The sequence below is a fragment of the Ranitomeya imitator genome, chromosome 1 (genome assembly GCF_032444005.1).
Source record: "Ranitomeya imitator isolate aRanImi1 chromosome 1, aRanImi1.pri, whole genome shotgun sequence".
NCBI lineage: Eukaryota > Metazoa > Chordata > Amphibia > Anura > Dendrobatidae > Ranitomeya > Ranitomeya imitator.
Genome location: NC_091282.1, coordinates 45,391,149 through 45,463,237, shown reverse-complemented (window position 1 = coordinate 45,463,237; position 72,089 = coordinate 45,391,149). Strand labels below are relative to the sequence as shown.

Below are 72,089 nucleotides of genomic sequence, written 5' to 3'. Positions count from 1 at the left end.
AATCTGGAATTGCTTGCCTGAGGAGGTGGTGATGGCGAACTCAGTCGAGGGGTTCAAGAGAGGCCTGGATGTCTTCCTGGAGCAGAACAATATTGTATCATACAATTAGGTTCTGTAGAAGGACGTAGATCTGGGGATTTATTATGATGGAATATAGGCTGAACTGGATGGACAAATGTCTTTTTTCGGCCTTACTAACTATGTTACTATGTTACTAATGTTGCCTGCAGCCTTGTTAAACGGCTTAAAGTCCTTACGGGCCACCCTTGAGAATTCCCTCATGGTGGGTGCTGTGGTTAGTCTGTCTGGAGCTTCTAGCTGTTTCCACCATGCGCTGCCTCTCCTTAGCTGTGTGAATGGCCTCCCTCTTATCGTCTGTGGTGGCTTCATCCCCAAGCAATGCCATCTCCTCCTCATACCACACAACCCACTGACTTTTTTGGGGTATTTACCTCCAGGTCCCGTCTTTCCTCCCCTTGCTGTGGAAATCCTTCCTCTGTGCCATCTTGCAGGCAAGCTTCTTCCAGAGCCTCAATCAGTTGCTCCTTGGACAGCCCTTTGTAGCCAACTCCTAATTCACGGGCCATTGTTTGTAAGCTCAACACGGTCCAGTTTCTGTTTCCTGAGGTTCTGGTTCCAGATGTTGATGGGTTGCTGTCCTCCATTCCTTCTGCTCTGATCCCGCAACTGGCAACCAGTTTGTGACGGTGTGTGCAACATAGCATGAAGGGACACCGGGCCGATGATCAATCCAATGGGATTTATTGAGACAGGGAGCATAGAACATAAAATATCAATATCGTCTCTTAGAGTCCACAGTGAGTTCACACCAAGAGGGGAACAGTTCCATGGGCGTCACCCAGTAATCCGACGCCAGGGAAAAGACAGAAATAATCCTGGGATGAGTTCAATTAATCCAACAGATGAGGGACATAACACAATTCCATGTGGCAGCTTTTAACCCTCCACACACGGGCACCAGGTTCTCGCCTCAGCATAAGATCCTAGCCCCTGGCCTGTCAACACCCAACTGCTTGAACCAAACCATGTGTCTATTGCTCTGTGTCCTGAGATCCACCCCTCCATGGGTGAGGGCTCCCACTTACTTCTTACTATGTGGCTAACTTAAGAAGTTTCCAGAAGCTACACGCTTGTATTGGAGAAGTCCTATGTTGAGGAGAACAGACAGACTCCCCCACTTGTTGTTGACTCAGGCCTGATTACATTGCAGTCCAGGGACACAGGCCGGGGGAGGGACACGCTGTTACAAGTACGATTATGACAATACCAAACTTACCTGGTTTGATTATTTTTTATTACACTGCTTTTAAAAAATTATAAACTCTGTAAAAAAAAAAAAGTAGTAATATTTGGGCCGTGTCACTGTTTTTGAAGATCCAAAACTTTTTCATTTTGCAGTATGAGGGCTTGTTATTTTGCATGAGCTTAACATTTTATTGGTGCCATTTTTGGGGCACCAAACAGCTTTTCTGATTGCTTTTTTATTCAAGATTTGTTTTATTTTTTATAGCGTCTACCTGGATACATTATTGGTTAAATAACTCTCTTTTTTTGAAGTATTGAACGTTTACAGATGCACTGACACTATAAATGCTATTTATTTTTCTTTTTTACTTTTGTTGGTAGTTTTAATTTTGGATTGGGAAAAAAAAGCGAATGATTTGAACTTTTAGGATTTTTTTTTTTACATTTTTTCATAATTTTTGTAAACTTTTTTTTATTTATCTTACATGTTATAGCCCCTTTTGGGGAGTACAACGGTGGCAGAGACAAGGGTCCTTAAGCAGGTCACGGTAACATATTGCCACTCTGAGCAATCATGTTTTGCTGGGGGTGGTTGATGGGCAAAAAAAACCAGGATCGAATCACTTACAGTGGGGAAAATAAATATTTGGTACACTAGTGATTTTGCACGTTTTCTCACCTATAAAGAATGGAGGTCTGTAATTTTTATCACAGGTACACTTCAACTGTGAGAGACAGAATCTAAAAATAAAAAAACTGAAACTCACATTGTATGATTTTTAAATAATTAAATTGCATTTTATTACATGAAATAAGTATTTAATCACTGACCAAACAGCAAGAATTCTGGCTCTATGCAAGATCTCGCCCCGTGGGGTAAGGATGATTCTGAGAAAGGTCAGGAATCAGCCCAGAACTACACGTGAGGACCTGGTCAATGACCTGAAGAGAGCTGGGACCACAGTCTCAAACATTACTGTAAGCAACATACTACGCTGTCATGGATTAAAATCTTGCAGGGCACGTAAGGTCCCCCTGCTCATGCCAGCTTGTGTCAAGTCCCATGTGAAGTTCACCAATAACCATCTGGATGATCCAGAGGAGGCATGGAAGAAGGTAATCTGGTCAGATGAAACCAAAATAGAACTTTTTGGTATCAACTCCACTCTCCATGTTTGGAGGAAGAAGGATGAGTACAACTCCAAGAACACCATCCTAACTGTGAAACATGATGGTGGAAACCATACTTTGGGGGTTCTTTTCTGCAAAGAGGACAGAATGACTGCACTGTATTGAAATGAGGATGGATGGGGTAATGTATTACAAGATCTTGTCCACCAACCTCCTTCCCTCAGTAAGATCATTAAAGATGGGTCGTGGCTGGATCTACCAGCATGGCAATGACCCGAAACACACAGCCAGGGTAACTAAGGAGTGTGTCTGTAAGAAGCACTTTAAGCTCCTGTAGTGGCCTAGCTAGTCTCCAGACCTGAACCCAATAGAAAATCTTTGGAGGGAGCTGAAACTCAATGTTGCCCAGTGACAGCTCTGAAACTTGAAAGATCTGTATGGAGGAGTGGGCCAAAATCTCTGCTGGTCAAGAACTACAGGAAACATCTGACCTCTGTAATTGCAAAAAAAGGTTTCTGTACCAAATATTAGGTTCTGTTTTTCTATTGTGTCAAATACTTATTTCATGCAATAAAATGCAAATAAATTATGTAAAAATCATACAATGTGATTTTCTGGATTGTTTTTAGATTCTGTCTCTCACAGTTGAAGTGTATCCATGATAAAAACTACAGACTTTTCCATTCTTTGAGGGTGGGAAATCGACAGTGTATCAATTACTTATTTTCCACTCTGTATATGCTGCCGTTAGAGACAAGTGCTGGCTGTATAAAACAGCTAGCAACTGCAGTGTACGGAGCAGCCTCAACACTTGAGCTGCTCCATATTAGCACACCCAACATCTGCTGTACAGTACATGTATGCCCAATGTCTGGGAGGGGTTAAGCTCTGGTGAAGATACTCAATACTCATTATTATTGAAATGTTTCAATAAAAATCCACATTTTTGGAGTAAAAGGCAACCACCTAACCCAGAAGATGTTGATTCCCATGAACTAACTTACCCCCAAAATATAACAAACCCTTTACTTAAGTACCTGAGTATAGTGAATTTTTGTTTTCTGCTTTTTCACATGAATGGACAAAGCAAAAAAAAAAAAAAAATACATATTTGGGGATAGAACATAAAAAAAACCCTGCACAGTTCACCGCCACCCTAGAAATGTGGAAAATTTCTACACACTAGAAAAAATCCTCAAACAATTTCCGATATGAATCAAGGCTCGAAAGTGTTCTTCTAGGAGACACCGATGGTCAAATGCCTTTGCTACAACTGTGACGTAATCACAAGACAAGAAGAGGAGAAGACCCATGAAAACAGTAAATGGTGCGTAACAAAGACTTCCACTAATGGAGTAACCAAACAACCATTTTAGTGCCGGTCTCAAAAAGAATCAATCAAGTGCTTGATTTTAAACAAAAACTGTAATTTGCGAAGCCGCACTTAATAGATAGCCCAGTTAATTAAAAGCTGTAGTAGGGATATAAAAGCCAGGTTGTTGGCCAGGGTTATGGATGCAGCCCCGGCGTCCTTTCATCGAGACGTGAGCACTTCATGGCTCCCCTGGACCATTGTTATTTATTTTCTGGAGTAGATAATCTTTTGTAATTCATAATTGATCACCTGGAAAACAACTTCATAGATATGTCAATACTCAGCAGAATTCTCCAATGTGTATAATTGTTTAGCACAATGGATAATCCATGCAATTCATAACTTAGCTAATTAAATACAGCTGTGTACTCAATGAACGCTGCTTAGAAATTCAGACGGTAAGTTAGTCTACCGGAGGCCTCTAATTCTTTTAATGCACTGCTCTCGGCTAGACACAGACTAATTCATTGCTGGACTGGTGAAGCCACAGGCGCGTGGTCGGCAGCAATAACCCTCCGGGGATAACAGCGGCAGATCTATGACAAGTCATGATACCTTTTAGTTGAATAATCTGCTTTCTCGGGAACTGGAAGTTTAAGAAAGTTGGGGAGGAGTCAGACCAAATTCTCATGTAGACCATATTCGCACATAGCAATGGTGTATCACCATTTATACTAAACTTTTCATGTTAGTAGTGTTTCTTGGGGAGAGCCTGAGTGCCCAAAACACCCACCGATTGCTAAAACAGAAGTGCTGCTCTTCTCTGAACTTGGCCTTGGAGTCTCTCTTCAGTCCTGGAGGACAGTAGTGACCACCGGCTGAATGTTTCGGCTCAAATCAATTGAGGTCTCAGCACCAAGATCTTCCCACCAGTGGTATAACTTGAAGCTTGTGGGCCCGAATAATAGTCATTTCATATGGACCAAAGGGACATTTTGGGACTCCTTAGGTGCCAGGGCCCAGGTGCGATTGCAACCCTTGCACCTATTGTAGTTATTGGCGTTGATTCCTCAAAGTGATTATGCCAGAATTCTGGCATGAATTGCTTTTGAAAAATCACAAATTTTTTGGTGGACAACACGGCGATGGACAAAAATGTTGTGACTCTTGGCATGGGACTTTAATTAATAGGACCGCAATCTACATTTTTTTTTACTTACTAACTTTAGATTTATAAAATGATTCATCAAACTTGCTAACAATTAAATCACAATTTGCAGGACATTTGAGACCTTCCCCTGCTTAATCTAGGAACACCCATGCACATACACATTTAAATAAACCCTCCCCCATGTGTGGCCCAGTTTGTAGAACTTTACTATGAAAATAGGGAGTGTTGGCAAATATTCCTATTCCTATCCCTACATCAAGCTTCAATGATGGGGTTAAGGTTTCATAAAGGGGAAAAAGTTGATCAGGGGTTGTGCCGTGGTAGTATGGTTGGGATTCACGGTTTTAAGGTGTCCATGATAAGGGATTTCATCACACTCTCCATTTGTTAGGTAATACTGAAGATGTTTTGGTAGTGGTCTCACAAGAGGTGCCATATGCAAAGGTGCAGTGTGCAGAGCAGGAAGTCTGTAGGATGCCGCTTCAGCCAACAGATGCAAAGCTGGAGGTGATGTCAGAGGCGATTGCACCCTTTTCTTCCGCTCCGCCCCGTACTTGCAGCCATTATGTTACATCTGCATAATCATTTCATATTATAGAATATATATTATGTTGAACTTGGCAGATGCCTATTCTCACAACTTCCGACCAGAGACAGCCAGAATAGCCAAAATTATGGACCCAGGGAGACGTTTTAAGATGTGAAGATTCAAAGGGCACAGCAAAATTAGGCAACATTTTTCCTACGACCTTAGAAGAGCATTGGTAAGGAATTTTTAGTTTTTGCGCTTTCCTAATTTTATTTTTCCGTCGGCATAGCCGTGTGAGGGCTTCCATTTTGCACGACAAGTTGTAGTTTAGAATGACCCCATCCATTTTACCAAATAAATTTACTGAAAAATAGAAAAGAAAATTCTGGTGAAGAGGTACCAGGCCCCTTCCCTACCCACCCAAAAAAAGTAAAAAAAAAATGCAAATCTATAGTCGTTCATTGTGTAGTAAAAATGACCTCACCACATAATTATCCCCTCCAATATGATTATGGGGATGCCAAAGTTGTCCACTTTTTTTGTTATTTTAGTGGAGACATTTTTTTTTTTTAAATTGGCAAACAAAAATAAAAATTTTGCTTCTGTCGCCATTTTCCGGGACATGTAACTTTTTTATTTTTGCATCTACAGTGCTGAATGAAGGCTTGCTTTTGGCATGCTGAGCTGATGTATTTATTGTTACCATTTTGGGGTATATACAAAATTCTTTTTTTAAATTGTATTTTGGGGGGAAAAGTGCACTAAGCAAAAAAAAAAAAACAAAAAAAAACAGCAATTCTGGCGTTTTGATTTATTTTTCTTAAATATATGGTTTTAATTTATATAAAAATATATTATGACAGATCAGACTTTTTGGAACATGACAATAACAAGTTGTTCTTTATTTTAATTGGGGGAAAGGGGCTGATTTTAAAAATTTTTTTTCTGCCTAGTTAACCCATCAGCATAGTGTGGGGTAAGTATCGCACTGCATAAGCGCTCAGATTTATCGGTCAGCATAGAAATGCTGGGTAACAACCTTAGCGGGAGCTATACTGGTGGTTATATTGGTTCGGACCCAGTGTTTTCTTTATCATAAAGAACGAGGTATAGAAGGAATCAAACCCCAAATTTACAGATTGAATTTTACAGGAAAATGCTTCTTTTTTTCTTAACCTTCAGAGTGGAAACGTGCCTGTGTTCAGGTCAATAATGTAAAGGCTGCAAGGCTCTCTATATAAAGAACAATCAATGTATTGAAATGGCCAACGCACCGCGGCCCTGCTGACCACTGGAGAAATTAATAGTTCTTTATATGGAAAGGTCTGATCGAGCAGATATGCACCAGTAGGGATTTAGCTACAAAAATACAAATCTTTGTATTTTTCTAAAAAAAAAAAAAATAATATATGAACCAATTATTTATTTTAAAATCAAATTTGGAAGTAGAAACCTGCGTTTGTAAAAAGCTATAACTACAGAAATTGAATATATAGAGGGGAGGGAGGATGGAAAAGCTGGTTATCCTCAGCAAATTGTATGCATGCAACTCTATGTTAATGTATCATGCATGGTAATCTCAGATTTGTTACCCCAGGAATCGTATTACCCTTTAGTCAAGCGCAGATAGCATATCACAGACAATGTGAAAATGTCCTAACACATCACGTGCAGTGCGGAGCGTTGGCTTATAGAGAAAAAGTCAAACATTCAATGCAAAATTTTGGTGCATTATACACAGCCATGTGAAAAACTATGGGCACGCAATGCAGAGCTTGAACAGCTTACTTACCTGTCCATCATATTCTATCTTGCGCAGTTGCTGCCACTGTTGATGGACAGCTACAGTTGCACTGTATTTCTGCTGATATCCCTACTCTGCAGCTGCACAGGGTAGAATAAACCATAAACTTCTGCCAGAAAATGGATAATTTTTGGACAGCGTCTTCACTTTTAAAAAAAACAGCAAACCCAATTTTAAGCAAAAATAATTGTGGGAAAGGAATCAGATTGTAATTTAGAAATATAAATCCTTGTTTACTCTTAGGCTTTGTGCACACCTTGCTGATTTTTCACTTTTTTTTTTCACGTTTTTTCGCGATAAAAACTGCAAAAAAAATGCATGTTTCACGGAAAAAAAACGCATCGCGGTAAAAAACGCAGCATGTTCATTAATTTTGCGTTTTTTTTGCAGATTTCCCACTATAAAATGCATTGGGAAATGTCCGGAAAAAACCACATCAAAAACTCAGCAAAAGCGCGTGCAGATTTCTTGCAGAAAATTTCAGGTTTTTCTCAGGAATTTTCTGCAAGAAATCCTGAACGTGTGCACATAGCCTTAGTCCAGTGGGAGATATTATCAGTAATTTACAACCTTACCTATACTGATGGGTGTGTATAGATATTTTGTCTGTAGGCAAATCCGCCCACTGGACTTCTATGCCCAGTAAAAGAAAAAAATGTACATTACTTATTGCTAACAGTGCTGATATTTTTTTTCCCCGCAAACCTACAGTGGCATGTAAAAGTCTGGGCACCCTGGTCAAAATTACTAATATTGGGAACAGATAAACAAGTTGATGATGAAATGACCTCTAAAGGGCCTAGAGTTAAATGACATATTTCCTTTGCATTTTAGGATATATATATCGCGAGACCACTAAGTCATATGGGTAATTTCGCAAAGCATCCTGGGAACGCAAGATGGCGGCAGCCGCGTGCCCATCTGCACAGGATCCCAGGAAGCGGAGAGACGGGACGCTGAGGAGCAGCGACCAGAATGGTGAGTATGTTCAACTACAAGGGGCCCTCGGATCGTTAGGTGAGTATGTTTGTTTTTTATTTTTTTTAACCTGTGACATACGTGGCTCGGTAATATACTACGTCACTGGGCAATATACTACGTGGCTCTGTGCTGTATACAAGGCTGGGCAATATACTACATCGCTGTGCAATATACTACGTGGCTGGGCAATATACTACATGACTGGGCAATATACTACGTGGCTGGGCAATATACTACGTGACTGGGCAATATACTACGTGGCTGGGCAATATACTACATGACTGGGCAATATACTACGTGGCTGGACAATATACTACGTGGCTGGACAATATACTACGTGGCTGTGCAATATACTATGTGGCTGGGCAATATACTACGTGGCTGGACAATATACTACGTGGCTGTGCAATATACTACATGACTGGGCAATATACTACGTGGCTCTGTGCTGTATACTACAAGGCTGGGCAATATACTACGTGGCTGGGCAATATACTACATGACTGGGCAATATACTACGTGGCTGGACAATATACTACGTGGCTGTGCAATATACTACATGACTGGGCAATATACTACGTGGCTCTGTGCTGTATACTACGTGGCTGGGCAATATACTACGTAAATGGGCAATATACTACGTAACTGGGCAATATATTACGTGGCTGTGCAATATACTACGTCGATGGGCAGTATACTACGTGGCTGGGCAATATACTACGTCGATGGGCAATATACTACGTGGCTGGGCAATATACTACGTGGCTGGGCAATATACTACGTCGATGGGCAATATACTACGTCGATGGGCAATATACTACGTGGCTGGGCAATATACTACGTGGACATGCATATTCTAGAATACCCGATGCGTTAGAATCGGGCCACCATCTAGTCATTAATATCAGGTTGGTAGGGGTCAGACACCCAGTACGCCCACTTATCAGCTGTTTGCAGGTCCAACAGCATCTGGAAGTAAACAGTATACACAGCGCTTTGTAGTGGCTGCTCTTAAGTACTGCAGATAACCCAAAGGAAATTATAGCGGAGCTGCATTGAGTAGAGAATAGCGAATGTTCAGAAATTCAAAATTTGCCAGCTTTGCCGATTTAAAAAAAAAAAAATCAATTCGCCGAGTGTCTCAAGTACTGTAAAGCTACCTATTGCCCTAAAAAAATGTGAGCAACGAGGAAATCTCTGACCCAGAAAAAACAATTTACACACAAAATCATCTGGGAACTGCATCGCCTGTGCCCCAAGGGAAACAAATAGCTGCCGTGATCCCGGAGGCTGCAGAAAGCTCCTGGAGGAGAGTGTCCCGCGACTCCCACGTGTGAGGGCCTGGTGAGCACGGGATCCAGCCCAGGCCTCGCCAGACCAGAGCCACAGACCTCCCCTTACAAACAACACTAGACCGCGGTACTCACCGGTCCTTGTGGCTGCCCCGACTTATGCCCGCGGTTGCCGCAAAAACAAGCAGCTTTTCCAGTCGTGGAAGAGGGGAGCAGTGCCCGGGGAGCGAATCTTGCAGTGGCGAGACGGCGGCGCCTGACACACGAGACTGCTTGCACCGCTGAACACGGACTGATTCGGTGCCTGAGCGGCGTGCGGCAGGAGGACAGCGGCTCCTAAACGAAGCATCCAAGAAATCCCCCATTCCTCGGTTTGAGGAGAAAAGCAAGATATGGAGCGGGGCCCCTCCCCCATTGGCGTCTCCACGAGGCCGGCGCCATTTTCCCTTGCAAACAGACACAGTGGAGCAAGACAGTTTATTCTTTTCCCTCAATGCGGATCACACTGCCTCATACTCCCCCAGTGTGACCTTAAGGCTAGAGAATAAATAGCCTTGCCACATATAACTATTTTCTGGACTTAATTTTCCTTGGTTCTTTTTTATTTATTTTTTTTGTTTTTATATTATATATTTTTTTTTATTCCCACCAAATCCCATGTTCTTCTTCTCTGGATGACACAAGAGCGGCACCTACTGTCCAGATTGCAAAAAAATCGCTCTCTGCATCAATATGGGCAGATAATTTCTCTTAATATGTTCAAGTGGTGATCATTGCACATCATGCGAACAGAAGCTTCAACAAGGTTAGAACAAACAAAGAGCGTGAAAAACATACGACTAAGGCTATGTGCACACTTTGCAGATTCCACTGCGGATTTTTCCGCAGCGGAATTGCAAAATCCGCAGTGAAAACCCATCGCGGTTTTTACTGCGGATTTATCGCGGTTTTTACTGCGTTTTCTTCTGCGGATTTTCAACTGCAGTTTTCTATTGGAGCAGCTGAAAATCCGCAGAAAAGAAGTGACATGCTGCGGAATGTAATCCGCAGCGTTTCCGCGCGGATTTTTCTGCAGCATGTGCACAGCGTTTTTTGTTTCCCATAGGTTTACATTGAAATGTAAACTCATGGGAAACTGCTGCAGATCCGCAGCGGTCAAATCTGCTGCGGATCCGCAGCAAAATCCGCAAAGTGTGAATATAGCCTTAGACCTCAACTGAGGAACAGAAACGCAAATCTCATGGTGACCTCGATAAATACCTAAAGAAAAGAGTTGATACAATGCAGACCCCTTCAAAGAAATCCTCTAAGAGACCTATCTCCCCTGATATTATGGAAGATTCAGATTCTAGCGGAGATGGCTCAGAGTGCGAATCCACCTTGGAAGACTCGGCGCCAATTTCCAGAGCCTTCATGGAAAAGTTATTGGCCCAAAGTATGCAACCACTCCTAGATGAAATATCTGGCCAGCGTACAGACTTACAACAAATGGACCAGAGAGTGGAAGTCTTGGAATCCGCTAATATGGATGCAGCTGACGCAATAACCTGCTTACGTGACCAACTTCTTCAACAACAACATCAGTTAAATACAGCTTCCCTGGCCGCGGGAGACCAGGAAAACTGTAGCAGGAGAAAGAATATTAGACTGAGAGGTATTCCTGAATCTTTTGCTCGCGAATCCCTTGACAAGGTTTCCAGAGAGATATTCATCAATCTTTTTGGCAAAGAGAGAGCTGATTCTATTGTCATTGAAAGAGTGCACCGTGCCCTCAAACTCAAGCGAAAGCAAAACGATCCTCCAAGTGACATCATATGTGGTCTCTTAAGATTTGTTGACACAGCAGCCATTCTAGCTAATGCTAAAGAACAAGACAACATTTTATATGAAAGTTCTCAACTTCAACTTTTTCAGAATCTCGCTCCCTCTACCCTTGCAAAGAGACGGATCCTTAAGCACCTCCTGACGGAACTGAGATCAAGGGGTTTGGTTTATAAGTGGCTATACCCTTTTGGTCTTGCTATCAACATGGGAAACCGTCAGATCACAATACCCCAGCTGATTTAGATAGTGCCTGGAAAGCGTTGGACATTACACCAATGGACATTCCTTCCTGGTTGCCAGTCGACAAGGCTGGAGCCTTCCCCAGCTGACGAGACCGCTGGAGTGGTCCCTCAAGAAAAAACACTCCTCCCCTAAACCTAAAAAGATTGTCTCCAAGAACCTTCCAACCTGAACTTTTTAAATCCCTGGGACGGGTGAAATTTAGTTAGGAGTCAATGTCAGTTGACTCTTGTGCACCGCCTTCTCTGAATCTCCTTTTCTTTCCCCTCTTTCACTATGTAATTTGGTTTAAACAGGTGAAGTTTTGATGCTTAGTTTTCCTAGAATTGTTTTCCAGATACGGCGGAGAAAGACGATTTCGGAAGAGGGAAAGCCCCTCGTGGTATTTGAATCACCTTCATGTTTTTTTTTTCTTTCTGTCAGATCCTTATTTCAAGGTTCTCATTCTTAGTTTCCTAATGGTTCTCCTGGACCTCTTTTCTTTTTCCTTTTTTAGATGTTTTACTGTTCTAAGATCACCACTTGTGTTCTAAGATCACCACTTGGACTATCTCGCCTATGTTTGGGTACTCGAAACTCCCCTGCGATGAGCGAGCATACTACTGTACAAAGTTGGTTATTTACCCTTTTTTGTTGTTTTTTCAGGCTCTCTGATGTGACAAAGGACTTTGAGGATTGAATTGATGGCGACTAGTCAGGTAGGTGCGGGCTCAACCACTGTGGCTTCCTTTAATGTTAAGGGACTCAATTCACCTGCAAAGCGCAACCAGATCCTCTCACTATTAAAAACAAACAAACAGCACAAATAGTTTTCTTTCAAGAAACCCATTTCAAAGTAGGTAGAGTTCCCGATATGTCATTTTCTTCTCTTCTCTTCCCAGCAGAGGGCGCCTCACCGCGAATGAAGGTAACTACAGGTCATTGACCTAGTTTCCATTCATTCGCTGGGGTTTTACAGTCAGGAGCATAGCTGCATTATAGCAGAGCTCCTGGCTGTAAAAAAAATTAACCCCTTCAGATGGATTTACATCGTGGGACGTGACAGATCCTCGGAAGGTATGGATATTGTTGGTTTATTTTTTCTTTGTCACAGAGCGAGGGTCTTCAGGTGGATTACCAGAATAATAAAATATTAAAACAACATGTGTTTTTATTTCATTAAAAGACTTTTTAATAATATGTTTGTGTTTTTTATAACCATTTCAGACTATTGGATTAATAATGGATAGGTGTCATAATTGACGCCTCTCCATTATTAATCTGGCTTAATGTCACCTTACAATAGCAAGGTGACATTAACCCTTCATTACCCCATATCCCACCGCTACACGGGAATGGGAAGAGAGTGGCAAGTGCCAGAATAGGCGCATCTTCCAGATGTGCCTTTTCTGGGGTGGCTGGGGGCAGATGTTTTTAGCCGGTAAGGGGGGGGGGGCAATAACCGTGGACCCTCTCCAGGCTATTAATATCTGCCCTCAGTCACTGGCTTTACTACTCTGGCGGAGAAAATTGCGCGGGAGCCCACGCCAATTTTTTCCGCCATTTAACCTTTAATAGCTAAAATGCCCAAATTTTGCATATACACACTACTAACATTAGTAGTGTGGAATATGCAAAAAAAAATGGGGATATGACATAGTTTACTGTATGTAAACCATGTCTCATATCATGTCGGGTTTAGGAAGGAGATAGCAAAAGCCGGCAATTGAATTACTGGTTTTAAAGCTATCTCGCGCTGGATGAAATATATATATATATATGTCTCTCACTAACATATATATATATATATATACATATGTTTTTATTATTTTTTGAGCACATGGATCCCTTGTATATCCGTATGTCGGTTTTGCAAGCCTGCGAGAAAATCTTGCAGTACGGATGCCATACGGATTACATACGGAGGATGCCATGCGCAATCAAACCTAATAATTGTCAACGTAAATCCCAACTAATATCCCACGGATATTGGGAGTTGGAATGATGCTCAAAATCAAAGTGGAAAATGAAGTTACAGGCTGATCCAACTTCAGTGGAAATGCCTCAAGACAAGGAAATGATGCTCAGTAGTGTGTGTGGCCTCCACGTGCCTGTATGACCTCCCTACAACGCATGGGTATGCTCCTGATGAGGCGGCGGATGGTCTCCTGAGGAATCTCCTCCCAGACCTGGACTAAAGCATCGGCCAACTTCTGGACAGTCTGTGGTCCAACGTGACGTTGGTGGATGGTGCGAAACATGATGTCCCAGATGTGTTCAATCGGATTCAGGTCTGGTGGGCCAGTCCATAGCTTCAATGCCTTCATCTTGCAGGATATGCTGACACTCCAGGCACATGAGGTCTGGCATTGTCCTGCATTAGGAGGAACCCAGGGCCAACCGCACCAGCATATGGTCTCACAAGGGGTCTGAGGATCTCATCTCTATTCTAACCGGTCATGCTGAAGGATGTTGCAGGCAGATCGCTCTCTACGGCATCTCCAGACTGTAACATGTGCTCAGTGCAAACCTGCTTTCATCTGTGGAGCACAGGGCGCCAGTGGCAAATTTGCCAATCCTGGAGTTCTGTGGCAAATGTCAAGTGTCCCGCACGGTGTTGGGCTGTGAGCACAACCCCCATCTGTGGATGTCGGGCACTCAGACCATCCTCATGGAGTCGGTTTCTAACCGTTTGTGCAGATATGCACATTTGTGGACTGCTGGAGGTAATTTTGCAGAGCTCTGGCAGTGCTCCTCCTGTTCCTCCTTGCACAAAGGCTGAGGTAGCGGTCCTGCTGCTGGGTTGTTGCCCTCCTACGGCCCCCTCCACATCTCCTGACAGCGCTTCCAGCCTCTGGACACTACACTGACACACACAGCAAACCTTCTTGCCACAGCTCGCATTGATGTGCCATCCTGGATGAGCTGCACTACCTGAGCTACTTGTGTGGGTTGGAGAGTCCGTCTCATGCTACCACGAGTGTGAAAGCACAACCAACATTCAAAAGTGACCAAAACATGTGCCCGAAAGCATTGGTACTGAGATGTGGTCTGTGGTCCCCACCTGCAGAACCACTCCTTTAATGAGGGTGTCTTGATAATTGCCAATAATTTCCATCTGTTCTCTATTCCATTTGTAGAACAGCATGTGAAATTGATTGTCAAACAGTGTTGCTTCCTAAGTGGACAGTTTGATTTACTTGGAGTCCACGGTCTGGATCGTCGGCGCTTTGGACAAAGTGGAAAACCCGCTCCGTCCCCTTCTGTACACACGGTGATTCCGGATGTGTTCATAGGACTGTGTTATTTACCTTGCGGGGACGGAGTGTCGCCACAAGGTAAACAGACATGCTGCGGTCTAAAAAGACGCGCCGCATGTCCGTAAACGCAGGGCTGCCGGATGCATATTCGCACGCATAGTGAAGACGGGATTTCATAAAATCCCCTCCAGCATGCTGTAACATCTGGACGCTGCAGGTTGAACGCTGCGGTTGTACGCAATCTGCAGCTAATCCGGATGTAATCCGGCTCGTGGACACATACCCTTAGTGCTCCCTTTATTTTTTTGAGCAGTGTATATTCTCCATGTGCAGAGCTCAATTCAAGATCTAGTAGCCCAGGTACTTTGTTAAAGCACAGAGTATATGGTTCTTTTCTTGCTATACAATCAGGTATGTATATCATACCGTGGAATGAAGGAGGAAGGGTATGACAGATGACAAACAACTAGGTACTTCTTGAGGAGGCAGCAGGGCTACCAAAATAATAAGCAGAAGGAGAAGCAGGAGGATGGCTTGAGCCTTGTTCATATTGCTGGCCCATTTGCTTTTCCCACATGAGTAGGCAATACCGATTCATGAGCTAACAGAGAGCCGTAATTCCTCATTCATTAGAGCCTGGACGTCCACAGCTTATTTTTGTGCTGCAGACTGGAAAAAATTCATAGGCTGGTAATATGGAAAACACTTCCCATCCTTGAGATCCCCGCATGTAAGACTCACTGTCACCACAACCACAAAGACCTTTCATGAGCCCTTGAACATCCTCTTCCACAGCAGTTACGGCATTGGATGCACCCAAACTGACCACAAAAGTAGAGCTGTTCTTGCAAGATGCTTCAATTCCATGTTATGACCCACCTCTTCTGATGACATCTCATCACGATCTTGTCCCTGACGCAATCATCATCATTATCCCTGATTGGTATTAGAGAGGGAAATGTCCCGAGATCCTGGCGCTCACCCTCTTCTCGCCAGCTTCCCACCACTAGATTTTCCCTGTATAAGGCCGGGGTCACACTAGCGTATTGCATCCGATGCGAGAGCCGATAAAAAGTCGGCTGGTGGGAGCGGCCCCATATGGTAACATTGGTCCGAGTGCAATGCGATTTTTTATCGCATTGCACCCGGCCGTATTACGGTCTAGTGTGACCCCGGCCTTAGAGTGCCACTAGCACCTTGGCTCTCACTGCCAGTTCTCTTACCATCATAGTTGACAGAACTGCCACCATAGCTAGGCATTTGCAGTATATCCTCAATCGCCTCTGGCCCCATGTTATCCAAGTACAAAAGCTGGCTGATCATCTCGTCAAATACATTAACTGGGAGAAGTTGTGAAATATCATCCTTAGTCCCTGGAGTTCTGTGGCTTACGGACTAAGTAGAACAGATAAAGCTGTCATTGATGGAACTGAAAGTCCACAATGTAAAAGATCAACTGGCAAGGGAGGCGGATGTGCAGAATACCGACTGAAACTGATGGTGTTACTCTCAGAGGTAACATTACCGTTGTGACTGAGCTGAATGATGTACCATATATTCCATAGTGTCCTTTGCTTCTTCCAACTTATAGACTTACTGGAGGTAAAAGAGGCTAATGGAGACCTGTGCTTGGTAACACTACTGCCCGGATATTTGGTTCCAGTGCTGCTGGTGCTACTGTTTGTGGCTCCCACATTCTTAGTGCCAGATGACTTGTTTTTTTTTTTTACATTACCCTATTCAGTGTCATTCTCTTAGATACATTTTTACTACACTATAATTAAAATGGAACTCCGCTTTCAACAAAATTTTCATATTTTAATAATAATAATAAAAATAGTGCAAGCAAATATAAGAATCTTTGTCCTATATCTTATCAAAGAAATTAGAAGGATGGGGTGGAGGGAAAGAAGTGTCATATACAGTGGGGCAAAAAAGTATTTAGTCAGTCAGCAATAGTGCAAATTTCCACCACTTAAAAAGATGAGCGGCGTCTGTAAGTCCGTGTTGCCAAGCGAAAAGCCAAAAACATCACTGCTCTAGAGGAGATCTGCATGGAGGAATGGGCCAACATACCAACAACAGTGTGTGGCAACCTTGTGAAGACTTACAGAAAACGTTTGACCTCTGTCATTGCCAACAAAGGATATATTACAAAGTATTGAGATGAAATTTTGTTTCTGACCAAATACTTATTTTCCACCATAATTTGCAAAAACAAAAAAAAAAAAAAAAAAACAGACAATGTGATTTTCTGGATTTTTTTTTCTCAGTTTGTCTCCCATAGTTGAGGTCTACCTATGATGTAAATTACAGACGCCTCTCATCTTTTTAAGTGGTGGAACTTGCACTATTGCTGACTGACTAAATACTTTTTTGCCCCACTGTATGTGGGAAAGAAATCTAAGTTTGTCATCCACTTTGAGTAAAACTGATGTAAGGTGATTTTTCAGACAGGAAGGACTTCAGGTGTAATGTGACACAGACCATTCATTATATGCCATGATGAGGGGAGAAGCGATGGGTGGGGAGCAGGAAAAGGAAACCAGCAGATGGAGATAAAAACAGCATGCAGAGCTCTATAGCAAGTGTTTTACATCCAATCAGTAGTTGATTAAAGGGAACGTCACCCCATTTTTCGCCATTTTTCACCCGGACCGCACTGGACCTCCCCTGGGTGAGTGTAATCTAACTTGTTTTTCTCCTCTTTCAGGATACATCGGGGGCTTATCTACAGCATTACAGAATGCTGTAGATAAGCCCGATGGCGGTGGCCACAGCTTATAGGCAAAAAAATAGGGTGACAGATTCCCTTTAATATTCAGACAGCTAGTCTCTGTGAGATCCTCTCCCACTGTACCCGTTTTATGGAATAAATAAAGGACTGTTTTAATTGGATGGTGAGTGCCATCTTTTTGCTTTCTTTTTTTGGGGGGGACGGCAGATAGCACCCTCGCTCTAGCTTCCAGTAGATTGCAAACTGCAAATGTGGAAAACTGGTGAAAATATAGGAAACAAGTAATATAAATGACCAGAGATAGTGTGATTCCTCATTTATAGAGATATGTCACACAAAATGGTTAATAAATAACATTTCCCACATGCCTACTTTACATCAGCACAATTTTGAAACAATGTTTATTTTTGTTACAAAGTTATAAGGGTTAAAAGGTGATCAGCAATTTCTCATTTTTCCATAAAATGTAGGGACCATATCACATTTGAAGTGACTTTGAGAGGCCCATATGAAAGAAAATACCCAAAAGTGACAATTCTAAAAACTGCACCCCTCAAGGTGCTCAGAAACATTCAGAAAGTTTATTAACCCTTCAAGTGCTTCACAAGAATTAATGGAATATGGAAGGGAAAAAAAAATTAACATTTAACTTTTCCCACAAAAATCTTACTTTAGAGCCATATTTTTCATTTTCACAAGGGTAACAAAAGAAATTGCACCATAAAATTTGTCGTGCGATTTCTCCTGAGTACATCAATACCACATATGTGGAGGAAAACTACTGTTTGGGTGCACGGCAGGGCTTGGAAGGGAAGGAGCGCCATTTGACTTTTGAAATACAAAATTGGCTTTAATCAATGGCCGACGCCATGTTGCGTTTGGAGAGCCCCTGAGGTGCCTAAACAGTAGAAGCCTCCCCCACAAATGACCCCATTTTGGAAATTAGACCCCTCAAGGACTTTATCTAGATGTGTGGTGAGCACTTTGAACCCTCAGGGGCTTCACAGAATTTTATAATGTTGAGACGTGAGAATTAAACAACACATTTTCCCAACAAAAATGTTGTTTCAGCCCCATTTTTTTAATTTTCATAATGGTAACAGGAGAAAAGAGATGCCAATATTTGTTGTGCAATTTTTCCGAAGTACCCAGCTACCCCATATTTGTTGAAAAACGACTGCTTGGGCACATGGTAGGGTTGGAAAGAGAATGAGCACTATTTTGCCTCCAATAGGTTGCGGGTACCATGTCACATTTGAAGTGCCCCTGACATGCCAAAACAGCAGAAACCCCCACAGGTGATCCCATTTTGTAAACTGTCCTCTCAAGGAATTAATCTAGTGGAGTAGTGAGTATGTTTAACCCTCAGGCGATTCACAAACTTGTAGAAAATTGGGCTGAGTAAATGAAATATTACTATTTTTCCCACTAAAATGTCGCTTTGACCCCAGGTTTGCAATTTTCAAAAAGAGGTAATAGGAGAAAACGAATATTACCATTTGTTACGCAATTTCTCCTGAGTACATCAATACCCCATAAGTGGTCGAAAACTACTTTTGAGGCACAGGGTAAGGCTCAAAAGGGAAGGAGGGCTATATTAGGCTTCTTTTACACATACTGGGTTTTTTGCGTCCCGTTATTGCGGGCCGTATAGCCGCAATTTTCATGGTCTGCCATAATAGCGGACCGCAAAAAAAAAACCTTGCGGATCACCATTTTTTGGGTTTTCAATACTATGGAAATAGTACTGGGAAAAAAAAAGGCATTCCACAAAACCGGAAGTCACGGTGCACCGCAAAAACAAACTTCCGTTGTTTTTGTGGCCCCATTGATTTTCAATGGGGGCCGTGTCCGTAAGCTGTGAAAAATATAGAGTAGGCGCGATCTTTTTTCACGGCCATAAATACGGCCCTCACGGCGTACCATGAAACTATTGCGGCCCGTTTTTGTGGCCCCATGGAGCTCTATTGTGGCAGCAAAACAATGGCAAGTGTTAAGGAAGCCTTACAGTGCAGTTTTTGCTGCACTGGTTTGAGGGGGCCATGTCACATTGGCAGAGCCCCTGAGGTGCCAGAACAGCAGAAACCCCCGTAAGTGACCCCATTTTACAAAGTACACCTCTCAATGAGTTCATCTAGGGGTGCAGTGATCATATTGACACCACAAGTGGGTCACAGAATTTTATACCATTAAGCAGTGACGAAAAAAAATACATTTTTACCGCCCAAAAAAAAATAGTTTTAGCCCTAGATTTTACATTTTCACACTGGGAAATTGGTAAAAATAGTGCCAAAATGTGTCACACAATCTCTGCTGAACTTGGCGATACCCCATATGTGGCTGTACAGTACTGCTTAGCCACACAGCGAGACTCTGGAGGGATGGAGCGCTATTTGACTCTTGGAGAACAAATTAACTGAAGACAAACTGAAGCCATATTTGATTCCAGCGCCCATTTAATGTCAGATAACTGAGACTTGAATATATATCTTCCCCTTCGATACACAGCAGCAGTTCACACTGCAAGTCCCAGCAAGCCCAGGCAGCCGTCCTCTGTGGTAGATGCATCAGACTGAAAACATTAAATATGGCTTCATGCATGGGGCGTCCTGGTCAGGAGGGAAGCGGCGATCGCTGCAGACAAGTGCTCCACAGGGAAGACTGAGGCAGCGATCCCCAGCCTCACTACCAGTCCGTCGTCTTGCGTACTTTGGACGCTGCGGGGATTTTAATGGTTTACTTGAGATTCCATTAAATCACAACTTTAAAACAAAACAGTGCAATTACTTTTTTCCAGCATATATGGCCCTGTGATACGTCTCTGCCATGTGGACGGAGCCTAAAGCTGGCCACAGACATGAGAACTTAGTGCATATACGACATGGGTAGTTATAAATAAGCCTTTCGTAACTTAAAGGGGGTATTCCCGTCTCCAAAATCCTATCCAAATAATAATATTAGAAAATAACTCCAATTAGAAATGTAGTATAGTTCTTCTGATTCACTATGTCGCTTAACCCATGTGCAGGGCATTGCAGTAGATTAGGTATCCATGGTTATGACCACTATAGGAATGATTGTATCCATAGATACATAAGCTACTGCAATGCCCTGAACATGGGGTAAGCGACATAGTGAATCAGAATAACTATACTACATTTCTAACTGAAGGCATTTATTATTATACCTACTACGTATTGGGATAGGATCTTGGAAATGGGAATAACCCTTTAAGCTTTTGATTAAAATCCGACTAACAGACGTAAATATCAGCGTTGCAGTCCCATATTGTAGCATCTGGAGGTCCAACTTCTAACTTCTCCACCATTGCTGACAATGATCGGGAACCAGCTGTCGCTCTGCATCCTCTGCCGAATTTGGACTGTACTGTGATGCTCCCATCTGTGCAAAGATGAACAGTGAGTGGGAAGGAGTGCAGCGCCCCCTGTGTTGGGTCCACCGATCACAAAGGGATCGCCTGTCCTGCCGATATGACAGGAACCTGACCGGAGATGAATACTGCTAGACCCACGGGCAGCGTAAATTACATGCTGGTTGCGTTAGTGCAGCCTGTAATGTTTTATTCTGCAATGTTGCAGCATTTCACTACTTTAAAGTCACTGAAAGTTCCGAAAACGGTCCCCGGGGCTTCTCCCGCTCCACTAAACTGATAGGGAAGAGTCTTACGAGACTAGGCGGTCCGTGAATTAGTCATACACTTAAAGAAAAATAAAAAAAGGTTCAACTCTTCAGCGCAAAAAAAAAAAAAAAAGTTCCTGTAAAATTTGCTGTGATAAAAAAAAATTAAATAATCAAGTGTATAGGTGTACATAACATTACCCCATGGAAGTAAACTATTTGAGTAAATATCTGGAGACTTTTTATAAAAGTTGAAATTGATGAATTCAGCAGAAAACATCTGAAAATCCCCAAACCCTGCACACAATGATAAAAACAGGTACACATAAAAGGTGCTAATTAAAAGAATAAAATGAAAAACCATGCAAAAAATAAAAAAAAATAAACAAAAGGCGCAAACAAAAAACAAAGTAATGAATCAGACAGAGTTCCTGGACGGCTTTTCGGTGAGACAGCTTTTCAGTGCAAAATACAATAACGCAGCCGGCGCCTGATTCACGCGGCCCGTGGTAAGGTTCCCTTTAAATATCACATGTCTAGGATAGCATTGCATTATTCCAGATAACGAGCGAATGTATGAAAATCTGTCATTGGCAGTAACAATATTACTAGAGAGAAACCTCACAGCATCTCTTTGCTTAATATAAAAAAAATTGCAAATAAAATGCATAATCTTAAACAAAAAGATATAAATTGTGTACATTTTTGACATTTTTTTTTTTTTAAGTTTGTGCTCCTCTCTTGTGCAGCCTCACAGTTTCTGCTTGGTGAAGAATTCTTTTGCTTCTCCGCATACAGGATTAACGCACATCGGGCAACGTAGAGTTAACTGTTTCGAGCAGATCTCGTTGGACTTGATATGAGAAAGAACTAAGTCGGCAAGAGCCTGAAAAGAAGAAGAAAAAAAAAAAGAAACCTCAAGAAATTAGAGGGAATGCTAAATTAAAACAAAAGAAAGCCGATAAAATGTAAACATTGTAGCACACGTAAAAGCGTGTTGGAAACAATCAAATAGAGCAAAACTAAGGCAAATCTCCAACTTTTCCCTCATTGATTACTCCGTGCTGCTTTCCACCATTCTCAATCCCGGGCACCCCTGGGAAGACATTGTACAAAGGAAACCTTGTGACTTTTAAGCACAGGCTGTCTCTTCCAATTGTGTGCGGAGCGTATAGCCTCCTCCACGCCAGGCTGGGAGTGTTTATGCTAACTTGGCTTCTCCCCACTTAAAAAGAGAATGGATTTTCGGCGTATTGTACCAGCGGTGAGAAGCGAGAGCCAATAATCACCGTCCTGCAGTCAATAGCATTAAACCTAGTTTAACAATACTGATACCTTGGAGAACAATGGATTTCCATTAAGAGATTCGGACCGTCTGATGTTCTCAACTCCGCACTGAAAGAGTCGAAGAGAAAAGAGGAATGAGTCTCGCAGCGGTCGTTTGTTGCGCTGCTGAACACAACACGCATGAACGTCATGGATACATTACACACGGGACCTTGGAGGAGGCTTTGCAACTTTTTATTTTTATATATATATTATTGTAATGTGGACTATATGTGTACATTTTCACGTGGGTACATTTTTGTTATTTGTTCATTTTCGCTTTAAAAAGTGGTACTCCAGGAATGTGATAAAGTGGCTGCTCTGATATATTTCAAGCTACAACAGTCATAGAATGTTAGAGTTGGAAGGGACCTCCAGGGTCATGGTGTCCAACCCCCTGCTCAATGGAGGATTCACTAAACCATCTCAGTGAGATGTCTGTCCAGCCTCTGTTTGAAGACTTCCATTGAAGGAGAACTCACCACCTCTCCTGGCAGTCTGTTCCACTCATTGACCACCCTCACTGTCAAAAAGTTTTTCCTAATGTCTAATCTGTATCTTCTCCCTATGTTTCATTCCATTGCTTCTTGTGTTTCCATGTGCATATGAGAATAAGGATGATCCCTCTACAATGTGGCAGCCCTTCAGATATACAAGTCTCCTCTTAGACTTATTTTTTCAAGCTAAACATTCTCAGATCCTTTAACTGTTCCCCGTAGGAGATACTTTGCAGTCCACTTACCATCCTGGTTGCTCTTCTCTGAACTTGCTCCAGTTTTTCAAAGTCTTTTTTAAAATGTGCTGCACAGAACTGGACAAAGTGTTCCAGATGAGGCCTGACCAAGGAGCAGTAGATGGGGATAAATACTTCACATGATCTACACTCTATGCTTCTCTTAATACATCCTAGAACTGTGTTTGCCTTTTTGCTGCTGCATCACACTGTTGACTCATGTGCAGTCTGTGATCTATAAGTATACCCAAGTCTTTTTCATAGAAAAATCAGAAGGAAATTAGATTAGTGTGGAATGAATGGTTTGCTACAAACCCATGCTGGCTCTGGTTAATTACTATATTTGTATCCAAGTACTTACATACAAGCGGTTTAATAATTTGTTCAAAGATCTTTCCTGGTATAGAAGTAAGGCTCACTGGCCTATAATTTCCTGACTCCATCTTCTTTCCTATTTCCTAGGGAAAACATTTGTCATTCTCCAATCTTCTGGGATTCCCCTGTTCTCCAGTATTTTTCAAAAATTCTGGCTAGTGGTTCTGCAATTTTCTCTGCCCACTCTTTCAGTACCCTAGGATGTAATTCATCTGGACCACGAGTTTTAAATTCATTTAAATTAACCCCTTCATGACCCAGCCTATTTTGACCTTAAAGACCTTGCCGTTTTTTGCAATTCTGACCAGTGTCCCTTTATGAGGTAATAACTCAGGAACGCTTCAACGGATCCTAGCGGTTCTGAGATTGTTTTTTCGTGACATATTGGGCTTCATGTTAGTGGTAAATTTAGGTCAATAAATTCTGCGTTTATTTGTGATAAAAATGGAAATTTGGCAAAAATTTTGAAAATTTCGCAATTTTCACATTTTGAATTTTTATTCTGTTAAACCAGAGAGTTATGTGACACAAAATAGTTAATAAATAACATTTCCCACATGTATATTTTACATCAGAACAATTTTGGAAACAAAATTTTTTTTTGCTAGGAAGTTATAAGGGTTAAAATTTGACCAGCGATTTCTCATTTTTACAACGAAATTTACAAAACCATTTTTTTTAGGGACCACCTCACATTTGAAGTCAGTTTGAGGGGTCTATATGGCTGAAAATACCCAAAAGTGACACCATTCTAAAAACTGCACCCCTCAAGGTACTCAAAACCACATTCAAGAAGTTTATTAACCCTTCAGGTGCTTCACAGCAGCAGAAGCAACATGGAAGGAAAAAATGAACATATGTTTTAGCAACAATTTTTTTATTTTCCCAATGGTAAAAGGAGAAACTGAACAACGAAAGTTGTTGTCAAATTTGTCCTGAGTACACTGATACCTCATATGTGGGGGTAAACCACTGTTTGGGCGCACGGCAGGGCTTGGAAGGGAAGGAGCGCCATTTGACTTTTTGAATGAAAAATTGGCTCTACTCTTTAGCGGACACCATGTCACGTTTGGAGAGCCCCCCGTGTGCCTAAAAATTGGAGCTCCCCCACAAGTGACCCCATTTTGGAAACTAGACGCCCCAAGGAACGTATCTAGATGCATAGTGAGCACTTTGAACCCCCAGGTGCTTCACAAATTGATCTGTAAAAATGAAAAAGTACTTTTTTTTTCACAAAAAAATTATTTTTGCCTCAATTTTTTCATTTTCACATGGGCAGTAGGATAAAATGGATCATAAAATTTGTTGGGTAATTTCTCCCGAGTACGCCGATACCTCATATGTGGGGGTAAACCACTGTTTGGGCACACGGCAGGGCTCTGAAGGGAAGGCGTGCCATTTGACTTTTTGAATAGAAAATTAGCTCCAATTGTTAGTGGACACCATGTCGCGTTTGGAGAGCCCCTGTGTGCCTAAACATTGGAGCTCCCCCACAAGTGACCCCATTTTGGAAACTAGACCCCCAAGGAACTTATCTAGATGCATATTGAGCACTTTAAACCCCCAGGTGCTTCACAGAAGTTTATAACGCAGAGCCATGAAAATAAAAAATAATTTTTCTTTCCTCAAAAATGATTTTTTAGCCTGGAATTTCCTATTTTGCCAAGGGTAATAGGAGAAATTGGACCCCAAATGTTGCAGTCCAGTTTGTCCTGAGTACGCTGATACCCCATATGTGGGGGTAAACCACTGTTTGGGCGCACGGCAGGGCTCGGAAGGGAAGGCATGCCATTTGGCTTTTTAAATGGAAAATTAGCTCCAATCATTAGCGGACACCATGTCACGTTTGGAGAGCCCCTGTATGCCTAAACATTGGAGATCCCCCACAAATGACCCCATTTTGGAAACTAGACCCCCAAAGGAACTAATCTATATGTGTGGTGAGGACTTTGAACCCCCAAGTGCTTCACAGAAGTTTATAACGCAGAGCCATGAAAATAAAAATAAAAAATTATTTTCTCAAAAATGATCTTTTAGCCTGCAATTTTTTATTTTCCCAAAGGTAACAGGAGAAATTTTACCCCAAAAGTTGTTGTCCAGTTTCTCGTGAGTACGCTGATACCCCATATGTGGGGGTAAACTACTGTTTGGGCACATGCCGGGGCTCGGAAGTGAAGTAGTGACTTTTGAAATGCAGACTTTGATGGAATGGTCTGCGGACGTCACGTTGCGTTTGCAGAGCCCCTGGTGTGCCTAAACAGTAGAAACCCCCACAAGTGACCCCATTTTAGAAACTAGACCCCCCAAGGAACTTATCTAGATGTGTGGTGAGCACTTTGAACCCCCAAGTGCTTCACAGACGTTTACAACGCAGAGCCGTGAAAATAAAAAATAATTTTTCTTTCCTCAAAAATGATGTTTTAGCAAGCATTTTTTTATTTTCACAAGGGTAACAGGAGAAATTGGACCCCAGTAATTGTTGCGCAGTTTGTACTGAGTATGCTGGTACCCCATATGTGGGGGTAAACCACTGTTTGGGCACACATCGGGGCTCGGAATTGAGGGAGCACCATTTGACTTTATGAATACAAGATTGGCTGGAATCAATGGTGGCGCCATGTTGCGTTTGGAGACCCCTGATGTGCCTAAACAGTGGTAACCCCTCAATTCTAACTCCAACACTAATCCCCCACACCCCTAACCCTAATCCCAACTGTAGCCATAACCCTAATCACAACCCTAATCACAACCCTAATTCCAACCCTAACCCTAAGGCTATGTGCCCACGTTGCGGATTCGTGTGAGATTTTTCAGCATCATTTTTGAAAAATCCGCGGGTAAAGGGCACTGCGTTTTACCTGCGGATTTACCGTGGATTTCCAGTGTTTTTTTGTGCGGATTTCACCTGTGGATTCCTATTGAGGAACAGGTGTAAAACGCTGCGGAATCCGCACAAAGAATTGACATGCTGCAGAAAATACATCGCAGCATTTCCGCGTGGTATTTTCCGCACCACGGGCACAGCGGATTTGGTTTTCCATAGGTTTACATGGTACTGTAAACCTGATGGAACACTGCTGCGGATCCGCAAAGGCCAATCCGCTGCGGATCCGCAACCAAATCCGCACCGTGTGCACATAGCCTAATTCTAAAGGTATGTGCACACGCTGCGGAAAATGCTGCGGATCCGCAGCAGTTTCCCATGAGTTTACAGTTCAATGTAAACCTATGGGAAACAAAAATCGCTGTGCACATGCTGCAGAAAAACTGCACGGAAACGCAGCGGTTTACATTCCGCAGCATGTCACTTCTTTGTGCGGATTCCGCAGCGGTTTTACAACTGCTCCAAAAGTAAACTGCAGTTGTAAAACCGCAGCGAAATGCGCAGAAAAAACGCGGTAAATCCGCAGCGGTTTAGCACTGCGGATTTATCAAATCCGCAGCGGAAAAATCCGCAGAGGAACAGAATACGTGTGCACATACCGAAACTCTAACCCTAACCCTACCCCTACCCCTAGTTCTTACCCCAACCTTAGTGGAAAAAAATATATATATATATTTTTTTTTATTGTCCCTACCTATGGGGGTGACATTTACTATTTTTTTTATTTTGATCACTGAGATATAACCTATCTCAGTGATCAAAACTCACTCTGGAACGAATCTGCCGGCCGGCAGATTCGGCGGGCGCACTGCACATGCGCCCGCCATTTTGGAAGATGGCGGCGCCCAGGAAAGAAGACGGACGGATCCCGGGAGGCCAGGTAAGTATAAGGGGGGGGGGGGGGGAGATCAGGGCACGGGGGGGGGGGGGGGGGGTTGTGCGTCGGAGCACGGGGGGGTGGATCGGAGCATGGGGGGGTGGATCGGAACACGGGGGGGGGGGGTGGATTGGAGCACGGGGTGGGGGATCGCTGTGCAGGGGGGTGGATCGGAGCACGGGGGGGGGGAAAAAATCGCTGTGCGGGGTGGGATCGGAGTGCGGGGGGGTTTGACTAGAGCACGGGGGGTGTGATTGGAGCACGGAGGGTATGATTGGAGCACGGGGGGAGCGGACAGGAGGACGGGGGAGCGGACAGGAGGACGGAGGGGAGCGGACCACAGATCGGGGGGCTGGGGGGGCGATCGGTGGGGTGGGGGCACATAAGTGTTTCCAGCCATGGCCGATGATATTGCAGCATCGGCCATGGCTGGATTGTAATATTTCACCAGTTTTTTAGGTGACATATTACAAATCACTCTGATTGGCTGTTGAAAGTGAAACTGCCAATCAGAGCGATCGTAGCCACGGGGGGGGGGGGGAGGGGGTGAAGCCACCCCCCCTGGGCTAAACTACCACTCCCCCTGTCCCTGCAGGCCGGGTGAAATTGGAGTTAACCCTTTCACCCGGCCTGCAGGGACGCGATCTTTCTGTGACACAGCATATGCGTCACAGGTCGGATTGGCACCGACTTTCATGACGCATACGCTGTGTCACTGGTCGGGAAGGGGTTAACTAAGTGTTCCCTCACCATCTCTTTGTTTATGGCTAGTGTGGATCAGTTGATGTTACAATTGCTTAGAGAACACAGATGCAAACTAAGAATTTAAAAGTTTGGCCTTCTCAGCATGATTTTTGACCACCACCATTTTCATCCTGTAAAAATCCTATAGCATCTTTGACTTTTGTTTTGTTTTTGACATGCCCCCCCGAATACTTTTTTTTACGGCTATTGGTCTCCCTTGCCAGCCTCACTTCATTACTGGCTTTAGCTCTTCTAACTCTTGCCCTACATTCCATGCAGACAGTATTATATTCTTCTTTAGATATGCCCCCTCTTTCCAAACATTTCTTTTTTTCCCTTTGTAAAAAGTGCTCATCCACCCTGGTCTCTTTAAATGCTTTAAATTCATCTTCCTTATTTACCTGATAGTTACTGACTGTGTAGTAATAATTTCATTTAGCAAAATTTCCCATCCTTCTTGGACATTTGACATTCGACCTCTCTCTTTCTGAGTCCATTACGATCTGCCTTTCTGAAGTCCAACCTTAAAGGGACTGTCACCTGAATTTGGAGGGAACAATTTTCAGCCATAGAGGCGGGGTTTTCGGGTGTTTCATTCACCCTTTCCTAACCCGCTGGCTGCATGCTGGCTGCAATATTTGATTGAAGTTCATTCTCTGTCCTCCATAGTACACGCCTGCGCAAGGCAATCTTGCCTTGTGCAGGCATGTACTACGGAGGACAGAGAATGAACTTCAATGCAATATTGCAGCCAGCGGGTAAGGAAAGGGTGAATCAAACACCCGAAAACCCCGCCTCTATGGCTGAAAATTGTTCCCTCCAAATTCAGGTGACAGAGTCCATTTAAAGTCTGAGTCTTACTTGCCAAATCATTTCCTCTCTGTTTGTAAGAATTAGGTCCAAGATTGCAGATCCTCTTATTCGCTCTTCTACCTTTTCAAAGATAAAGTTGTCAGCAAGAAAAGATGAGAATTCTCTGGACCCATTACTTTTGCCTGAGAGAAATTCCCAACAACTATCTGGATAGTTAAAAACGCCCATGATCACTATGTCATACTTTTTGAGAACAGAGGCATCTGATTTAAACGGTGTTCATCTATATCTTCAGTCTGTCCAGGTGGCCTATAGTAAACACCTACAGTAGTGTCCTTTCTATTCTTTCCTTGCATTCTTGCCCAAACAGTTTCTACAGAGCTACCAGTCTCTGAAGCTTGGATCTCTGTGGAGATAAAGGTTTTCCTAACATACAATACAACACGTCCTCCCCTCTTGTTAATCTTGTTTCTAATAAATAAGTTGTAGTCTTCAAGTTTTGTATTCCAATCATGTGCAGCATCCCACAAAGTTTCAGTTACGCCCATGACATCATATCGCTCTTCCTGCGTCAGCAGTTCCAATTCACCATGTTTGTTTCCCATGCTCTGTGCATTTGTATAGACACACTTTAGTTTGTAGTCGGTTTATCTTGCTCCTCTAATTTTTTATAATTTGATGTTTTGTTTTTTTTATTGCCACTTCTAATAGCAGTTCTCAAAAGAATTCATTAGCTGCATATTTTTTATAATATTAGATTTTTAGAATACATCATAGTCATAGGCCCCCTGGTGTCCATGTATGACGAATATGTGACAGTGGACTTTTTTTTTTTTTTATCACATCCTCGGAGAACCCCTTTAATGAAAATTCTGTGACATACACAGATCATTACTTGAAGGAAAACTTTAGAGGGGCTCGATGGCGGCAATAACTTTTCTTTAATAAAACCAGATTACCCCCTCCCCCCTTTTTCGGAATTTCAGCCACAGCAAAAATGTATTTTATTTTTTTGCTGATGCGTTGATCAATATTCAAAAAATGATGATAGAAATTCACTGTACAAGCTGTCGCTGGGTTGGCATAACAACCCGGGGTCTGCAGGAGACCTGTGGTGGTCATTGCCGGATTGCTAGGAGCACCACCCAGCGGTTGGCGTTCATAGCAAGTGATCATTTCTGCTACACACAGGCGATCTGATCATCGCCTGTGTGTAGCAGAGGAAATCAGAAGTTTGCAGCTTCTAGTCTCCCATGGATAATTTTTCCCAATAGAAAAAAAATGTTTTCAAAAATATTTAAAAAAAAAGAAAAATAAAAAAAATCTAAAAGTTCAAATGACCCCCCATTCAAAATAAAACTTTTATTTAATTTTTTTAAATGCACATATTCGGTATTGCCACGTTCAGAATCACCCGATCCATTAAGATATAAAAATAATTAATAATTAAACTGCTTAGCAAAAAAAAAAAAAAAAAAAAGTTAAAAACGCCAGAATTACGTTTTTACATTGCAATTAAGATGCCATTTTGGTGTCGATACGATCTTTTGATCGCCCGTTATTGCATCATTAAAAACATCAGCTCAGCACGCAAAAAATAAGCCCTCACCCAGCCCCAGATCACGAAAAATGATGACGATACGGGTCTCGGAAAATGACACAATTTTTTTTTCTAACAAACGTTGGATATTTTTTCCACTACTTAAATAGAAAACAACCTAGACATGTTTGGTGTCTATGAACTCGTAATGACCTGGAGAATCATGACTGCAGGTCAGTTTTAGCATTTAGTGAAAAAAAAAAAAAATCCCCAAAACAGTTGTGGGATTGCACTTTTTTTTTTACAATTTCACTGCACTTGGATTTATCTTCCTATTTTAGAGAACAGGACATGGTAAAAACCAATGGTGTCGTTCGAAAGTACAACTCGTCCCGCAAAAACCAAGCTCTCACATGGCAATATTGACGAAAATTTTTTTAAAAAGTTACGGCTCTGGGAAAAAGGGGAGTGAAAACCAGAAACGCAAAAACGAAAAAGAGAGCTGCGGAATGAAGGGATTAAAATAATTTTTGCTTTTTTTTTTAATGACATGTAGAGCCCAATTTTTGTGGCAAGATCGTTGGAAGAAAAAAAAAAAAAAAAAAAAAACACAAACTTTTTCCCTCTTGCTGGGGGTGGAGCTAGTAAAAGCGGATTTGCAGTGGCTTTTTCCTATTTTTATATATTGCACACATTGTTATCCCCCTTTAAAGTCATAAATGACATGCAGGAAAAAAGGGGTTGAGTTGGGGGATTTCAACATTTAAATGCTTTAAATCTGCAATCTGATTTCCCCTGTAACTGGGACTGGTATATTAGTCCCAGTTACATTGGAAATTCAGCCTCCTGGCTGCATAGCAGAGCTGACAGGGTCTCCTGGGATCAAGAAGCTCCTGCTCTCTCCCTACACCCAGTAATCACAAACCACTGTGACCGAAGGAGCAAAGGCCATTAGCGCTTCCTTCACTGTATACAGAGCGCTTGTTCAGCAGTTGGGAAAGCAGAGGTGGTAATAAACCGTCTCTGCCTTCTCGATGGAGAGTCCAGATGTGCCTGACAGCCAGCTGATGTACCACATAGTGACGCTTTACAACGTCACTGCAGAGTACATGAAACGCTAAAAGTTTACATTAAAGTTCAGACATCACGTTACCTCTTTACCCAGATGCTCGGCATATTCAATATCCAGCTCATACAGAGTTTCAATATGGTCGCTGGTGAAGGCTATGGGCACGAGTAAAATATTTTTCTTCCCTTTCTCACAGAGACCCTTGATCGTTTCATCTGTAGAAGGACCCAACCAGGGCATGGGCCCAACCTGAGAAATCAGAGCACAGAAAACAGATTGAGAAAGGATGCGGGATGCTTAATTTTATCACAACTTCCATTCCCTCTACCATTAGTACATATTTCTTTAAGACATTAATGTACATATCTATCTAGAAGATTCCTAATAGAGCTCTTAGTGCCCACCATCAGCCGTCTATGGTCTGTACACTGGGTCTGGCATCCCACTGAAAAGGACATTTGGGAGCAGCAGAGAAAAGCCAGCTAGTACACATGGCCTTCCTTACAATGTTCTTTTCAGCTGGACGCCAAGCACATAACTCTAACCCTTAGTACTAGCTATAGGCACATACAGTTGCATCTCACAAGATTAGAATATCATCAAAAAGTTAATTTATTTCATTTCTTGAAAGAGCCATTACAGACAGAGTGATCTATTTCATGTGTTTATTTCAGTTAATGTTGATGATTATGGCTTACAGCCAATGAAAACACAAAAGTCATTATCTCAGTAAATTAGAATACTTTATAACACCAGCTTGAAAAAATGATTTTAAAAATCTGAAATGTTGTCCTACTGAAATGTATGTTCAGTAAATGCACTCAATACTTGGTCAAGCTCCTTTGGCATCAGTTACTGCATCAATGCGGCGTGGCATGGATGTGATCAGCCTGTGGCAGTGCTGAGGGGTTATGGAAGCCCAGGTTGCTTTGATAGCAGCCTTCAGCTCGTCTACATTGTGGGGTCTGGTGTCTCATCTTCCTCTTGACAATACTCCATCTGCTGGTGTAGGTCCACTGTGTTTTATCAAGACTAAAGTCAGCACAGCCGTCTACAAGGAGATTTTAGAGCAATTCATGCTTCCCTCTGCCGACAAGCTTTTTGGAGATAGAAATGTCATTCTCCAGCAGGACTTGGCACCTGTCCACACTGCCAAAAGTACCAATACCTGGTTTACAAACAGTATCACTGTGCTTGATTGGCAGCAAACTCGCCTGACCATAACCCCATAGAGAATCTATGGAATATTGTCAAGAGGAAGATGAGAGACACCGGACCCAACAATGCAGACGAGCTGAAGGCTGCTATCAAAGCAACCTGGGCTTCCATAACCCCTCAGCAGTGCCACAGGCTGATCGCCTCCATGCCACGCCGCATTGATGCAGTAATTGATGCAAAAGAAGCCACAACCAAGTATTGAGTGCATTTACTGAACATACATTTCAGTAGGACAGCATTTCAGATTTTAAAATCATTTTTCAAGCTTGTGTTCTAAAGTATTCTAATTTATGGAGATAGCCCAAAAGTCATTTTCATTGGCCGTAAGCCATAATCATCAACATTAACAGAAATAAACACTTGAAATAGATCACTCTGTCTGTCTGTAATGACTATATGAGTTTCACTTTTATGAAGAAACGTATCAAAAAGAAAAAGTATTGAAGAACTGAAATAAATTTAATTTTTGATGATATTCTAATTTTGTGAGAAAAACCTGTATAGTTTTGCTTTCAATTTTATTCAAACAACTTTGCAAAATAAGTTCATTAACAAAGTGTGCAAACTTTCTGATGTTTGCAACAAACCAAACAATGTAACAAGCGGTTTCTCCAAACTCATCACAGAATGTCACTTTTACTCCTGTAGTCTCAAAAGCATTCCTCCCACTGAAAAAAACAAAAAAACAAAAAAAAAAAACAAAAAAAACAACCAAACAAACCTCTTAGGAAGGTTCCGTTCATTTGTGTATCAGGTGTCATCTCTAGCACCTAATGCAATAACCAGGCGGATACTAAATGCTGAACATCTCAACGTCTGAACTCCAAGAAGTCCCCTCTACTGACCCAAAAGCACAAAACATATGGCAAAAATAGAAATAAGCAAAAAAAAAAAATATTGTGCAGCAATGAGAAAACACTAGACCTAGTCTATGGATCAGTGGTACGTCTGGAGGAGGCAGCATCTGCTGGAAATAAAACGCTGCCTAACGGTGAAGCATGGCGGAAGCTCAACTATACCTTCAGTGAAGCATGGTGGAGGCTCGGTCATGACTACAGTGAAGCATGGCAGAAGCTCGGCTATGACTACAGAGAAGCAGGGCGGTGAAAATGTCAATGTGAAATAGGTGTTTTTTGGACATTCCAACAGGACAATACCTCAAGCATCCCTCAGTCCGCCAAGGTTTGGTTTGAGAAAATGTCCAGGAAGATTCAGGAGTGGCCATCACAGTTGTTGAACCATGTAAAAAAAACAAAAAAAACCCTATGGTGGGATGTGAAGATGGCGACTGCAGCACCAAGGATTGGGCTAAAGTTCCTCAGAAATGCTGCCCAAAGCTGATATCTGGCTATAAAAATCACATTTCTAACAGGTTATAACAGCCGGAGGAGCTGGTCATGAAGGAGTGGAATTTCTGAGGCTGCAGTAGTCAGTAAAAGTGTTATTGTGTGTAGAATTTGGAGAGAAAAAAAAATTGTTATATTAGTTGTGTAGAGCCATTTACATTGTTTTGTGCAAAACTGTAAAAACAATTAATGTGCATCGGGGGATGGAATAATGTCATTTGCCACTGTACACACATACCTTCACGGAGATGAGCACTACAAATACAATGATTTCTATAGTGCGAGATCGCCATCTAGTGTGCACAGATCATAGTACAATATGCCTGATAAGCCCTTCCTTATAACAGCTTTCCTACAATCAGGCTTCTTGTGTTCTTTCACCTGACATTAATACATTATACAAAAATCTGCAGTAAGTGCACAGCCCGAAATCAGAGCCGGCACCAGGCAGATGAAGGCATTCTTTACTTCTCAGACTTATGGATCTTTACTAAACATCTAAGTAGCAGCGTTTTCTGCAAAACAATCCAAGAATAAAGTGAATTATAATAGGATTTGGGGCTAAATCTGAATCACACGGTAAATTCATAGCCACAAGTGATGAAGGGGCTGCATAGAAGACTACGGGTCCCCTACCTTAGACTGCCACACGAGCCTGTAAGGGTTAGAAAAATGAAGTTTCTCCATGACTTTTTGCACAGTGGCTCCGACTTCCTGTGGGTACGGATCTCCTCGATTTACCACCTGTAAGAAAGAAATGCCAGCTTAGAACGACGAAGCCCCCCTACATTGATTGGAGCTACGGACCGCAGCTCCGCTCCGTTCAATGCGTTTACATCTGGCAGCTGCCAAAGTCTATAACGACTGATCAGTGGGGATGTCGAGCGTCGGACCCCCATTGTTCCGATACTGATGACGTATCTTAAGAATACATCATCAATTTCTTATGACTGGAAATAAGTATAAAAAAAAAAAAAAAGTATATCTATAGAAATCAGTCTGATAAAAAGAATTAAAAACAAAAAATAAACAAATCTAAATAAATAAAAATGTAAAAAAAAAAAAAAAAAAAAACACCAAAATAAACAAAAGTAGGCAATGACCTAGATTTCTACGTACCGACATTGGCAAAGAGTGTGCAGAGAACAGGATGACCACGTCCGCCCTCTTTTCTTCTGGAAACATCTTCAGTTCTTTTTGGATGTGATCGGCAAAACACTTAATGGGGGGGTAAAATAAATAAATCAATCAATAAATATCAGATTCTCCAGTTACCAAAGGCCAAATACAACAATCCTCCCCGTGTTCTTTTCACCTGGACCAGAAGCGGATGCGTCGGCCATCTGTCGATAAGACTCCACTTCATAGTTGGATCTGCACCTTTCGATTTGTAGTATCGATATATTGCATTGAGGCTGCTCCCTGAACAGAGAAGAAATAGAAAACTTTTTTTTTGAGAAAATCATGAAGATTATCTGGTCCACACCTCATGGTGGTCCACACATTGCTCCATAAATCTTACGGTAGCAATAGCGGTGCCCGTGCCAACAAATATCACCCAACAATTAACCCCCTTGGATGTAGAAGTCAACAGCACCCGCAGCATCTAAGGCGTTTCATACCGTCAGCACCCCAACACAAGTTCATGGGGTGACGATGGGCTTTTATGGCAGCCGGAGGTGGAATTAAGGTCCCAGGTATGCAAACTTTTTTTTTTTTTTTTTTAATTTCCCTCTTTTACCTGGCTTTCCGAAGGTGGAGAAAAAACGAACTGCTGAGTGGAGGCAAAACGTTTCAGTCTCACCTGTAGTGGAACAGCTATACTGGGGATACTGCGTGAAGGCGATTGCTCTCTCTACGCCGTCACTTTCCATTTCTTCGATGGCGGCTTCGGTAAGCGGACGCACATAACGGAAGCCTATATAATATTTATGAGGCGCTGTCCAAGAAGGAAACAGGACATTAAAATGATCAGATCTCGGCACATTGCATAAAAAGGGGGGGGGGGGGAAAGAAAGTGGTGGCAAAATCCATATCACACATTAATTAAATACCGTATATGGACTGGTCGACTATTTTATTTGTAAGGACAGGGTATGTGAAATTCCAAAGTCCCATCCTACTGATATCGGAGAAGATAAGTTTTCCCCTTGCTCTTTAAAAACCCATGCACGCGCAACAATACACGTACATAGGCGAGCTGGGAGGAACAGCATTTGGGGGGGGGGGGGGGGGGGGGAGTCAAGTGTGTCCAAGGTCAGGAGTAATAGGCACTACCAGGTGTACGGGCCACCAGGCTGGCCATACCCAAGGCAAAACTGGCCGCTAAATGCTCGTCCAGATCGCTGTGCTCTCTCCCGACCCTCTTAACGACATGGGCTGTTTGTGCAAGCCTCGGTAGGAAGAAGGTGATAAGCTGCTGCCAGACTCCTCTGGCGCTGGCTTATGTCCTTAGGTATAAAAGTATCTGTCACGTACACACTTCTCAGCACTTGACGTGGGGTGTGTCTGCAAAGGTCAATTGATCTACTATCACTCAATCCAGCACTGTTGTAGGCTATAAAATCACTTCAGATGCAGGTGAGCAGGCGTCGCTATACCCATAAGCAGTGGTGCGGTCTGCTTTTTCTCTATATATATATATATATATATATATATATATATATATATATATATATATATAGTCACGCCCGGCAACAGAAATACCTATACGTTTTTGTCTAAAGTTATGAGGCGAGCAGAAATGACTTCTGGATCACAATCAGCACAGGCCGACCCCCGCATGTGAACACCGCCCTATTGTGTAACCCATCTGTTATACGCCCGACAAGTCCAGTAACAGCTCAGGAGAGATAACTACAAAGACATGGTGCTGTGGATGACAGACATCCATACACATGGGGTCACAACGCCTGAAGGGTCTGTCAGACCTGTGAATAGGCAGACTTTGGGGGAGGGGGACAAAAAAAAAAAAAATAAACACACACAGGATTGGGCATGTTGATATTCAACATGCTCAATCCTTATAAGTCCCCACAAGGTATAAACCAGCCCAGGGGTGTCTGGTTACATCTTATTCCTCTCTCTGCTGAGAATACACACACACACACAAACACGAGTGTGAATGATCTTAACTAACGACTATTTAAAAGGTCCTGGGCCAAATGTAGAAATATCTTTAGCCCATTTTAAAATAAATAAACAAATAGATAAATAGGCAAAAAAGTCACAACTAAATATAAATTGGTATTGCCATGGTTGTAAAGGATCCATTCATTTATCCCACACAGCGGATACTGAAAAAAGTGCATTAAAAAAGGGAAAAAAAAATAATTTGTTTTATCTATCTACGGTCTTGCAGGATAGGGTTATTTTTACCGCATAGTGTTTGCAATAAAAATGAAACCCAAGCAACAATGGTGAAATTGCATCCCCCCCCCCCCCAGAAAATAATGTCTTTCTTCCTGTTTTTCATTATATTATTTAGTGGGGGGAAAAAACAAGTTGTTTAAAAAAAACAAAAACAAAACAAATAGAAATAGCAATGCCTGGCTGGGATTAAATCCTAACATTTACCTGTGGCGGGGGACAGCTCATCCAGCAGTTTCACCATGCCTTGTCCTTGGTGTTCTGTCCATCTTTTAATAGGGGACCCACCGCCAATCTTTCGGTACTGTTCTTGAATTTTTGGCGTGCGGCGTTTGGCAATAAAAGGTCCGAGTTTACTAAAAGTATAAACAGAAGATTGCTTCACATACAGAATACAAGACCTGAAGAACATCAGGAAGTGAATGTCCATCCACTCTAGACCACCAGGGATTGACCACTCCGCTATCCCAGACCACCAGGGATGCAGGCAGGTGTGGATTATTCCCCAACTTAAGAGGTTATCACCGATCTATAGAATTAGTGATAACTTGTTGATTGGTATGGGTTCCAAGAAAAAAAAAGCCAGAAGACTTTCCTTCAGCTCAGGTGGAACGTTGCCCTGCCATAAGACAAAGCCAAGAGACTAGCGGGAGGACGCCGGCGGCAGCACCCAGGAGAGGCGGGGGTCCGGCAGTACAGTCTGCTTTCTATTTCTTTATCATTTTTGAAGTTTTGGGTTGTTTTTGTTTTGTGGACAACCCCTTTATATATACTTTCCATTGCTATTTAATGAGGCGTTTCATTATTACTGAGTAGCTCATAGTTACATAGGTTGAAAAAAAAAAACAAACCTAGGTCTATCTAGTTCAACCTTTCTCCATTTTGATACTGTATGTCATATTATGGGAGTTCCCTTCCTAGCACAACCCCACAAAAAGTAAATACTTTAAACAAAAAAAAAAAAAATCCAATTTAAACAGCAAGTCATTTTCTGATGGCACTTTTTTTTTTTTGTTTTGTTGCTTTTTTGTTATTTTTTCCCCCCAAAGCACTTGGGAGAAAAATACCATGTAACACCCTACAGTATCAGTATCATATTCACCTCTGTGCTGGAAGAGTCATGAGATCTTTGTCTAAAAATAATCTAAGGAGGAAATCGTGGACGTCATCGAGGGTCTCTGGACCACCCATGTTCAGCATCAGAATCCCGGTTTTAGGTTTCCTGGATAAAAACATATATGGCTCATAGTGAACTGAATGACATCATAAACGCAGCTCAAGACATGGGACCAGACAATGGGAGCTGCGGTCTATAGAGAAGACTATGGCCTCTTCCTATATATTTGTTAGGAAGACATTATGCAGAGTTTTAGTTCCCTGCATAGACCACTTAAGGCTAAGTTCACACTAGGCGGTTTTTTTCTGCAGCAAAACCTGACTTCTTGGCATGAAAGCAGCACATTTTCCTGTTTGTTTGTTTTTTATTGCATTTGTCTGGTTTTTGCATGCTATATTTGCCTTATGTGCCTGCTAAAAAAGTTCTATTCCATAGAATCAGGTTTTGGCAAAAAAAAAAAAAAGAAAACGAAAAACAAAAACCCTGCAGCAAAACCTGATACCTGCGTTTTTGGTGATTTTTTTTTTTTGCAGCGTTTTTCGCGACATGCTCCATATAAAAAAAATAAATAAATAAATAATGCAAAGCACACAATACTGATGACAAAAAAACACCAATGTGTGTGCATGAGTTTTATACACTCTCATAAGGTTTGCTGGTATTCTAAACGGTGCTGAAAATTTGCATTGAGAAAAAAAAAAAAAAAAAACGACATAAAAGATGCTGGAAGAAAAAAAAAAAAAAAAAAAAAAAAAAAAAGCCTAGCGTAAACTTAGCTTTACAATAAGGGCAAACTCTCCCCCACATTGCATACACATTTATAGCAGATCTGCATTGAATTTCACACATTTATTGCAAAAAATAAAAGCTGACACCATGTAAATATACCAGTAACCAACATTAATTGTGACAGAGAGGGTGTAAATATATGTAAATATATATATATATATTTTTTTTTTTTTTAATTTATTTATTTAGGAAACCCCACAGCAGTTGGATTGTGGCCGAGCAGATGTCACACCCATGGCAGGAGTGTGGTGCGTACCTCTTATCAGGGTGCACGCGTTCCTTCGCCTCTACGCCCTGGGTCGCTGCAGCAGCTGCCGCTGTAGATTTCCACCGATGATTCAACGCAGATACATTCGTCTCCGACTTCAAAGCTGCAAGATAAAAAAAAAAAAAAAAAGGTCATGTTTTTTTTCCCCCACTGATGTATTAATACACTTTCATTTAGAAAACAAAAAATAGATTTCCCCACAAATAATAGACAGGTTTGTTTGTTTTTTAAATTAATTTTTACGCAGCGTTATTTCCTGCCAACACTTTGGCTTTTGTAGCAGAAAAAAAATAAATCTGCTGCCAATATTCAACGTGTGAATGTATCCTAAATAGCGTCTATTGCCTGCAAATCCGGGATGATACAATGACGGAGAATGGACACACGTTAGATGTGGATGAACAAAAATAGATTAGAAAATTGCAGAACTGTCACTCACCAGCCCATTCCTACTACAGGAGGGGAAATCCAGAAAGGGTGTGTGATGCTTGTCATACCTTCTTGCTGCCAGGAGAGGTCACTGTAGCAGGTTATGCAGAGCAGAGATTAAAGGGGTTGTCCACTACTAGGTCACAGCTGTCTCTCTTCTTTTTGTATAAAAACCATAACTTTATTAAACAAATATCAAACACAAATACTAAACGAATCACATCATAACATACAAGTGATGAAAACACCTCTGGCTAGAGGGAATTATTATATGTGTATATATTTGCCCACATATTCGCACATTAGGTCAATGTGATTTAGTGTCCAGGGATATGTAGGAGGTCTTCTTGGTAGTCATTCTCCTTCAATCTGTGTCCGCCATCTATAGGTGCCAGGGGCCCCCCGATTAGTATCAAGAAATATCGCCGTGACATCCAGATTATAAAATGAAGAATCAGAGAGTCTGGTGTGTAATAGGTGAAGGAAGCTGTCCCAGCTTATTATATAGGGGAATGAATAGTCATCTAGAAGTACATGCACATAGGTCTGTCTATTAGTGATCCAGGGCAGGACCATCCAGTTATTAAATAGTACCAGCCAGGGTGGATAAAAATCAATGTTTAAAAAAAAAAAAAAAAATTGGATTTTTTTGATTTAAATCGGATTTTTTTTATTTAAAATCGGATTTTTTTCAATAAACTGCTTTTTGAGGAAAATATTTTACCATCAAAAGGTTCTTCCATCATGAGATAAAGCGGAGTTGTTTAACTCAGTAGAATAAAGGCTGTATATGTGTAACATTCACAATGCCATGCTCTTCCAGAGGTTTCTGTAGGATTTGTGGGCAGTTTCTCTCCTATATTATCACAGACGCTCGCTTTACTTACGCAGTTCTCAAAACTGAATTTGACTCCGCAGAGGTCCCAGCCTCTTCTTCACGGCAAAAATGTTACAACATGAACAGAGTTGAGAAAAAGACCTTAATGCTATTGTTCTACAAACCTATGAATACAGAATCAACCCCTTCAGTGCCAAGTCCAAGAAGTTAGACAATATGTTTCTGATTGTTTGGAGTGGAATAGATCTGCACAACACAAGAAGAATGTGAATCTAAGTGTGAGGAGGAGGAAGGGCAAGCAGACAAGAAAATGAAAGTGAAACTTTGAGCACAATACTGCAGCATAGCCACAGACAGACAAGTCTGGATCTGTTTGTGTGTACGATCTGAGGTTTATTACATTCTTTCCTTATAATGGCAGCAGGCCGTAAAAGAGACCCAGTTTGGGAATATTTTAATGAAGCTCCTTCGTCTATCGGTAAGGCAGGCATGCGTGCAAAATGCAAACGATGCAACAAAGGGATGCAAGGCCTGGTGGCGCGAATGAGGCAACATCATGAGAAGTGCGGTGATGAAGATAACCAAAGAAACACTTCTGAACAGGCAGGATCTTCAGGTTGGTAAACATTTTTATTGAATCCTATTTCTAAAGACTGAACTGTTATGTGTGAGAAAAATTATATTTCTTATTATTACTGCATGTTACTGTCATTTGGTACAGTTATGAAGAAAAACAAATATTCCTTTTGGGGCAGGGGCAGTGATGTGTTGTGTACAATAAGCAGAAATTGTATAAACAATAAAATAACAGCATTGACTTTTTTTGTTTAGGGGAATTCATGGATTCTGGAAACTATCCACCTCCAAGATCACCATCATCCTGTTCTACAGTTTCAGAGTTATCCATCCAGGATAGTGCTTCATTAGCAGCAGCATCATCATCAGACACCCACAGCCACATATCACCATCACCCAAAAGGAAGAAAAAACCTTTACCTCCTGGAACCACCAGGTTTGTGATAAGAACTAGCAGATTAGAAAAAGAGTTGATTGATGAAAAAATTGCCCAGTTTATTTATGCAACGAACTCTTCTTTCCGTCTGAGAACCCACATTTCATTAATATGGTTCAGTCACTGAGACCAGGATACAGTCCACCCAGCAGAGCTGATGTTGCAGGGAAACTGCTGGATCAAGTGTATGACAGAGAAATGGCGCAATGTGCAACAGCTCTGGAGGGTAAAATTGTTAACCTAAGTATTGATGGGTGGAGTAATGTCCACAATGATCCTATTGTATGTGCTTGTATAACAACAGAAGAAGGTAAAGTCTTCCTTGCACAAACAACTGATACGTCAGGAAATGCACACACAGCAGAATACTTACAAGAAGTGGCAGTAAAAGCTATAACGACATGTGAACAAAAATTCAAATGTCTAGTACGCAGTTTGGTCACTGACAATGCTGCAAACGTATCCAAGATGAGAAGAGATTTAGAAGAGCAGGGAGGGAATACAAAGCTGCTAATAACATATGGTTGCAGTGCTCATTTGCTGCACCTCTTAGCCAAAGACTTAAGTGTTCCAGAAATAAAGGCTAATGTTGTTGAAATTGCTAAATACTTCCGTAATAATCATTTTGCTGCAGCAGCTCTGAAAAGGATGGGTGGAACCAAGCTAACGCTCCCACAAGATGTTAGATGGAACTCTGTGGTGGACTGTTTTGAGCAGTATATCAAAAACTAGCCTATTCTGATGACACTTTGTGAAGAAAATCGAGATAAAATAGATGGCACTGTCACGGCCAAAATCCTCAACATTGGGCTTAAGAGAAATGTTGAACATATGCTGAGCTTCCTGAAACCCATCTCTCAAGCTTTAAACAAAATACAGAAAAATAGCTGTTTTATTGCGGATGCTTTTGAAATTTGGAAGGAACTGAGTGAACACTTAAAAACAGAACTACACATGGACAGAATTAAATTACAAGCAGTAAACAAACGAATGGGACAAGCACTGACTCCAGCTCATTTTTTGGCAAATATTGTCAATATCCAATATCAGGGTCAAAACCTAAGTGCTGAGGAAGAGGAGTTAGCTATGACATGGGTATCCAGCAATCATCCATCTTTAATGCCAACTATTATAAACTTCAGAGCTAAGGGGGAACCATTCAAGAAATATATGTTTGCTGAAGGTATTTTAAGGAAGGTCACACCAGTAAACTGGTGGAAGTCACTTAAGCGCTTGGATTTAGAGACTGTTCAAGTAATGATTTCACTTTTAACAGCAGTAGCTTCTTCTGCAGGCGTTGAAAGAATATTCTCTTCCTTTGGACTCATTCATTCTAAATTGAGAAATCGGTTGGGACCCAATAAAGCAGGAAAGCTTGTTTTTCTTTTCCAGATTATGAATAGGAACAAAGAAGAAGAGGATGATGATGAAGATGACAACAAGTGAGCTACAGAGGACAGCAGGGACAGTAGTATTTAAGTTTTTCATGTATCGGCTGGGCTGACAGTCTAAGTTTCTTATAATATATACAGTGGGGCAAAAAAGTATTTAGTCAGTCAGCAATAGTGCAAGTTCCACCACTTAAAAAGATGAGAGGCGTCTGTAATTTACATCATAGGTAGACCTCAACTATGGGAGACAAACTGAGAAAAAAAAATCCAGAAAATCACATTGTCTGTTTTTTTAACATTTTATTTGCATATTATGGTGGAAAATAAGTATTTGGTCAGAAACAAAATTTCATCTCAATACTTTGTAATATATCCTTTGTTGGCAATGACAGAGGTCAAACGTTTTCTGTAAGTCTTCACAAGGTTGCCACACACTGTTGTTGGTATGTTGGCCCATTCCTCCATGCAGATCTCCTCTAGAGCAGTGATGTTTTTGGCTTTTCACTTGGCAACACGGACTTTCAACTCCCTCCAAAGGTCTTCTATAGGGTTGAGATCTGGAGACTGGCTAGGCCACTCCAGGACCTTGAAATGCTTCTTACGAAGCCACACCTTCGTTGCCCTGGCGGTGTGCTTTGGATCATTGTCATGTTGAATGACCCAGCCACGTTTCATCTTCAACGCCCTTGCTGATGGAAGGTTTGCACTCAAAATCTCACGATACATGGCCCCATTCATTCTTTCATGTACCCGGATCAGTCGTCCTGGCCCCTTTGCAGAGAAACAGCCCCAAAGCATGATGTTTCCACCACCATGCTTTACAGTAGGTATGGTGTTTGATGGATGCAACTCAGTATTCTTTTTCCTCCAAACACAACAAGTTGTGTTTCTACCAAACAGTTCCAGTTTGGTTTCATCAGACCATAGGACATTCTCCCCAAACTCCTCTGGATCATCCAAATGCTCTCTAGCAAACTTCAGATGGGCCCGGACATGTACTGGCTTAAGCAGTGGGACACGTCTGGCACTGCAGGATCTGAGTCCATGGTGGCGTAGTGTGTTACTTATGGTAGGCCTTGTTACATTGATCCCAGCTCTCTGCAGTTCATTCACTAGGTCCCCCCGCGTGGTTCTGGGATTTTTGCTCACCGTTCTTGTGATCATTCTGACCCCACGGGGTGGGATTTTGCGTGGAGCCCCAGATCGAGGGAGATTATCAGTGGTCTTGTATGTCTTCCATTTTCTAATTATTGCTCCCACTGTTGATTTCTTCACTCCAAGCTGGTTGGCTATTGCAGATTCAATCTTCCCAGCCTGGTGCAGGGCTACAATTTTGTTTCTGGTGTCCTTTGACAGCTCTTTGGTCTTCACCATAGTGGAGTTTGGAGTCAGACTGTTTGAGGGTGTGCACAGGTGTCTTTTTATACTGATAACAAGTTTAAACAGGTGCCATTACTACAGGTAATGAGTGGAGGAAAGAGGAGACTCTTAACCCCTTCCCGACCTGTGACACAGCGTATGCGTCATGAAAGTCGGTGCCAATCCGACCTGTGACGCATATGCTGTGTCACAGAAAGATCGCGTCCCTGCAGATCGGGTGAAAGGGTTAACTCCCATTTCACCCGATCTGCAGGGACAGGGGGAGTGGTAGTTTAGCCCAGGGGGGGTGGCTTCACCCCCTCGTGGCTACGATCGCTCTGATTGGCTGTTGAAAGTGAAACTGCCAATCAGAGCGATTTGTAATATTTCACCTAAAAAAATGGTGAAATATTACAATCCAGCCATGGCCGATGCTGCAATATCATCGGCCATGGCTGGAAATACTAATGTGCCCCCACCCCACCCCTCCGATCGCCCCCCCAGCCCCCCGATCTGTGGCCCGCTCCCCTCCGTCCTGTGCTCCGCTCCCCCGTCCTCCTGTCCGCTCCCCCGTGCTCCAATCACACCCCCCCGTGCTCCAATCAAACCCCCCCGCACTCCGATCCCCCCCCGTGCTCCGAACCACCCCCCCTGCACACCGATCCCCCCCCCCCTGCACACCGATCCACCCGCCCGCACACCGATCACTCTCCCCCATGCTCCAATCCCTCCCCCCCCGTGCTCCGACGCCCCCCCGTGCCCTGATCTCCCCCCCCTGTGCCCTGATCTCCCCCCCTTATACTTACCGATCCTGGCGGGGTCCGTCAGTCTTCTTCCCCGAGCGCCGCCATGTTCCAAAATGGCGGGCGCATGCGCAGTGCGCCCGCCGAATCTGCCGGCCGGCAGATTCGTTCCAATGTGAATTTTGATCACTGTGATATAATCTATCACAGTGGTCAAAATAAAAAAACAGTAAATGACCCCCCCCATTTGTCCCCCATAGATAGGGACAATAATAAAATAAAGAATTTTTTTTTTTTTTCACTAAGGTTGGAGTTAGAACTAGGGTTAGGGTTAGGGTTAGGGGTAGGGTTAGGGGTAGGGTTAGGGTTAGGGGTAGGGGTAGGGTTAGGGGTAGGGTTAGGGGTAGGGGTAGGGGTAGGGTTAGGGGTAGGGTTAGGGTTAGGGTTAGGGTTTCGGTATGTGCACACGTATTCTGGTCCTCTGCGGATTTTTCTGCAGCGGATTTGATAAATCCGCAGTGCTAAACCGCTGCGGATTTATGGCAGATTTACCGCGGTTTTTCTGCGCATTTCACTGCGGTTTTACAACTGCGATTTTCTATTGGAGCAGTTGTAAAACCGCTGTGGAATCCGCAGAAAGAAGTGACATGCTGCGGAATGTAAACCGCTGCGTTTCCGTGCAGTTTTTCCGCAGCATGTGTACAGCGATTTTTGTTTCCCATAGGTTTACATTGAAATGTAAACTCATGGGAAACTGCTGCGGATCCGCAGCGTTTTCCAAAGCGTGTGCACATACCTTTAGAATTAGGCTATGTGCACACGGTGCGGATTTGGCTGCGGATCCGCAGCGGATTGGCCGCTGCGGATCCGCAGCAGTGTTCCATCAGGTTTACAGTACCATGTAAACCTATGGAAAACCAAATCCGCTGTGCCCATGGTGCGGAAAATACCGCACGGAAACGCTGCGTTGTATTTTCCGCAGCATGTCAATTCTTTGTGCGGATTCCGCAGCGTTTTACACCTATTCCTCAATAGGAATCCGCAGGTGAAATCCGCAGGTAAAACGCAGTGCCTTTTACCCGCGGATTTTTCAAAAATGGTGCGGAAAAATCTCACACGAATCCGCAACGTGGGTACATAGCCTTAGGGTTAGGGTTGGGTTGGAATTAGGGTTGTGGTTAGGGTTAGGGGTGTGTTGGGGTTAGGGTTGTGGTTAGGGGTGTGTTGCGGTTAGGGTTGTGGTTAGGGTTACGGCTACAGTTGGGATAAGGGTTAGGGGTGTGTTGGCGTAAGAATTGAGGGGTTTCCACTGTTTAGGCACATCAGGGGGTCTCCAAACGCAACATGGCGCCACCATTGATTCCAGCCAATCTTTTATTCAAAAAGTCAAATGGTGCTCCTTCCCTTCCGAGCCCCGACGTGTGCCCAAACAGTGGTTTACCCCCACATATGGGGTATCAGTGTACTCAGGACAAACTGGGCAACAATTACTGGGGTCCAATTTCTCCTGTTACCCTTGAGAAAATAAAAAATTGCTTGCTAAAACATCATTTTTGAGGAAAGTAAAATGATTTTTTATTTTCACGGCTCTGCGTTGTAAACGTCTGTGAAGCACTTGGGGGTTCAAAGTGCTCACCACATATCTAGATAAGTTCCTTGGGGGGTCTAGTTTCCAAAATGGGGTCACTTGTGGGGGGTTTCTACTGTTTAGGCACACCAGGGGCTCTGCAAACGCAACGTGACGCCCGCAGACCATTCCATCAAAGTCTGCATTTCAAAACGTCACTACTTGACTTCCGAGCCCCGACATGTGCCCAAACAGTGGTTTACCCCCACATATGGGGTATCAGCGTACTCAGGACAAACTGGGCAACAATTACTGGGGTCCAATTTCTCCTGTTACCCTTGAGAAAATAAAAAATTGCTTGCTAAAACATCATTTTTGAGGAAAGTAAAATGATTTTTTATTTTCACGGCTCTGCGTTGTAAACGTCTGTGAAGCACTTGGGGGTTCAAAGTGCTCACCACATATCTAGATAAGTTCCTTGGGGGGTCTAGTTTCCAAAATGGGGTCACTTGTGGGGGGTTTCTACTGTTTAGGCACACCAGGGGCTCTGCAAACGCAACGTGACGCCCGCAGACCATTCCATCAAAGTCTGCATTTCAAAACGTCACTACTTGACTTCCGAGCCCCGACATGTGCCCAAACAGTGGTTTACCCCCACATATGGGGTATCAGCGTACTCAGGACAAACTGGGCAACAATTACTGGGGTCCAATTTCTCCTGTTACCCTTGAGAAAATAAAAAATTGCTTGCTAAAACATCATTTTTGAGGAAAGAAAAATGATTTTTTATTTTCACGGCTCTGCGTTGTAAACGTCTGTGAAGCACTTGGGGGTTCAAAGTGCTCACCACATATCTAGATAAGTTCCTTGGGGGGTCTAGTTTCCAAAATGGGGTCACTTGTGGGGGGTTTCTACTGTTTAGGCACACCAGGGGCTCTGCAAACGCAACGTGACGCCCGCAGACCATTCCATCAAAGTCTGCATTTCAAAAGTCACTACTTCCCTTCTGAGCCCCGACGTGTGCCCAAACAGTGGTTTACCCCCACATATGGGGTATCAGCGTACTCAGGAGAAACTGGACAACAACTTTTGGGGTCCAATTTCTCCTGTAACCCTTGGGAAAATAAAAAATTCTGGGCTAAAAAATTATTTTTGAGGAAAGAAAACGTATTTATTATTTTCACTGCTCTGTGTTATAAACTTCTGTGAAGCACTTGGGGGTTCAAAGTGCTCACCTCACATCTAGATAAGTTCCTTTCGGGGTCTAGTTTCTAAAATGGGGTCACTTGTGGGGGGTTTCTACTGTTTAGCCACATCAGGGGCTCTGCAAACGCAACGTAACGCCCGCAGAGCATTCCATCAAAGTCTGCATTTCAAAATGTCACTACTTGACTTTCGAGCCCCGACATGTGCCCAAACTGTGGTTTACCCCCACATATGGGGTATCAGCGTACTCAGGAGAAACTGTACAACAACTTTTGGGGTCAAATTTCTCCTGTTACCCTTGGGAAAATAATAAATTGCAGGCTAAAAGATCATTTTAGAGAAAATAAAATTTTTATTTTATTTTCATGGCTCTGCGTTATAAACTTCTGTGAAGCACTTGGAAGTTCAAAGTCCTCACCACACATCTAGATTAGTTCCTTTGGGGGTCTAGTTTCCAAAATGGGGTCATATGTGGGGGATCTCCAATGTTTAGGCACACAGGGGCTCTCCAAACGTGACATGGTGTCCGCTAATGATTGGAGCTAATTTTCCATTTAAAAAGCCAATTGGCGTGCCTTCCCTTCCGAGCCCTGCCGTGCGCCCAAACAGTGGTTTACCCCCACATATGGGGTATCAGCGTACTCAGGACAAACTGGACAACAACATTTGCGGTCCAATTTCTCCTATTACCCTTGGCAAAATAGGAAATTCCAGGCTAAAAATCATTTTTGAGGAAAGAAAAATTATTTTTTATTTTCATGGCTCTGCATTATAAACTTCTGTGAAGCACCTGGGGGTTTAAAGTGCTCAATATGCATCTAGATAAGTTCCTTGGGGGGTCTAGTTTCCAAAATGGGGTCACTTGTGGGGGAGCTCCAATGCATAGGCACACAGGGGCTCTCTAAACGCGACATGGTGTCCGCTAACAATTGGAGCTAATTTTCCATTCAAAAAGTCAAATGGCGCGCCTTCCCTTCCGAGCCCTGCCGTGTGCCCAAACAGTGGTTTACCCCCACATATGAGGTATCGGCGTACTCGGGAGAAATTGCCCAACAAATTTTAGGATTCATTTTATCCTATTGCCCATGTGAAAATGAAAAACTGAGGCGAAAAGAATTTTTTTGTGAAAAAAAAAAGTACTTTTTCATTTTTACAGATCAATTTGTGAAGCACCTGAGGGTTTAAAGTGCTCAATATGCATCTAGATAAGTTCCTTGGGGGGTCTAGTTTCCAAAATGGGGTCATTTGTGGGGGAGCTCCAATGTTTAGGCACACGGGGGCTCTCCAAACACGACATGGTGTCCGCTAACGATGGAGATAATTTTCCATTCAAAGAGTCAAATGGCGCTCCTTCCCTTCCGAACCTTACCATGTGCCCAAACAGTGGTTTACCTCCACATGTGAGGTATCGGTGTACTCATGAGAAATTGCCCAACAAATTTTAGGATCCATTTTATCCTGTTGCCCATGTGAAAATGAAAAAAATTGAGGCTAAAAGAATTTTTTTGTGAAAAAAAAGTACTTTTTCATTTTTACGGATCAATTTGTGAAGCCCCCGGGGGTTCAAAGTTCTCACTATGCATCTAGATAAGTTCCTTGGGGCGTCTAGTTTCCAAAATGGGGTCACGTGTGGGGGAGCTCCAATTTTTAGGCACACGGGGGCTCTCCAAACGTGACATGGTGTCCGCTAAAGAGTGGAGCCAATTTTTCATTCAAAAAGTCAAATGGCGCTCCTTCCCTTCCAAGCCCTGCCGTGCGCCCAAACATTGGTTTACCCCCACATATGAGGTATCAGCGTACTCAGGACAAATTGGACAACAACTTTCGTGGTTCAGTTTCTCCTTGTACCATTGGGAAAATAAAAAAAATGTTGCTAAAAGATAATTTTTGTGACTAAAAAGTTAAATGTTCATTTTTTCCTTCCATGTTGCTTCTGCTGCTGTGAAGCACCTGAAGGGTTAAAAAACTTCTGGAATGTGGGTTTGAGTACCTTGAGGGGTGCATTTTTTAGAATGGTGTCACTTTTGGGTATTTTCATCCATATAGACCCCTCAAACTGACTTCAAATGTGAGGTGGTCCGTAAAAAAATGGTTTTGTAAATTTCGTTGTAAAAATGAGAAATCGCTGGTCAAATTTTAACTCTTATAACTTCCTAGCAAAAAAAAATGTTGTTTCCAAAATTGTGCTGGTGTAAAGTATACATGTGGGAAATGTTATTTATTAACTATTTTGTGTCACATAACTCTCTGGTTTAACAGAATAAAAATTCAAAATGTGAAAATTGCGAAATTTTCAAAATTTTCGCCAAATTTCCGTTTTTATCACAAATAAACGCAGAATTTATTGACCTAAATTTACCACTAACATGAAGCCCAATATGTCACGAAAAAACAATCTCAGAACCGCTAGGATCCGTTGAAGCGTTCCTGAGTTATTACCTCATAAAGGGACACTGGTCAGAATTGCAAAAAACGGCCAGGTCATTAAGGTCAAAATAGGCTGGGTCATGAAGGGGTTAAAGAAGAAGTTACAGGTCTGTGAGAGCCAGAAATCTTGATTGTTTGTTTCTAACCAAATACTTATTTTCCACCATAATATGCAAATAAAATGTTAAAAAAACAGACAATGTGATTTTCTGGATTTTTTTTCCTCAGTTTGTCTCCCATAGTTGAGGTCTACCTATGATGTAAATTACAGACGCCTCTCATCTTTTTAAGTGGTGGAACTTGCACTATTGCTGACTGACTAAATACTTTTTTGCCCCACTGTATATATATATTTTGTTTAGCCAAATTAGATAACAAACATGGATGTTTGTTTAAGCAAATAACTTATGCTGTAATGTTGTTATGGTTTCAGTTGAATAAATCTATTTAAATTGTTATTAAGGTCAGGATTATTTTTCTCCTTCCTAAGTACAACAGAACAGTGGTGTCCAAATATGAATGATTAACCCATTAAACTGGGGAGAAAAAAGTAATATAAAAAGTGATTCTAAAAATCTTCATCTACTTGCATGTTAAAGTAGCAAGAACTAGTTTAGGTAGAAACTTTGATTTAAATCACTGATTTAAATCAAGCCTTACTGACTAGTGATTTAAATCGTGATTTAAATCAGTTAGATTTAAATCAAATCCACCCTGGTACCAGCTATCTAAAAACACTTTTTTGACCCAAGAAATTTATAGATCTCCCTCCTCTTTCTCACCTACCGGTTCCATCTCTACTGCACTCCCTGCCACTATAGACCTAATACTATCTAATAGACCTGACAGAATAACAAATCTGCAGGTGGTTGGGCATTTAGGAAATAGCGACCACAATATTGTGCAGTTTCACCTGTCTTTCACTAGGGGGACTTGTCAGGGAGTCACAAAAACATTGAACTTTAGGAAGGCAAAGTTTGAACAGCTTAGAGATGCCCTTAATCTGGTAGACTGGGACAATATCCTCAGAAATGAGAATACAGATAATAAATGGGAAATGTTTAAGAACATCCTAAATAGGCAGTGTAAGCGGTTTATACCTTGTGGGAATAAAAGGACTAGAAATAGGAAAAACCCAATGTGGCTAAACAAAGAAGTAAGACAGGCAATTAACAGTAAAAAGAAAGCATTTGCACTACTAAAGCAGGATGGCACCATTGAAGCTCTAAAAAACTATAGGGAGAAAAATACTTTATCTAAAAAACTAATTAAAGCTGCCAAAAAGGAAACAGAGAAGCACATTGCTAAGGAGAGTAAAACTAATCCCAAACTGTTCTTCAACTATATCAATAGTAAAAGAATAAAAACTGAAAATGTAGGCCCCTTAAAAAATAGTGAGGAAAGAATGGTTGTAGATGACGAGGAAAAAGCTAACATATTAAACACCTTCTTCTCCACGGTATTCACGGTGGAAAATGAAATGCTAGGTGAAATCCCAAGAAACAATGAAAACCCTATATTAAGGGTCACCAATCTAACCCAAGAAGAGGTGCGAAACCGGCTAAATAAGATTAAAATAGATAAATCTCCGGGTCCGGATGGCATACACCCACGAGTACTAAGAGAACTAAGTAATGTAATAGATAAACCATTATTTCTTATTTTTAGGGACTCTATAGAGACAGGGTCTGTTCCGCAGGATTGGCGCATAGCAAATGTGGTGCCAATATTCAAAAAGGGCTCTAAAAGTGAACCTGGAAATTATAGGCCAGTAAGTCTAACCTCTATTGTTGGTAAAATATTTGAAGGGTTTCTGAGGGATGTTATTCTGGATTATCTCAATGAGAATAACTGTTTAACTCCATATCAGCATGGGTTTATGAGAAATCGCTCCTGTCAAACCAATCTAATCAGTTTTTATGAAGAGGTAAGCTATAGGCTGGACCACGGTGAGTCATTGGACGTGGTATATCTCGATTTTTCCAAAGCGTTTGATACCGTGCCGCACAAGAGGTTGGTACACAAAATGAGAATGCTTAGTCTGGGGGAAAATGTGTGTAAATGGGTTAGTAACTGGCTTAGTGATAGAAAGCAGAGGGTGGTTATAAATGGTATAGTCTCTAACTGGGTCGCTGTGACCAGTGGGGTACCGCAGGGGTCAGTATTGGGACCTGTTCTCTTCAACATATTCATTAATGATCTGGTAGAAGGTTTACACAGTAAAATATCGATATTTGCAGATGATACAAAACTATGTAAAGCAGTTAATACAAGAGAAGATAGTATTCTGCTACAGATGGATCTGGATAAGTTGGAAACTTGGGCTGAAAGGTGGCAGATGAGGTTTAACAATGATAAATGTAAGGTTATACACATGGGAAGAGCGAATCAATATCACCATTACACACTGAACGGGAAACCACTGGGTAAATCTGACAGGGAGAAGGACTTGGGGATCCTAGTTAATGATAAACTTACCTGGAGCAGCCAGTGCCAGGCAGCAGCTGCCAAGGCAAACAGGATCATGGGGTGCATTAAAAGAGGTCTGGATACACATGATGAGAGCATTATACTGCCTCTGTACAAATCCCTAGTTAGACCGCACATGGAGTACTGTGTCCAGTTTTGGGCACCGGTGCTCAGGAAGGATATAATGGAACTAGAGAGAGTACAAAGGAGGGCAACAAAATTAATAAAGGGGATGGGAGAACTACAATACCCAGATAGATTAGCGAAATTAGGATTATTTAGTCTAGAAAAAAGACGACTGAGGGGCGATCTAATAACCATGTATAAGTATATAAGGGGACAATACAAATATCTCGCTGAGGATCTGTTTATACCAAGGAAGGTGACGGGCACAAGGGGGCATTCTTTGCGTCTGGAGGAGAGAAGGTTTTTCCACCAACATAGAAGAGGATTCTTTACTGTTAGGGCAGTGAGAATCTGGAATTGCTTGCCTGAGGAGGTGGTGATGGCGAACTCAGTCGAGGGGTTCAAGAGAGGCCTGGATGTCTTCTTGGAGCAGAACAATATTGTATCATACAATTATTAGGTTCTGTAGAAGGACGTAGATCTGGGTATTTATTATGATGGAATATAGGCTGAACTGGATGGACAAATGTCTTTTTTCGGCCTTACTAACTATGTTACTATGTTACTATAGGGCCCTATAGGGGGAGCAGGGAAAGCCGTCGTGTAAGCTTTGCTTTTATTGGGGCCAAACATTTAGATCCAGAAGGGATTGTCTTAGTAGTGGACAACTCCTTTAAATCTTCAAAACCGAGATGTGTGTGCCTGCGTGTGTGCGTGGATCTTTCCTCCAAGAACCATAACTTTTTTTTTTATTTGTTTATTTTTCAGTGGACATAGCTGTAATTTTTTTTTTTTTTTTTTTAAACCAGTGGTGGATGAGAGATGTAGTTTTTAGTGATGAGCGAGTATACTCGTTGCTCAGGTGGTCTCTGAGTATTTGTTAGTGTCTGGAGATTTAGTTTTCATCGCGGCAGCTGAATGATTTACAGCCATTAGCCAGGCTGAGTACATGTGGGGGTTGCCTGGGTGCTAGGGAATCCCACAGGTAAATCAAGCAGGCTAACAGATATAAAGTCATTCAGCTGCTGCAAGGAAAACTAAGGCTATGTGCCCTCGTTGCGGAAAGGTGTGTGGATTTTTCCGCACCGATTTTGGTAAATCCGCAGGTAAACCGCACTGCGGATTTACCGCGCTTTTTTGTGCGGATTGCACCTGCAGTTTTACACCTGCGGATTCCTATTATGGAGCAGGTGTAAACCACTGAGGAATAAACAACGCAGCGTTTCCGTGCGGTATTTTCCGCAGCATGTGCACTGCGGATTTTGTTTTCCATAGGTTTACATGGTATTGTAAACTCATGGAAAACTGCTGCGAATCCGCAGGAAAATCCGCAACGTGTGCACATACCCTCAATCTCCGAGCAGTCATAAATACTCGGAGGTCACCCAAGTTAACAAGTACAATCGCTCATCACTAGTAGTTTTAAATGACACCATTCAATGTACGAAAATAAAAAACGAGGAATTAGAAAAAAAAAAATCCAAATGGGATGAAAGGGTGGGGAAAAAAAAATAATTTGAATTTTGCAAAAAGGAATAATAAATTTTTGATTTGCGTTGCCATTTTATTTCTTCAGTGGAACGAACTGGGAGGAGACCTCTCTGCATGGCAAGCCGATGTTTTTCATCTAGCCCACATTGGGGTCCATGCGACATTTTTGATAGCTGTTTTTTGTTTGTTTTTTTTTTTTGGGGGGGGGGGGGGAGGGAGTTGTGGTGACAGAAAAACTGACACACGTAGACACATTAAAATGAATGTGTCTCTGCACTTGTCAATGTGTTTTCACGGACCGTGTGTGTCAGTGTGCAAAACATGGAGACATGTCAGTGTTCGTGGGAGCACACGGACCCGTTAAAGTCAATGGGTGCGTGCAAACATACCGCACACGGATGCCGTCCGTGTGCTTTTTTTTTTTTAAAGTCATAGGGTTAAGATTTAAACAAATTGTTTCAAAACACGGACAGCACACGGATGGCCTACGTGCACACACGGATAACTCCGGGAGCGGGAAATATCTGGACGTGCGGCACTGGCCTTATGGCGTTTACCATATAGGTTAATCAATTTATATTTTGATAGACCGGACTTATGGACATGGTGCTGCCAAATATTTTTTTCAATGTCAAAGGGGAGCGGGTTTGTGAGTTTTACTTTGTTATTTTAGTCCTCTAACGGGACTTGAACCTGCGCTTCTTCAATTACTTCTACTATAAAGTCACAGTATTGCAGTACATGGTGTAAAACGTGGTCTCCTATGGAGTACAACCTGCGGTGGGCTTCACAAGTGTACCAAGATGGCCCATTAGATGTCAAAATCCAGTATAAAGTCACATGAAGCATCTGATTGCTTCTCTGTCTCCGACACCCAATGAACCCGCTCTTTCCTTTCCTTTGTTTCGTCAGCAAACATCAGGGTTATGTAAGGACATGACCATTATGTAATATCCCTGCCATTGTGCCAGCTAAAGGGACGGATCTGAGGTTGGTGCCTGTGGCTGCTGAAAAAGCACAAGTGTGTATGATGGGAGTTGTAGTTTTGAATCAGCTGGAAAGCTACCTCAGTAGATTATACATATCAAATTATACAGGGCGCCCCCTGGGGTACATTAGTATTTTTGGGTGCCCCCAAAGACAGAAAAATCCAGCAATGGTCAATAAAATATACCGTATGTTCTCCTCATGAGCATCTATGCCTTTTTTAATGCATCCCATTATTGTATTTGCCTTTGTAGGAGCTGCCTGACACTGGCCACTGAATATGAGTTTGTCATCCACCCATACACCCAGGTCTTTTTCAGTGACTGTTTTGCCCAGAGTTTTAGAATTAAGCACATAGAGCAAATAAGATGTATAACTAAGTGCATGACCTTACATTTATCCCCAATAAAACTCATTTGCCATTTATCAGCCCAAGCTTCTAGTTTACATAAATCATCCTGTAATATAAAATTGTCATAATTGTCGTCCTCTGTATTGATTACCCTGCAGAGTTTATTGTCATCTGCAAATATTGAAATTCTGCTCTGTATGCCCCCTACAAGATCATTAATAAATATGTTAAAAAGAAAAGGGCCCAATACTGACCCCTGTGGTACCCCACTATGCCTTTAAACAATATGATGATGTCATATCGCACAGAGAGGATGATATCCGAGTGATGTGCATTGTCTCACTAGCAGCCATAGGCTTATAGGGGTGCAAGTGAGCAAAGACTCGGCCGAGTGTCCGTGACAATCGCTCCATGCAGCGATTTCACTCACAAGTACAATACAGCTGAGGAAAAAAACAGTGAAGTGAGCTGCCCCATAGATGAATAATGGTCCAAGTGCTATGCAAGGTTTTATCGTTTAGCAGTCGTCCGTATTCCTCTCTAGTGTGACTCCGGCCTTAGAGATGCACCTGTGGATGTAGTTTAATGCACACCTGAAACACACTGCTTCTTTGTGTAGCATCATGGGAACGTCTCAAGAAATCAGCTAAGATATCAGGAACAGAACAGTGGACTTGCACAAGTCTGGCTCATCCTTGGTGTCATTCAAGATACCTGAAGGTGCCTCGTTCATCTGTACAAACAATTATATGCAAGTACAAACAAGATGGAAATGTCCAGCCATCACACCGCTCAGGAAGGAGACTGGTTCTATGTCCCAGAGATGAACCTGCTTTGGTCCAACATGTGCATATCAACTCAAAGACAAAAGCAAAAGAGCTTGTGAAGATGATGGTGGAAGCTGGTAAGATTGTGTCAATATCTAATGTTTTGGAGCGGCCATCACAAAGCCCTGATCTCAATCCTATTGAAAATTTATGGGCAAAGCTGAAAAGGCCGGTGCGAGCAAGGCGACCTACAAACCTGGGTCAGTTACACCTGTTTTGTCAGGAGGAATGGGCCCAAACTTTAACCAACTATTGTGAGAAGCTTGTGGAAGGAGATCTCAAACCTTTCACCCAAGTCATTCAGTTTAAGGGCAATGGCACCAAATACTAATGAAATGTATGGAAATGTTTGACTTTGCAGTACCGTATTTTTTCGAATTATAAGATGTACTTTTCCCCCCCAAATTTGGGAGGAAAATAGGGGTGCGTCTTATAATGCGGATATACCTTACCAGTACGGTGGCTGCAGGCTGGGATGAGGGGGTGTCCGGCGCTGCTGCGGGGGTTTTCCAGTTCTGCCAACATTTTGTGAAAGGCCAGAGCCCCCCGTAGTTTCATGGTTTCCTATGCGGTGGACGCTGATAAAATGGCCACCGGGGGCGGCGCATGCACAGATGGAGATCTCGGCACCAAGATCTCAGGAGATGAGATCTCAACACTAGAGATCTCATCTCCCGAGATCTCCATCTGCGCATCCTCCACCTCTGGTGGCTATTTTCCCAGCGTCCACCGCATAGGAAACCATGGAACTGCGGGGGCCTTTCACAAAATGTCTTCAGAGCCCCCGCAGAACCGGAGTCCCCCGCAGCAGCGCCGGACACCCGCACACAGCTGATCGGAACACCCCCTCAACCCTGCCTGCGGCATCACCCCATTCCTGCCTCCTCCAGCAGCGACCCTGGGACCCCGCTTTACCGCAGACACCACCCCCGGTAAGCAATAAGACGCATGGATTATAAGAAGCAACACAATTTTATTTAAAACAAAAAACATTTTTTTCCTATTTTTCTCAAAACTTGGGCTGCATCTTGTAATCCGGAATGTCTTATCCGAAAAATACTGGCAGTTGGCAAATATTATTAAAGGGAATCTGTCACCTCATTTTGGCCCTATAAGCTGCGGCCACTGACATCAGGGGCTTATCTACAGCATTCTGTAATGCTGTAGATAAGCCCCTGATGTAACCTGAAAGATAAGAAAAACAAGTTAGATTATACTCACCCAGCAGCGGTCCTGATGCGGTCCAGTCCGATGGGCGTCATAGTCAGGGTCCAGCGCCTCCCATCTTCATGCAATGACATCCTCTTTTTTTGCTTCCTGTCGCGGCTCCTGTACTTTGTCTGCCCTGTTGAGGAGAGCAAAGTACTGCAGTGCGCAGGCGCTGGGCCTCTCGGACATTTCCCGGCGCCTGCGCACTGCAGTACTTTCCTCTGTCCTCAACAGGTCAGACAAAGTACGCCTGCGCAGGAGCCGCGACAGGAAGCAAAAAAGAGGACGTCATCGCATGAAGATGGGAGGCCCCAGACCGCGACGCCCATCGGACCGGATCGGGGTGAGTATAATCCAACTTGTTTTTCTTATCTTTCAGGTTACATTGGGGGCTTATCTATAGCATTACAGCATGCTGTAGATAAGCCCCTGATGCCAGTGGCCTTAGCTTATAGGCAAAAAATAGGGTGACAGATTCCCTTTAATTATGGTAATCCTAATTGACCTAAAACAGGAAAGGATTAGTTTGATCTCATGTCAGATATTGAGAAAAACCATGTATATATGTGCATATATAGTCACACAGCAGTATACACACACACACTATTGTTGTGAATTCTGTTATCGAACTCCCTCCTGTGGTCATGAATGGTACTTCGGCGACTTCTGTCCATGGACTCCCTCTGGTGGCTGTGAGTGGAGCTGCTGGTTCTGAGGTTCCTTCCACAGGTGATCTAGTTTATTCTTAGGCTGGCTGCTCTATTTAAAGGGAAGGTACCGCGTTTGTAGATCATTAATTAATCAATGTAATGTAGCATAACATGCTGTTATAACCCAGATTTGAATGCATGTAAAACAGATTTCATGTGATATATGAGTAGAAAGAATGCACTGGGGGCTGACATCTTGGTTTTGCAGCAGTAGGAGGGCCCTATCAATCAGTGTCAGATTACGGCACCCCATGGACATAGGAGATAATAGACCGGCTTGGACCCTATCTGTAACATTGCAGCAGCATTAGCAGTGAGCTGGGCACGCCTCTGTAGGCTGCACAACTCACTGCTGTAGGTGTGACTAGCTGCCATTATAGCCCTGTGCTATCTGCCGAGCTCCACTTGCTCTCTATCGCAGGAGAGAAGAAGCCCTCACTTCTCCTCTGTACTCCAGGCACTGCAGGTTCTGGGCAGACATCTTCTGCTCTCACACACTGCCCTGTGCTTCTCCTGCTCTGTCTCCGCCTCCCCACTTGCACACAGTCCCAGTGATCTCCGGTAAACTGCACTCTCCCCCTGTGTCGCTCTCCCTCTCTGTGCGGCGTGGGGGGGTCTCTGTGCGGCGTGGGGGGAGGTCTCTGTGCGGCGTGGGGGGGGGGTCTCTGTGCGGCGTGGGGGGGGGTCTCTGTGCGGCGTGGGGGGGGGGTCTCTGTGCGGCGTGGGGGGGGGGTCTCTGTGCGGCGTGGGGGGGGGGGTCTCTGTGCGGCGTGGGGGGGGGGGTCTCTGTGCGGCGTGGGGGGGGGGGTCTCTGTGCGTGTATGCAAGCATCGTCCGATGGGACTACAAGTCCCATCGGACGATGCCTGCTACAATGACAGTGATTGACACATTAGCCAATTATGGGACAGTAATAGTCCCATCATCCGGCTAATGTGTTGAATGAAAAAAAAAAAAAATACTCCATACATACATGCCACATACATGCTACATACAATACATTCATACATTACATACATATAGACATACAGTACATTAAACATAGATTTCATACTCACCATTACTTGTCACTTTGTTCCCCGAAGCCAGTGTCATCTGTAAAAAAAATATTAAAAAAAACAAACAACCAATATACTCCCTGTCCGCAGAAATCCACGAGTGTCCCACGACGATCTCCCGTGGAGAGCAGCAGCATCAGATAATGCGACTGCTCTCTAGGGGCTCCAGGAACACAATGACAGCAGGAAGGTATCCTTCCACCACTGTATTCCTCCGCCGCTGTAAAAAAAAAAAAAGTCCCTAGTCTCACTTTATGCCATTGCTGTATGAGAAATTTTCCCAGGTAGCAATTGCCATAAAGTGAGACCTTGTCCTAAGGTAACCTCTCAGTGTGTCACTGAGGGTCCTATAGAGTAGTGACATCACCCGATGTCACTGTTCTATAAGGGGAGATCGTCGTGGGACACTCGATATTAATTGGACTACGGCGGATAGGTAGTATACGGTTTATTATTTTACGTTTTTTGCAGGCGCTGAAGTATGGTAAGTATGGTGAAATGAAGAATATTAAAATACTTTTTTCCTAATGTGTGCGTGTTTTTTTTAACCCTTTCTTACTATTGGATTAATAACGGATAGGCGTCTTATTGACGCCTCTCCGTTATTAACCCGGCTTAATGTCACCTTACAATAGCAAGGTAACATTAACCCTTCATTACCCCATATCCCACCGCTACACGGGAGTGGGAAGAGAGGGGCTAAGTGCCGGAATTGGCGCATCTTACAGATGCGCCATTTCTGGGGCGGCTGCGGACTGGTATTTGTAGCCTGGAGGGGGCAATATCCATGGCCCCTCTCTAGGCTATGAATATCAGCCTGCAGCTGTCTGCGTAGCCTTTCTGGCTATAAAATATAGGGGGACCCCACGCAATTTTTTTTGTGGGGTCCCCTTATTTTAATAGCCAGTAAAGGCTATACAGACAGCTGCGGGCTGATATTCATAGCAGGCTACAGATATTGGCCCCCGGCCGTCGGCTTTCCCCCTCTGGCGCAGAAAATTGCACGGGCGCCCACGCGGTTTTTTTTTTTTTTTTTAAATTCAACCCTCACAAAGGCGTCTTTCACACTTGCGTCAGTACGAGTCCGTCGCTATGCGTCGGGCCGACGTACGTTGTGAAATTTGTGCTCGACGTGGGCAGCGGATGCAGTTTTTCAACACATCCACTGCCCATTCTAAAGTCTAGAAGGAGGGGGCGGAGTTTTGGCAGCGCATGCGCGGTAGAAAATGGCGGACGCGCTGGACAAAAAAAGTGTCACTTCAACGTTTTTTCGTGCCGACGGTCCGCCAAAACACGACGGATCCGTTGCCCGACGGACGCGACCACGCGACGTGTGGCCATCCGTCACGATCTGTCGCTAATACAAGTTTATGGGGAAAAAACGCATCCTGCGAGCACATTTGCAGAATCCGTTTTTTTCCGCCGGATCCGTTTTTTCCGCCGGATCCGTTTTTTCCTGCTGGATCCGTTAATTCCCGCCGGATCCGTTTTTTTCCACAATTTCCTTTTTTTTCTGTCAGATCAGGTTTTTTTTCCATCGGATCCTTTTTTTCCCGCCTGATCTGTTTTTTTCCGCCAGATCAGTTATTTTTCCACAATTTCCTTTTTTTTCTGCCAGATCAGTTTTTTTTTTCCATCGGATCCTTTTTTTCCCGCCTGATCTGTTTTTTTTTCCACTATTGACAGATTGGGCGATTCTGAACGCGGCGATACTAAATATGTGTAGGTTTGATTTTTTTATTGTTTTATTTTTGATGGGGCAAAAGGGGGGTGATTTAAACTTTAATTTTTTTTTTTTTTTTTCATATTTTTAAAAACCATTTTTTTTACATTTGCCATGCTTCAATAGCCTCCATGGGAAACTAGAAGCTGGCACAACTCGATCGGCTCAGCTACATAGCAGCGATCATCAGATTGCTGCTCCGTAGCTGAATTACAGGCTTGCTATGAGCGCCGACCACAGGGAGGCGCTCACAGCAGGCCGGCATCAGTAACTATAGAGGTCTCAAGGACCTCTATTGTTACCATCCTGACGCATCGCCAACCCCTGATCATGTGACGGGGGTGGACGATACGCCCATTTCTGGCCGCGCGGCTGGAAGCGGTAGTTAAATGCCGCTGTCAGCATTTGACAGCGGCATTTAACAGGTTAATAGCGGCGGGTGAATTGCGATTTCACCGGCCGCTATTGCGCGCACATGTCAGCTGTACAAAACAGCTGACATGTCGTGACTTTGATGTGGGCTCAGTGCCGGAGCCCACATCAAAGGAGGAGACACGACATGTGCAGAACATGTTGCGTTTTTTACTGCGATGCGTTTTTTCCCCAGAAAAAACGCAACATATGCACAAAAATTGCGGAATGCATTATAAATGATGGGATGCATATGTATGCATTTTTAAATTGTTTTTATCACATTTTTATAGCGAACAAACGCAAAAAAATGCGAAAAATCCTGAACGTGTGCACACAGCCTCAAAGTGTATCTCCCCATCACACTCCATATGTGTCTCACTCATCATACTTCACGTCTTTCTCTCCCATCAGTCACTCTTAGGCCGGGGACACACACAACGTATAAAAAAAACGGTCCGTTTTTGACGGACGAGAATCGCACAAATGTTACCAAAACAGTGATCCGTGTGCAGTGCGAGGATGCGATTTTCTCGCATCCAATGATCCGTGTGACATCCGTATGGCATCCGTATGGTGAGATTTTCTCACACACTTGCAAAATGAGCAAATAATGGCTGAGCCTTTCCTGTCACCTGCCCAATGCTTGAGAATTTCTCGCACGTCACACTGATGGTCCGTGTGCTGTGCGATTTTTTTTTTTTTTTTTCTCACCCCCATAGACTTTCATTGGCGATTCTCGGCCGAGATACGCTGAGAATTGCAGCATGCTGCGATTTCACACGGATCCTGAATACGGCCGAGAGAATATCGGATGATGGGAGCTGCCCCATAGATTAACATTGGGACGAGTGCTATGCGATTTTTTATCGCATTGCACTCGTCCGTATTGCGGTCTAGTGTGACCCCGGCCTTAGCCATACAATGCATCTCTCCTCTCCCTCCATAATGCCTGGCTATTCACTGCAGAGCTGGAGCTCCCAGACAGCTCCTAATGCTGCTCCATGCACACCACATGTCTTCACTCTTCTTGGGTCCAGATGCTGCTGAGCCCACTGTGTTCTGCTCCTCTGTAAACTAGCTGTCACTATGCTGCAGTAACTGCTGGTGATAGCAGGTCACAGGGCAGTCACACACAAAATGGCGCTGCCCTGTGATGCCGCTCTTCATTCTTACTGTTGGGGCAGTAACTGCTGACATCACCATTTCCCTCCCCTTTTGGGTGGTCTAATATCCCTGGGGCAGAGCTGCTAAATCTTACTATAGCTGCTTGAGGTCTAAAACGGAAAATGCTCCCCCTAGTGGTAAATATGTATATTTGTAGAAAAATATATAATATTTTTCATATAGAAATGTTTGCAAACAGTGCAAACATTGCATTAATACATTTTAATTACTATTTTAAGCTTAATTTCACAAAAAAACTAAATACGAGAAAACTGGTGGCACCTTCCCTTTAACTCCACTCTGATCGTTACTCCATGCCAGCTGTCAATGTTCCTGTACTGGTTCAGTTCGCTCTTGGATCTTTCTGGTGATCTGTCTACTCCAGCAGAAGCTAAGTCCCTGCTAGTTATTTTTCTGTTCTTTGTTTTCTTGTCCAGCTTGCTATAATTATTTTGCCTTGCTAGCTGGAAGCTCTGGGATGCAGAGTGGCACCTCCGCACCGTGAGTCGGTGCGGGGGTCTTTTTGCACACTCTGGGTGGTCTTTTGTAGTTTTTTGTGCTGACCGCAAAGTTACCTTTCCTATCCTCTGTCTGTTTAGTAAGTCTGGCCTCCTTTGCTGAAACCTGTTTCATTTCTGTGTTTGTGACTTTCATCTTAACTCACAGTCAATATTTGTGGGGGGCTGCCTTTTCCTTTGGGGAATTTCTCTGAGGCAAGGTAGGCTTTATTTTCTATCTCTAGGGCTAGTTAGCTCTTAGGCTGTGAAGAGGCGTCTAGGCAGAGTTAGGTACGCTCCACGGCTATTTCTAGTGTGTGTGATAGGATTATGGGTTGCGGTCAGCAGAGTTCCCACTTCCCAGAGCTCGTCCTGTATCAGTTTAACCATCTGGTCTTTTCGGGTGCTCCTAACCACCAGGTCCATAACACACTATACAGCAGCACAGTAGTTAGTATATACACAGTATACAGCAGTATGTACACAGTATACAGTACACAGCAGCATATATACACAATACAGCAGTATATATGTGATGGCGTGATATGCTATATGGGTATCATTTTTGTGTATATTTATATTTTACTTATTTTCATGTGTTCTCTTGTAGGATGAATTATTTGCTAGTTGATGAATGGCTGGGGTTGCCATCTGACATCAGCCCCCCACAGTACTGTATTGTTGTCTTCTCATGGGGTCAGTGAATAATCCGGTTTGCTAATATGCTAATGATATATTGACCTAGCTTGTTGAAACAATGAGTCCCTGTGACCTTCCCCCCTGACCTGTGAATGAGGAGGGGGACTTTTAAAATATCAGGGAGGTGAGAGACATCTCAGTCCTGTGTGGAATGATGATGTGTACACAGCACCTCAGAGAAAGAAGAGTATATAGACTATCCTATCCTCTGCTGGATTGTTGGACTTTTATCCTGTTACTGAACTGCATTCGTGTTCTGGACTATTTTATCTTTTGTGTGGTGGATCGTATATGGACCTTTCGTATTTTTGCCTAAATAAAGGTCTTTGAATTGTTTACTATACTCTAACTCTGTTGATTGTGTGGTGTCGGAGTAGGACCCCGTGGCAACTGGTGGCAAACAGTGGGAGAGCCACCCACAGAGTGAGTACAGAAATTGGACTGTATCCAGTTTACAGGAGAGAACCAGAGACCTGGGCCTGAACTACCAGGGACTGACTAAAGAGGCCTTAATTGATCTACTGGTTGGTGCTAGCCAGACCACCTTCTCCCATATGTCTGAAGGACAAGCCCAGGAGATGAGGACCCCCACCACAAAAAGCCAGTGGGTGGTGTGGTACGAAGAAGAGATGGCGGTTCTGTGCCCAGGCGTCTCTCAGGAGTACAAGGAGGAGGCTGCCCGCTGGGCACAGCGGAAACCAGAAACAATGGAGCTTGAAAGAGTGAGTAACGCAATGTGGAATGTAAACCCAACGATCCGGGAGCCTGTACGGATCCCCCGGTCAGAATTTAAGCCATTTGATGAGGCTTCCGGAGATGTGGAGGGGTTCTTCAAGGACTTTGAGCAGCAGTGTGCCGTGATGGAAGTGCCCCACTCAGGCTGGATGTGTTTGTTAGTGGGACTCCTGAACGGTAGCCTGGCAGAGGCTTACCGAACCATTGACTCACAGCGGAATCGGGAATATAACATTGTAAAGCAGACTATCCTGGACTACCATGCTATCACCCCAGACTCATATAGGGCCAAGTTCCGAGACCTCCCATGCACTACGGGGGAATCGTTTAGGATGTATGCACATAGATGTCCCAGGCATGTCGGAAATGGCTGGAAGCAGAAAACGCCTTTACTGTGGAAGATATCATACAGGCGTTCCTTATAGAACAATTACTTGCCAAGTGCCCCGCAGAGGTAAGGGAATGGGTCTGGGAGCACATGCCGTGCACCGTGGATAGAGCTACAGCCCTGGCCGATGAAGCCCTTACTATCCGACCGCAATGGAGGAGGCTTCTGGACAATGAACCCCGGCCTTCTCCCGCACCTAGTCCCCCTCCGATTATATCTTCCCTTCCACCTAGTCGCAAGTCGATGACAATCACGCCTCACAATCCTGGGCCCCAACAGTTCCGACCACAACCTAGGGGTATCACAGAGAGGAGATGTTATGGGTGTGGGCAACAAGGATATTTGCAGTCTGGCTGTCCCGCAAGGATTCAGAGGGAGCCCCACCTCGTCTAGTGCATCTTGTGCACTCCATCCTACCCGAGGAAGAGTTACCACCACCCCCACCTGAGAGGATCACCGACTCGGACACCATAGATACCCCTCCTGGAGTGTATGGACTCCGGCCTTTGTCCCTCAGAAGTACAGAGCAATGGCAAAGCCACCTGCAGGATGTTTTAATTGATTAATTGATGGATACAAAGTGTCGGGATTTAGAGACACAGGGGCATTCTTGACTATCGCTGACCCCCGTGTGGTTCGACCCGAGGCAATTCACCAGGGCCCAGGAATTCCCATTGTCCTGGCGGGGGAGTCCGCAAATATATACAGCGAGCTTTGGTACGTTTGGATTATGGTTTTGGAGAAAAACCTGTGTTGGATTGGAGTTATGGGAGGACTTCCTGCAGATATCATCCTTGGAAAGTACATTGGGGAGTTACAAAGTCATTTTGTGGGAGCAATCACCGACTACAGGCCCTTCAAGCACCATGACATCCGGACCTCACCGGGGAGCAATCTGTTTGGCCAGAAGGTCCGTGGGCCTCTCACTCTTCTGAAAGAACAATTGGAGGGATATATCGCAGATACCGAAACGCCCATCATTCCCTACGTTCTAGAGTTCAGAGACTGTCTCGCCCAGCTAGCTACCTTGGCTAAAGAACATCAGCGAACAGCTTTTATCCTGTTACTGAACTGCATTCATGTTCTGGACTATTGTATCCTTTGTGTGGTGGATCGTTAATGGGCCTTTCGTATTTTTGCCTAAATAAAGGTCTTGGAATTGTTTACTATAAGGTACCGTCACATTTAGCGATGCTGCAGCGATCTAGACAACGATCCCGATCGCTGCAGCGTCGCTGTGTGGTCGCTGGAGAGCTGTCACACAGACCGCTCTCCAGCGACCAACTATGCAAAGTCCCCTGATAACCAGGGTAAACATCGGGTTACTAAGCGCAGGGCCGCGCTTAGTAACCCGATGTTTACCCTGGTTACCAGCGTAAACGTAAAAAAACCAAACACTACATACCGTACTTACATTCCGGTGTCTGTCCCCCGGCGCTGTGCTTCTCTGCACTGACTGAGCGCCAGCCGGAAAGCACAGCGGTGACGTCACCGCTTACACAGTGCAGAGAAGCACAGCACCGGGGGACAGACACCGGAATGTAAGTATGTAGTGTTTGTTTGGTTTTTTTTACGTTTACGGTGGTAACCAGGGTAAAAATCGGGTTACTAAGCGCCGCCCTGCGCTTAGTAACCCGATGTTTACCCTGGTTACCAGTGAAGACATCACTAAATCGGCGTCACACACGCCGATTCGGCGATGTCTGCGGGAGTCCAGCGACGAAATAAAGTGCTGGCCTTTCTGCTCCGACCAACGATGTCACAGCAGGATCCTGATCGCTGCTGCGTGTCAAACACAACGATATCGCTATCCAGGATGCTGCAACGTCACGGATCGCTAGCGATATCGTTCAGTGTGACGGTACTTATACTCTAGCTCTGTTGATTGTGTGGTACTGGAGCAGGACCCCGTGACAATATAGTAAACAGCAGCACAGTAATATACTACGTGGACATGCATATTCTAGAATACCCGATGCGTTAGAATCGGGCCACCATCTAAAATAAATATATACATACACACAGAAGCCAGTATACACACAGTATACAGCAGCACAGTACTATACACACACAGTACATAGCAGTATATATACATAGAATGCAGCAGCATAGTAGTATATGCTCAGCAGTCAGTATATATACGGTAGTATACACAGTATACAGCAGCACAGTAGTATATGTACTCAGCAGTCAGTATACAGCAGCACAGCACTATATACACAGTATACAGCAGCACAGCACTATACAGCAGTGTATACACCGCACTATACAGCAGTATATACACAGTATACGGCAGTACAGCACTATACAGCAGTATATACACCGCACTATACAGCAGTATATACACAGTATACGGCAGTACAGCACTATACAGCAGTATATACACACAGTATACAGTAGTATATACACAGTATACAGCAGCACAGTACTATACAGCAGTATACACAGTACAGCAGCACAGTATATACAGTATGCACAGTACACAGCAGTATATACACAGTACACAGCAGTATATACACACAGTATACAGCACTATAAAGTAGTATATACACAGTACATAGCAGCATATACACACAGTATACAGCAGCACAGCACTATATGCACAGTACATAGCAGCATATACACAGTATACAGCAGTATATACACACAGTATACGGCAGTACAGCACTATACAGCAGTATATACACAGTACATAGCAGCATATCCACAGTATACAGCAATATATACACACAGTATACAGCAGTATATACACAGTACATAGCAGCATATACACAGTATACAGCAATATATACACACAGTATACAGCAGTATATACACAGTACATAGCAGCATATACACAGTATACAGCAATATATACACACAGTATACAGCAGTATATACACAGTACATAGCAGCATATACACAGTATACAGCAGTATATACACACAGTATACAGCACTATAAAGTAGTATATACACAGTACATAGCAGCATATACACAGTATACAGCAGCACAGCACTATATACACAGTACATAGCAGCATATACACAGTATACAGCAGTATATACACACAGTATACAGCAGCACAGCACTATACAGCAGTATACACACAGTACATAGCAGCATATACACAGTATACAGCAATATATACACACAGTATACAGCAGCACAGCAGTATATACACAGTACATAGCAGCATATACACAGTATACAGCAGTATATACACACAGTATACAGCAGCACAGCACTATACAGCAGTATACACACAGTACATAGCAGCATATACACAGTATACAGCAATATATACACACAGTATACAGCAGCACAGCACTATATACACAGTACATAGCAGCATATACACAGTATACAGCAGTATATACACACAGTATACAGCAGCACAGCACTATACAGCAGTATACACACAGTACATAGCAGCATATACACAGTATACAGCAATATATACACAGTATACAGCAGCACAGCAGTATATACACAGTATACAGCAGTATATACTCACAGTATACAGCAGCATATACACAGTATACAGCAATACAGCAGTATATACACAGTATACAGCAATATATACACACAGTATACAGCAGCACAGCAGTATATACACACAGTATACGGAAGCACAGCAGTATATACACAGTATACAGCAATATATACACACAGTATACAGCAGCACAGCAGTATATACACAGTACACAGCAATATATACACACAGTATACAGCAGTATATGGCAGCACAGCACTATACAGCAGTATATACACACAGTATACAGCAGCACAGCACTATACAGCAGTATATACACAGTACATAGCAGCATATACACAGTATACAGCAGTATATACACACAGTATACGGCAGTACAGCACTATACACACAGTACATAGCAGCATATACACAGTACACAGCACTATACAGCAGCACAGCAGTATATACACAGTATACAGCAGTATATACACACAGTATACGGCAGCACAGCACTACACGGCAGTATATACACAGCACTATACAGCTGTATATACACAGTACATAGCAGCATATACACACAGTACACAGCACTATACAGCAGGACAGCAGTATATACACACAGTATACGGCAGCACAGCACTACACGGCAGTATATACACAGTACATAGCAGCATATACACACAGTACACAGCACTATACAGCAGCACAGCAGTATATACACAGTATACAGCAGTATATACACACAGTATACGGCAGCACAGCACTACACGGCAGTATATACACAGTACACAGCACTACACGGCAGTATATACACAGTACACAGCACTACACGGCAGTATATACACAGTACACAGCACTACACGGCAGTATATACACAGTACACAGCACTACACGGCAGTATATACACAGTACACAGCACTACACGGCAGTATATACACAGTACACAGCACTACACGGCAGTATATACACAGTACACAGCACTACACGGCAGTATATACACAGTACACAGCACTACACGGCAGTATATACACAGTACACAGCACTACACGGCAGTATATACACAGTACACAGCACTACACGGCAGTATATACACAGTACACAGCACTACACGGCAGTATATACACAGTACACAGCACTACACGGCAGTATATACACAGTACACAGCACTACACGGCAGTATATACACAGTACACAGCACTACACGGCAGTATATACACAGTACACAGCACTATACAGCAGTATATACACAGTACACAGCACTACACAGCAGTATATACACAGTACACAGCACTACACGGCTGTATATACACAGCACTACACGGCAGTATATACACAGTACACAGCACTACACGGCAGTATATACACAGTACACAGCACTACACAGCAGTATATACACAGTACACAGCACTATACAGCAGTATATACACAGTACACAGCACTACACGGCAGTATATACACAGTACACAGCAGTACACGGCAGTATATACACAGTACACAGCACTACACAGCAGTATATACACAGTACACAGCACTACACGGCAGTATATACACAGTACACAGCACTATACAGCAGTATATACACAGTACACAGCACTACACGGCAGTATATACACAGTACACAGCACTATACAGCAGTATATACACAGTACACAGCACTACACGGCAGTATATACACAGTACACAGCACTATACAGCAGTATATACACAGTACACAGCACTACACGGCAGTATATACACAGTACACAGCAGTACACGGCAGTATATACACAGTACACAGCACTACACAGCAGTATATACACAGTACACAGCACTATACAGCAGTATATACACAGTACACAGCACTACACGGCTGTATATACACAGCACTACACGGCAGTATATACACAGTACACAGCACTACACGGCAGTATATACACAGTACACAGCACTACACAGCAGTATATACACAGTACACAGCACTACACAGCAGTATATACACAGTACACAGCACTACACGGCAGTATATACACAGTACACAGCAGTACACGGCAGTATATACACAGTACACAGCACTACACGGCAGTATATACACAGTACACAGCACTACACGGCTGTATATACACAGTACACAGCACTACACGGCAGTATATACACAGTACACAGCACTACACGGCAGTATATACACAGTACACAGCACTATACAGCAGTATATACACAGTACACAGCACTACACGGCAGTATATACACAGTACACAGCACTATACAGCAGTATATACACAGTACACAGCACTATACAGCAGTATATACACAGTACACAGCACTATACAGCTGTATATACACAGTACACAGCACTACACGGCAGTATATACACAGTACACAGCACTATACAGCAGTATATACACAGTACACAGCACTACACGGCAGTATATACACAGTACACAGCACTACACGGCAGTATATACACAGTACACAGCACTATACAGCAGTATATACACAGTACACAGCACTATACAGTAGTATATACACAGTACACAGCACTATACAGCAGTATATACACAGTACACAGCACTATACAGTAGTATATACACAGTACACAGCACTATACAGTAGTATATACACAGTACACAGCACTATACAGTAGTATATACACAGTTGCTCTCGGCCCCTGATCAGTGTAATCGCTCCCGGGTGAGCAGGAAGCAGAGCCCGCACTCACTGTGTGCCAGCAGCCGGCGCGCAGCTCTCAGGGCAGCCATGTCTGCCAGAATCCCGTGCATTCCCTCAGTGTGTGAGCCGCTGCCCCCGCTGCGGTTGTATAAGAGGCGCCTCCGGTGGGCAGTGCCCGCACACACATGCGCCCATAGCGGGCCATCCGGGAGCCTCCCACACAGCACTCGCGGACTGCCTGCTCCCAGCGTGACTGATCTGTCACTACCCGGAACTGCCCATAGCAACCAATCACAGTAAGCCTTTTAGCTGTCACCTCCGCTGGGAACATTAATGCCGGAATTTGATTGGTTGCCATGGAAGCATGTGCCCGTAGTAACCAATCAGGCCACTGCTTTCATTTTTAGATAGGTAAACAAATTAAAACTTGATCTTTGTGGCCAGGTGAGGAAATGAGTGTTCCAAATCCAGCCAATAAGAGCTCATCTTACATTTCGAGAGCTGATCTTGAAAAATGAAAGCTGGAATC

The 72,089-nt window shown here is 43.1% G+C and overlaps 1 protein-coding gene across 2 annotated transcripts; it reads right to left on the bottom strand.

Moving 5' to 3' along the window:
- Nucleotides 1–17,901: 17,901 nt before the first annotated feature.
- Nucleotides 17,902–71,809, bottom strand: FECH (ferrochelatase). 2 transcript variants are annotated; one of them, XM_069746030.1, is made up of 11 exons: nt 71,610–71,809; nt 39,625–39,739; nt 38,565–38,684; nt 37,670–37,818; nt 35,898–36,032; nt 35,409–35,515; nt 35,213–35,311; nt 34,730–34,837; nt 31,614–31,778; nt 22,504–22,563; nt 17,902–22,054 (listed from the first exon to the last, which is right to left on the bottom strand). In XM_069746030.1, exons 1-11 carry the CDS (start codon nt 71,668–71,670, stop codon nt 21,920–21,922), a joined length of 1,254 nt encoding a protein of 417 aa, XP_069602131.1. In that variant the 5' UTR covers nt 71,671–71,809; the 3' UTR covers nt 17,902–21,919. The 2 variants fall into 2 exon arrangements, with proteins under 2 accessions (XP_069602131.1, XP_069602132.1); XM_069746031.1 differs by lacking the exon at nt 71,610–71,809 and adding an exon at nt 40,076–40,223.
- Between the last annotated feature and the right edge of the window lie 280 nt (nt 71,810–72,089).

What these genes read in the sequence shown, in the direction of transcription:
- FECH (XM_069746030.1), bottom strand. Translation starts at nt 71,670, where the DNA reads ATGCACGGGATTCTGGCAGACATGGCTGCCCTGAGAGCTGCGCGCCGG. An exon ending in CACACTCTTTGCCAATGTCG is followed by an intron (nt 34,838 to 35,212) that starts GTACGTAGAAAT and finishes TCTTTCTTACAG; the next exon opens with GTGGTAAATCGAGGAGATCC. An exon ending in CCGAGCATCTGGGTAAAGAG is followed by an intron (nt 22,564 to 31,613) that starts GTAACGTGATGT and finishes CGACTCTTTCAG; the next exon opens with TGCGGAGTTGAGAACATCAG.